This window comes from Equus przewalskii, chromosome 23, assembly GCF_037783145.1.
Source record: "Equus przewalskii isolate Varuska chromosome 23, EquPr2, whole genome shotgun sequence".
Classification (NCBI taxonomy): Eukaryota; Metazoa; Chordata; class Mammalia; order Perissodactyla; family Equidae; genus Equus; species Equus przewalskii.
The window spans coordinates 26,591,259-26,663,347 of NC_091853.1; the positions used below are offsets into that span (position 1 = coordinate 26,591,259).

Consider the following 72,089-nt stretch of genomic DNA (forward strand, 5'->3'; position numbering starts at 1 on the left):
GGCGTCCCTCCTCTTTTCCCACTGGCTTACTTGCGAGAGCCTGCCAGTGAGGGCTCAGAAGAGGCGGGATCTACTCCACCTGAGCATAACATGCTGCCTGACTGTTTCCTTTTTCAGTCCTTTCCTACGACAGACAGCAAATACATAATTAAGTTTCCTTTCCTGAAATACATGGCTTCATTTTTACTCTGACTTTTGGCAGATGAGGTGAGATGCACAGAAAGACTAAGATTCTGATCCGACTGAAGGTTATCTGATGAATTTATTCCCAAAGAAACTGCCTACTTTTAGATGACATATTACAGTAAGACATCTCCTTATCCAAGTAGGGACAGAAAACCACCTATAGCCAGAATTTAGAGCGGATTCTAATTCTCTTAAAGATGGAATTCTCTTTAAGAAAACTACAAGACCGCAGTGCTCACTCTGTACCACGAGCTGGTATCCTTGTTATGGGTGTTAGAGCTCCCTAACTTCTTACAGAAGTAGCAACTGATTCTGAATCCTTATGGATTCCCTAGACTGGTTTATTGGCATGAAAAAAGGCGAGAGACAAATGCCATCTATAAACTTTATAGCTTCTTTAAATCACCAAGAGGTTAAAATAATTTTTTAAAAAGTAGAATTTTACCCTATTAAGAGTATTTTCCAATAATATTCTTAGTTAAGGAAGTCAAACTTGTTCAAAATCCCATTTTCATTGTTCTTGTTTTTAATTTTTAAGGTCTGAAGGAGTATACTTATATTTGTAAAGACTTTTTACAATAAACATATATAAAACCCATTTTAAACTTGTTGAAAGAATGAATCTTTATTTGGCATTAATCTTTGACCAAAAAAGATTTCCGAATCACTGTCTTTATGAATGAAATGTAATTTCATTTTGAACCATATTTCTCTAAATTTGGAGTTTTTTTAAAAAAAATCATTTCCTCATCTTATTACTACCAGGGATTATGTCAAGTCCATCCATGTCATCACAAATAACAGGATTTCCTCCTTTTTAATGGCTGAATAGTATTCCATTGCATATACAGATATACACACCACACTGTCTTTATCTACTCATCTGTCAATGGACACATGCTGTTTCCATGTCTGGTTCTTGTAAATAGTGCTGCAATAAACAGGGAGCTGCAGAAATCTCGTCCACACAGTGGTTTAGTTTCCTTTGGACAATACCCAAGTGGAATTGGAATACCCAAGTGGATGTGGAATTGCTGGATCATATGGTAGTTCTATTTTTAATTTTTTGAGGAACCCCCATACTTTTTACCATAGTACTTACATGAATTTACTGTAGATCAAGAGAATTCAAGAGAACCAAAAGATAGACTGAGGCACTGGTTTGTCAAGACTGTTTAATGTGTCTGCTTTACTGGTGTGGTTGACTTATTCTGGTAAGTGCTGTATGCGGCACTCTCCTCTGTTTCCCTATAAGGCAAGGTAAAAAGATAGCATTAGAGATAACTAGAATTTAGTACAGAAATTCAATTCCAGAAGCCCATTTAGAAAATGGATAATTAAAAAACTCCTGTATTTATAGCATTAAGAGCCCCTGAACTATGAAAAATGATTCTTTTAATTTAAAAATGGTCAACTAGTCTCACTGTGGAAACATTTCTTCTATCCCTGTATTTTTTATTCTCTCCAAAATAAGCAATAGAGCCGTAATGTATAAAGTACTATTAAATATTTCCTCATTTTAATTTAGGGCCAATGGGAAAGACTGTTTTCCTAATATCACAATTTTAAATCTGGCTCTAAGATGGAACTTTTAAAAATGTAACCATTCCCACAGTGTTCAGGTTCAATGACGCCTCATTGACTGTCAAGGAAATCCTGTGCTCCAGTAAGAGATTCTCCTAAATAACTGAAGTTTCCATCACTCTTTTACTGTAACAACAGATATCTTTCTAAAATCTGTTATTCTGGTCCAGCGCTGTCCAGAGAAATATAATGCCAATCACATAGGTAATTTTAAGTTTTCTAGAAGCCACATTTAAAAAAGTAAAAGAAACAGGAAAAAATAATTTTAATATACTTCACTTAGCCCAATACAGTCAAAATATTAAGATTTGGCATTTATTTTTACATTTTTTTATACTGTCTTTGAAATCTGGACTGTATTTTGCACCTCCACCACACCTTCCTCGGGACCGGCTACTTCTGAAGTCCTCAGTAGCCCCACGTGGCTATTGATTATTGCACTGGAAAATGCGGTTCTGGTCCCTGCCTTAGTAAATTGACTCTAAGAGACTAAAACTAAATTTGGACCAGTCAGTTATGCTTGCCACAGCAGACACTTCAGGGATGCCTACCAATGTAAGAGCCAACCAGGTTACTTTCGGGTACTTTGTTTCTCTTTGGGGGGAGCCATCATTATGAACCACCACTGTCACAGCAGTATACTTGCAATATGGCGATTTCTAAGGAATACTGTGGTGAGTGACGTAATAATTAGGCCTATCAGTATTTCTCCAAGACCATATTTTTCTAGTTTTCAAAGTCAATATATTTTTTTTTCTGTAGTAGTGGAATCCTTTTCTTTAAAACAGAAGTCTATTGGACTATCTTTCTATGAGAAAGATAATTAAGCATTAATATAAACTTAGAGAAATATTTGATGAAACAAAGCTATTTGAAAATGGTAAAAATCTGAAACTGAATTACTAATTACAGTTATTTTATATTAACGTCAGCATTCATTTAATTAACTTCAAATCTTTACAGACACCTTGAAGCTCACGACAGTGTGAAAACGACTTTCCTGTTTGGCTTTAGCCTCAAAGGAAATGCAAAGAGCCCAGGCAGACACACAGGGCTGGTGCGCCCAGACTGTCACTCTAGTTGGTATGTTCTGTCTTTCCCTTTGCCCCTGCGATCAAAGACACCGCTTGGCTTTTACCAAGAAGTTGCCCTTCCTGTTGGCCTTTGCAGAATCTGTTCTGTAATTCTTTTTTTATTTTTTAAGATTTATTTTCAATTATTTTATTGAGATCATAATGGTTTATAACATTGTGTAATTTCAGGTGTACATTATTGTTTATCAGTTTCTGTATAGACTGCATCGTGCTCACCACCAGTAGTCTAATTTTTATCTGTCAGCATACCTATGTGTCCCTTACCCCTTTCACCGCCCCCCAGCCCCCTTCCCCTCTGGTAACCACTAATCTGTTCTCTTTATCCATGTGATTGTTTATCTTCCACACATGTGTGAAATCATGCAGTATTTATCTCTGTGTGGCTTATTTCACTTAACGTCATACCCTCAAGGCCCATCCATGTTGTTGCAAATGGGATGATTCTGTCTTTTTTCATGGCTGAATAGTATTTCATTGTGTATATATACCACACCTTCTTTATCCATTCATCCGTAGAAGGGCACGTGGGTTGCTTCCATGTCTTGGCTATTGTGAATAATACTGCAATGAACCTAGGGGTGCATATATATCTTTGGATTGTTGATTTCAAGTTCTTTGGATAAATATCCAGTAGTGGGATAGCTGGATTGTATGGGATTTCTATTTTTAATCTTTTGAGAACTCTCCATCCTGTTTTCCATAGTGGCTGCACCAGTTTGCATTCCCACCAGCAGTGGATGAGGGTTTCCTTTTCTTCACAACCTCTCCAACATTTGTTAATTTTTGTCTTGGTAGTTATAGCCATTCTGATACACATAAGGTGATATCTCATTGTAGTTTTGATTTGCATTTCCCTAATAATTAGAGATGTTGAACATCTTTCCATGTGCCTGTTGGCCATCTGTATATATTCTTGGGGAAAACATCTGTTCATATCCTCTGCCTATTTTTTGTTCGAATTGTTTGGTTTTTTGTTGTTGAGTTGTGTGAGTTCTTTATATATTTTGGAAATTAATCCCTTGTTGGATATATGATTTACAAATATTTTCTCCCAGTTGGTGGTCTATCTTTTCATTTTTTTCATGGGTTCCTTTGCCTTGCAGAAGCTTTTGTCTGAGGCAGTCCTATTTCTTAATTTTTTCTTTTGTTTCCTTTGCCTGAGTAGACATGGTATTTGAAAAAATGCTGCTAAGACCAATGTCAACGAGTGTATTGCCTATATTGTCTTCTAGGAGTTTTACAGTTTCAGGTCTTACATTCAAGTCTTTAATCTATTTTGAGTTAATTTTTATGTATGGTACAAGACAATCGTCTACTTTCATTCTTTTGCATGTGACTGTCCAGTTTTCGCAACACCGTTTATTGAAGAAACTTTCCTTTCTCTTGGTATGTTCTTGGCTATTTGTGTGGTTTTATTTCTGGGCTTTCAATTCTGTTCCATTGATCTGTGTCCTTTTTTGTGCCACTGTCATGCTATTTTGATTATTGATGCATTGTAGCATATTTTGAAGCCAGGGATAGTGATGCTCCAGCTTTGTTCTTTTTTCTCAGGATTGCTTTGGCTACTTGAGGTCTTTTATTGTTCCATATAAATTTTAGGATTCTTTGTTCTATTTCCATGAAGAATGTCATTGGGATTCTGATTGGGTTTGCACTGAATCTGTAGATTGATTAGGCAATATGGACATTTTAACGATGTTTATTCTTCCAATTCATGAGCCTGGAATATCTTTCCATTTCTTTATATCTCCTTCAGTTTCTTTCAATAATGTCTTATTGTTTTCAGTGTATAGGTCTTTCACCTCTTTGGTTAAATTTATTCCTAGATATTTTTTTCTTTTTGTTGTGATTGTAAATGGGATTGTATTCTTGATGTCTCTTTCAGCTAGTTTGTTATTACTATATGGAAATGGAACTGATTTTTGTAAGTTGATTTTGTACCCTGCAACTTTGCTGTAGTTGATTATTTCTAAAAGTTTTCTGGTGGATTCTTTAGGGTTTTCTCTGTATAGAATCATGTCATCTGCAATCAGCAAGAGTTTCATTTCTTCCTTTCCAATTTGGATTCCTTTTATTTCTTTTTCTTGCCTAATTGCTCTGGCCAAAACCTTCAGGACTATATTGCATAGCAGTGGCAAGAGTGGGCACCCTTGTTTTGTTCCTGTTCTCAGAGGGATGGCTTTCAGTTTTTCACTGTTAAGTATGATCCTGGCTGTGGGTTTGTCATATATGGCCTTTATTATGTTGAGGTACTTTCTTTCTATACCCATTTTATTCAGAGTTTTTTTTTTATTATAAATGGATGTTGGACCTGTCAAATGTTTTCTCTGCATCTATTGAGATGAATGATGATCATGTGGCTTTTATTCCTCATTTTGTTAATGTGGTGTATCACATTGCTTGATTTGTGGATGCTGAACCACCCCCACACCCCTAGTATAAATCCCACTTGATCATGGTGTCTGGTTTTAATGTATTACTATATTCAGTTTGCCAGTATTTTGTTGAGGATTTTTGCTTCTGTGTTCATCAGCAATATTGGCTTATAATTTTCCTTCTTTGTGCTGTCCTTGCCTGGTTTTGGTATCAGGGTAATGCTGGCCTCATAGAATTGTTTAACAAGTGTTCCATCTTCTTCAATGTTTTGGAATAGTTTGAGAAAGATAGGTATTAAATCTTTGTCAAATGTTTGGTAGAATTCTCCAGAAAAGCCATCTGGTCCTGGACTTTTATTTTTTGGGAGGGTTTTGATCCCTGTTTTAATCTCTTTACTTGTGATTGGTCTACTCAGATTCTCTATTTCTTCTTGATTCAGTTTTGGGAGGTTGTATGAGTCTAAGAATTTATCCATTTCTTCTAAATTTTCCAATTTATTGACATATAGTTTTTCATAGATTTCTTTTATAATCCTCTGTATTTCTGTGGTGTCCATTATAATTTCTCCTCTTTCATTTCTAATTTTATTTATTTGAGGCTTCTCTCTTTTTTTCTTTGAATCTCACTAAGGGTCTGTCAATTTTGTTTATCTTCTCAAAGAACCAACTCTTAGTTTCCTTGATCATATCTACTGTTTTTGTAGCCTCTATTTCATTTACTTATGCTCTGATCTTTATTATTTCCATCCTTCTGCTGACTTTGAGCTTTGTTTGTTCTTTTTCTAGTTCTGTTAGGTGTAGTTTAAGATTACTTATTTGAGATTTTTTTGTTTGTTGAGGTGGGCCTGTATTGCTATAAATTTCCCTCTTTTAGCTGCTTTTAATGCATCCCATAAGAGGTGGTATGTTGTCTTCTTATTTTCATTTGTCTCCAGGTGCTTTTTAATTTCTCCTTTGATTTCTTCATTGATCCAATGGTTGTTCAGTAGCATGTTGTTTAGTCTCCACATATTTGTTGCTTTCCCAGCTTTTTTCTTGTAGTTTTCTAGTTTCATAGCATCGTGGTCAGAAAAAAGGAGGTTGATATGATTTCAATCTTCTTAAATTTATTGAGGATTGCCTCTTTCCCAGTATATGGTCTATCTTTGAGAATGTTCCATGGGCACTTGAGAAGAATGTGTATTCTGCTGTTTTATGATGGAATGCTCTCTAAACATCTATTAAGTCCATCTGATCAAGTGTTTCACTTAAATCCACTATTTCCTTGTTGACTTTCTGTCTGATCTACCCATTGATGTAAGTGGGGTGTTAAGGTGCCCTACTATTATTGTGTTGCTGTTACTTTCTCCCTTAGGTGTGTTAACAATTGCTTTACATACTTTGGTGCTCCTGTATTAGGTGCATATATATTCCCAAGTGTTATGTCCTCTTGGTGGAAAGTCCCTTTTATCATTATATACTGTCCCTCTTTGTCTGTCATTGGCTTTTTCATCTTGAAGTCTGCTTTGTCTAATATAAGTATGGCAACACCTGCCTTCTTTTGTTTGCCATTTGCTTGGAGTATCATATTCCATCCCTTCACTCTGAGCCTATGTTTGTATTTAGAGCTGTGTTTCCTGGAGGGAGCATATTGTTGGGTTTTGTTTTTTAATCCATCCAGCTACTCTATGTCTTTTGAAAGGAGAATTCATTCCATTTACATTTAGAGTAATTATTGATATATGAAGGCTTAAGACTGCCATTTTAGCTCTTGTTTTCCGGTTGTTCTATATTTCCATTGTTTCTCTTCCTTTATATTTCTGACTGCCATTTCATTTTGGTGGTTTTCTGTGGTGGTTTTGTCATTTTTTACATATTGTGGCTCTGCTCTGATTTTTTTCTTTACTGGTTACTGTGAGGTTTGTATAAAAGATCTCATAGATGAAATAGACCGTTTTCTGATAGTCTTTTATCTCCATTAGCCTAAGCAGGTTCCAGCCCTTTTCTCTTCCTCTTCTGAGTTATTGTTGTCACAAATTATTCTGTTTTGTGTTGTAAGTTTGTGACTACGTTGAAGTGTTTTTAGTTACTTTTGATGCTTTCTTTCCCTTTATCCTTTAAGTTATAAGTAAGTATTTGCTACTCTGTTCTGAAAGAGAGCCACAGTTTTCTGATTTGTCTGTCTATTTATCCCTTTGCTCACAGCTTTGTATACCTTTGCCTTTTTGTGTCAGGAATGAGGGCATCCTTGATCATTTCTTATAGGGGAGGTCTAGTGGTGATGGACTCCCTCAACTTTTGTCTATGTGGGAAAGCTTTTACTCCTCTTTTGTATCTGAAGGATAGTTTCACTGGATAGAGTATTCTTGGCTGAAAGTTTTTGTCTTTCAGTATTTTGAATATATCTTTCCATTCTCTCCTAGCCTGTGAGATTTCTGCTGAGAAATCTGCTGAAAGCCTGATAGGGGATCCTTTTTAGGTTATGTTCTTCTGCCTTGCTGCCCTTAATATTATTTTTTTTTTGTCATTAACTTTTGCCAGTTTTACTATTATATGCCTTGAAGGTCTTTTATCATTGATGTATTTAGGAGTTCTATTGTCTTCATGTACTTGTAAGTCCAGTTCCTTCCCCAGGTTTAGGAAGTTCTCAGCTTTTATTTCTTTGAACAACTCTCTGCTCCTTTTCCCCCTTCTTCTCCCTCTGGAATACCTATAATCCTTATATTGCTTGTCCTAATTAAGTCAGATATTTCTCAAAGAATTGCTTTATTTATTTGAAATCTTAGTTCTCTCTCCTCCTCCACTTGAAGCATTTCTATATTTCTATCCTCTAAATCACTAATTCTTTCCTTCACAATGTCAGCTCTATATTTTAAGGATTCTAGATTATTTTTTATCTCTTTGTGTTCCTCATATCCAGAATTTATATTTAATAGTTTTTTAATAGTTTTTTTTAATAGTTTTAACTTTTTTTTTTTTAATAGTTTCAATCTCTTGGTGAAGTATTCCTTCTTCTCCTTAATTTTATTCCTGAGCTCATTGAACTGTCTTTCTGAGTTTTCTTGTAACTTGTTGAGTTTCATTATGACAGCTATTTTGAATTCACTACAATTTAGATTATGAATTCCTGTGACTTCAGGGTTGGATTCTGGGGACTTGTCATTTTCTTTCTGCTCTTAATTGTTGCTGCAGTTTCTTATGGTGTTTGATGAACTAATGCTTTGCTGGTGCATTTGTGATAGTATCAGTTCACAGCTCCATCTGCTACCACTGAGGGGAGGTAGGAGCTGAATTTCTGATCCCACCCTGTCTGCTGGAAGTTGTGGGATATGGTGGGTGGTCCTACTAGGTGGGAAAGCATTCATGCACAGGCTCAGGGCTGGGGCCACTTCTTACGTTTGCACTGAGGTGTGTTCCCACTTCTGGGGCTGCAGCAGTACTATGGGTGCTCCTGCCCACCAAGAAAGCACTCGCACATGCATGTAGATCTGCCACTGCTTCTTCTTAAGGTCACACCAGCTGCTGTGCTTGGTGGGTGGGACTTCTTCATGGGGTCCAAGCCTGGGCCATTCATTGAGATTTCAGTGGCATGGTGGGCTCTCCTGCCAGCTGGGAAAATGTTGGTGCGAGTGCTCAGGGCTGCCTCTGCCTCTTCTTACAGTAACGCCAAGGTGAGTTCCCACTCGCAGGATGACAGTGGCACTATGTGTGCTCCCAGCTGGGAAAGCATTCATGTGTGCACACAGGGCTGCCATGGAAGGGCTGAGGAGTGCTCACCTATCTCCACTACATCCCAGAGGTCTAGTCCATCCACTTTCAGATATATAGCTGCGTGGGTCTCTCAGGCACTCTGTTGTGCTGTGTGGGTATCCTCCATTGGTCAATGAATGTCCACTTAATTGTAGTTCAAAGGAAGAGAGATAAAGGGAATAGCTAACTCCACCATGTTGCTGACATCACTCCAAACTCTTGATTGTAACCTAGGGTAGCACCTCACATTGTAAGTGGTGGGATGCACATCTCCCTCTCTTCCCAGCTATGTAGACACATATTTTAGCACAAGTAGAAGAACACTTCCAATTCATTTCATTCAAAGACAGAAGGTGGATGGGGTCAAAGCGTTTAAGGCAGTATGAGTCATAATTTTTCAAAATCTGAGGATTTTTTTGTTGGTTTCTCTTTCATATGCTAATAATATTCTGGTTAAGGGAAATATATAAATACTTTTACAGAGTTATTTACAAGTTGACATTGAATACATTTACAAAACTAAGTAAAATGTATTTTGGTTTCTGTAAAAGGACATTTTTTTCTCCCTGTACTTAAAATGAAAACATTATGCATAATTATTATGCAATTATTTCCTCACTTTTGATTCTCAGCTGCTAGAAGGTAGAGAAAGCTATGTAGTTTGATGAAAGGATGAGGGGACATTACTCTACTGGAGCATATGTCCAAACAAAAGCCATCAGGAATATTATGTTTAGAACAGGGATGGTAGAAAAAACCACCAATAATTGAACAAAGGAAATTGAAAAAATATGTGATTATTTAGGGTTTGTTACTAAGTGGACATATAGAATATAAAAGAATATATAGTCATCTATACGAGGTAGTATATCACATAAAAGCTCAGGTTTCTAGACTGGTTTACTTATTGGAAGGAATAAAAACTATGGAAACTGAAAAGTCATTAAGAAAATAGTGCACTTCTTTACAGTAATATTTTGATTCAAGTACTATCAAAGTTTGGGAGCATCAGAGCAATGTTTAGTCCATCTGAGAAAAAACAAAGACAGTTTAAAGATAATTGAGCACATCTGGGCCTCCAGATAGCAGCAGCATTTTCATTCTGGTCCCATCATCTAAAAACTACAGCAAAGAAAAAGTCTATCCATCTAGTTTTAGGGTGACTGCTGGAGCATCCCGGTCATTTTGATCACAGAACCCTTCTAATCACATTCCAGGTTCAGGTCCAACTTGTGAGACTCGTCACAGGACCCTCACTTTTCGTTGTTTTGTGCCGTAGCCACCACACCAGGTTATTTAGTAAAGGTTACCAGAACAATCAGAATTCACTAGATTAGAGGAAAATTGTTTTAAAACTAGTCAGTTTAGTTCAGTACTCATTCTATAATTTCTTATGATATTGTTAGGAAGTTAATTTATACTTTTTTCCCCAAAAGTGAGTCTGTGGAATAAGTCATATATAAAGTTCCATGAATCGATCACACAGATGCTATTGGCAGAGTCTTCACAAATAATACTTTATCTTATCATCGACCCCTCCTATTCTCCACCCTGACAAAAAGGTTAAGACATAGTGCAAATTAGCCAGGAAATTCTGAGAATGTAAATGAAACATCAGGCACAAGGATAAAAACTGTGCATAGAAACAAACATGCACTTAAGTGACCATGTCCTAACTATGCAGAGAGCAATAAATAATACCACAAAACCTTAATTCATAGCAATGTTTGTCAGTAGTACCACTGCTTCTAAACTGCCATTACTTCTATTAAATTTCCATAAGTCAAAGCATAAAATGTCCTGTTTAACTCTGCGCTTTCCATTTCAGAAAAAATGGTCAAGTGTTTCACATCTTAAGATGGCACTGGAGTTACTGGCACAATGACAGTTTGACCGCAGTGTTCAGAGGGCAAATGTAAGACGCCTATGGTGCATTTTATAAAAAGATTAACCTTACTAACCTCGTCTAATGTAAATAACTGTAATAAATATTTTTCTTCACGTACTTATCAAGACATCTTTGTATTTCATTTAACTCACAACTATATTTCATTATTTTCTTTAAAACAAATTGTGTGAACTATGTGAGCCTACATTAAAGTGTACTACACTAGCCTGTTAGAGAAAAAAACTAACCCAACTTGTAGTATTTTAAGGCTTGTGTATACAAGGTATGGATAGAAAGAAAATTTCCCTGAAAGTTGCCATCACAAAATAACACTATCACATGGAAAGCAAGTTGTGTTTTATATATTTTAACTAACATATAACCATAGCATTTGAGAAAATTACCTGGCCTATCTAGGAATGCTAATTTGGGGCACCTCTTAAGAAATGTATGATTTGCATGTGTTTACACATATGAGTGATTTCATTTGTCATGGTTTCCTCACTATTAACATAACTACAAATGCCAATTATCACTGATTTGTGACACATTGTTACTTTTCTAACTGCAGAATATTGAAGTATGACATTTCCAGGTAGAAGTCTAGGGTCTCACAATGCAGGGTTATTAGTAACCAAAATAATACCTGAAGTTTACGTGTCTTTAGGTGGTTGTGATTCATCGGGAGGACCAAGATGTCCTAGAAAAAAAACAGGAAATAGAAATAAGTAAAAAAAAAAAAAAAAAAAAAGAATAAAAAGAGGTTTAAAGACAAATTCATAGGTTTGATTTTCTGATCTTGTATAAAAACCCTAATAACTTCATTTTCCTTATATAAACTATATTAATGCTTCTCATTAAAAGTAGTATCACAAAATATTGTAAGATTATACTTAATGTCATCAGTAGTCTTCTTCCTGTCCAGTAACATTTGCTGTGACAATTCTGTGGTACATTTATGTGTAAGGCCATGCTACGTTTTGTTCTCATCATAAGAGAAGCTGACAATTTAATGAGAAAATATACTTGTGATCAAAAATAAAACTCAGTGCTACTTGATACAGACTTTCTAATTTATAAACAGATACATTTGCTAAATCGGTAGTTTACAATACCAAGATACTATTGTCTTTTTTCACTTTCATCCTTATGAGTGTATGGTGAACTTTTCCAGAGGGTACAAATTGTGTGTGATAACACAACAGACAGAATCTAGATGTCATTTTTTTTTTTTAAAGATTTTATTTTTTTCCTTTTTCTCCCCAAAGCCCCCCGGTACATAGTTGTATATTCTTCGTTGTGGGTCCTTCTAGTTGTGGCATGTGGGACGCTGCCTCAGCGTGGTCTGATGAGCAGTGCCACGTCCGCGCCCAGGATTCGAACCAACGAAACACTGGGCCGCCTGCAGCAGAGCGCGCGAACTTAACCACTCGGCCACGGGGCCAGCCCCTAGATGTCATTTTTTAAGAAATATATGGAAGACATTTGCGATAACGTAAAACAATGCCACTATTCTCACTATTTCTTTTGGAAAATTGATTTTTCACAAAAACATGGTGAATATGTTACCATGTATTGACCTTGCTGTTCTTAAAATAAACAATTATTCAAAAAGTCTCAGTTTTAATTCCAATATAATGAATGTCGGGATATAAGTCACATAAAGCTAAGCTCATTGGGGTCTTTGTTAATTTAAAAAAGTAAGGGGTTCTCAGGGCAAAAAGTGTGAGAACTGCTGGTCAAAATTCTACAGAGAGAACACAGTTAAGTTACCTTGACATAGTGGGGGATTGTCACTCCAATTCACATTTTCTCCATCAAGTTCACAATACAGAATTTTAGTTCCAATTAAGTTATAACTAAAAGAAAAAAGAAAAAGTTACAGTGTTCTTTACCAGTCAACAAGATGCAAATAATAATGAAGAAAATGTTTATATGGTTGTTTTTCTGCACTACTGCAGTTTGAGAAAAAGTTTCTAATATAACAAACTGCTAATAAAATCTGCAATTTGACTAAAGCGTTTCTGCATTTGAACACGCATTGGCCAAGAGCAAAAATGTCTAAATAAATATGTCATACCTGTCGGTCTGGCCTCTTTTCTCTCTCTGGCAATCACATTACACGCACATTTCTACGTCCTCACTCATGCCATTCTGCTCAGGAAGGACAGTGACTGAGGAGAGAGAACAGGCCCTGGAGCTTGCTGCCTGGATGCCAGTCCCAGCTCCATGAGGGACTTGTATTGGAGCTTGGGCGAGTCCCCTAATGTTTCTCTGGCTCAGCTTCCTCATCGATGAAGAGCGGATATAGCACCTACCTCATGGGGCTGTTCTGAGGCTTAGATGAGTTAGCATCTGGCACACAGTGAGGGCCATGTAGGTTTTGGCTCCTCTTCACCTGCTTTAGATCAGAATGTCTTTCTAGGAACAGGTCAGGAATTCTCCTGGATGAAATCTTCTCTGGTGACTTAAATTCACAGCTCCCTCTCCTCCTTCCGGACTCTCATTGTAGTAATCATGAGCAATTCTGTCTATTTGGTACTTCTCATTTACTATTTGACTTTGACACCTCTCTAGATATATTGTGTTTTTCCAGAAGGCTACAACTTCTTTGAGAAGAGTCTCTGTCTTAAACTTTTGGTATTCCTCAAAGTGCCTAGCAGAGCCTCTCTCTATAAGTATTAACTCGATATTCCAAGATTTTTTTTTTATAGGAAGATTAGCCCTGAACTAACATCTGCCAATCTTCTTCTTTCTTCTGAGCAAGAGTGGCCCTGAGCTAACATCCATGCCCATCTTCCTCTACTTGTTATGTGGGACGTCTACCACAGCATGGGTTGCCACGCGGTGCCATGTCTGCAACCGGGATGTGAACCAGCAAACGCCAGGCTGCTGAAGCGCAACGTGCGTACTTACCGCTGGGCCATCGGGACGGCCCCAAAGGACGTTCCAAGATTTTTTACTTGATAAAGTTCAAAAATAGGAAGTGAAGCTGCCTGAACATGCTTCTAGCTGACATTTCCCCCATGGCTCCCGCAGTGCTTCCATATTTGAATATATTAGTAGATTCTGGGATGATGGCTGAGAAGGAAGCACCAGTAATCTCTCTCCCACCTAGACAACAATTGTACTGGTAGAATCTGCCTGATGTAACTATTTGGCAACACTGGAGTATTTGATGGCTTGCCATTTCCAGAGGAAGACTTAGAGAGTGAATTAGGCTTACTTTAGGTCAATTTCAGCTCCCAGCACTGTGGCAGCTACCCAGTCCCTACCCCAGCTGGTAACTGTGCATGTGTTCTGATAGCAGCTTACAACCAGCCTGCAGGATCCAGGTTGGGCAAAAAGAACTCTGTCCTGCAGTTATCGGGGATCTGTGGTCTTATCACTGCTTACTGCTTCTGATCACAGAGAAGCAGACAAGGTGGTGGGAAGCGAATGCTCTCACATCTACCCACACTTTTGGAAGCTCCTTCCATGCTAGCTGAAGTGACTTACAAGGGATTTAAAGATCCAGTGCCCTTTGCTATACCCTTCATTTTTCACTTTTTCCCCCTTCAGAAGCCAAGCATTAAAAACGAGAACATTCAGAAACAACTGCATATGCGGGGAAAATTAGAAAGTGACTATGCACACCCAGGGAAAGGATCAAAAAAGACCTGAGAAGAGCATTACACATCAGGTTGATCCTCAGCACAGAGACACCGGACAACAATAAAAAAATAACTCAAAAAGCAATAACGTAAATCATCAAGCTTCAGGAAAAGGGGATAATCTGATTCCCAGAGTGACCACATTATTAGATTCAAATGTCCAGTTCAACAAAAAAATCACAAGGCATACAAGGGAACAGGAAGTATGGCTCATTCACAAGAAAAAATAAATCAGCAGAAACTGTCCCTGAAAAGGCCTCATGGTGGATTTACTAAAGAAAGACTTTAAAGTAACTGTCTTGTTCTTGTGCTCTTGGTGTCAAAATGGTGCTTTCCATTACCACACATTCTCTTTCTTCAATGAGTGTGTGAGCAGCAGATGCAGAGAGGCACATCTTTATGAAGAGCTCACAGGCAAGACCATTCCTCTTGAGGTCGAGCCCGGTGACACCATTGAGAATGAAAAAAACAAAATCCAAGACGAGAAGGGCATCCTAAGTCACCAACAGTGTCTGATTTTCATAGGCAAACAGCCAAAGGACAGGCATGGTCTCGAAGACCACAATATTCAGAGTCCACAGTGTACCTGGTGCTTCGCCTGTGGGGTGGCATCATCAAGCCTTCCCTCTGCCAGCTCACCCAGAAATACAACAGCCACAGGATGATCAGCAAGTATTATGCTCGCCTGCACCCCTGTGCTGTCCACTGTCACAACACACGGCCACAAGAACCACCTGTGCCCCAGAATGAAGGTCAAATAAGGCCTTTCCAAAGGCTCCTGCTTTGCATGCAGGATGGCCTCCTGATTGAGACCCAAGGCCTTGGGGTCTCAGTAAAACCTGAGAGAAAAAAGAAAAACTGTCTTAAAGATGCTCAAAGAACCAACAGAAGAAATGGAGAGAGTCAAGAAAACAATGTGTGAACAAAATGGAAATATCCTTTAGGAGACAGAAAAACTAAGGGAAGCCAAAAGTAAATTCTGGAGTTGAAAAGTACAGTTACTGCAATCAAAAGTTCACTACAGGAATTAAAGCCAGATTTGGGGAAGCAGAAGAAAGAAATGTTGAACTTGCAAATAGGCTAATGGAAATACTGCGTTTGAGGAACAGAAAGGACTGAAGAAAAGCAGAGAGCACAAGGGACATGGACAACAACAAGCAGACCAAAATAAACACCGTGGGATTCTGAGGAGGAGAAAATAGAAAGAAAGGGGCAGAGAGAACAGTTGAAGAAATAACGGCTGACGACTCCGAAACTTTGCTGAAAGACACGGAGACAAATATCCAAAAAGCTCAGCAAACTCCAAGTAAGATGAACTCAAAGAGACCCAAACTAGGCCCTAGAACAAGCAAACTTTTCGAATTCAAAGACAAAGAGACAATCTTGAAAGCTGCAACCAAAAAGTGAATCATCACATCCAAGGGATTTTCAATAACATCATCTGAAGGCTTCTCCTCAGAAACTCAGAACCCATAAGACAGTTGACCAATATACCTAAAGAGCTAAAAGAAAGAAAGCGTCACCCAAAGTCCTTTATCCAGCAAAAGTGTCCTTCCAAAGTAAAGGAGAAATGTAGGTATTCCCAGATATGCAAAAGCTGAGGGAGTTCATGAGCACTAGCCCTCACCTGCAATACATGCTCAAGGGAGTCCTGCACGGTGAAACGAACGGACTCAACAGTAGCTCTAAGCCATTTGGATAAATAAAGATGTCACCGATGGTAAATATATGGGTAATTATGAAAGCTAGTATTATTGTGAGCATGATGTATAACTGCAGTTTTTGTACTCTATCTGATTTAAGAGACTAATATTTGTAAAGAAAATAAAGAGATTACTAGTGTAGAAGCCAGTGTTAAAATTTTTAGGTGTAGACGCTAGTATCACATCAAAATCCAAAAGGGGTGGGGACGGATCTGTAGAGGAGCAGTTCTTAGAATTTATTGAAGTTAAGTTGGTATAAACTCAAATTGGAGGCTTATAACTACAGGATGTGAAATGCAATCCTCATGGTAACCACCAAGACGACAGACACAGAATACACACAAAAGGAGACGAGAAAAGAATTTAAACATTTCACTAGAAAAATCAACTAAACACAAAAGAAAGCAGTGTGACAGGAAATGAGGGACAAAAAAAGCCATGAGGCACATAAAAAGAAATAGCACAATGACAGAAGTCAGTCCCTCTTTGTCAGCCATGACATTGAATGTAAATGGACTGAACTCTCCAATCAAAAGACAGAGCTTGGCAGAACGGCTAAAAACACATGACTCAGCTATATGCAGTCTACAAGAGACTCACTTGGGCTCCAAAGACAAAAGCAAGTTGTAAAGGAAAGGATGGAAACAGCTATTCCGTGAAGAGAGTAACCAGAGAAAGCAGAGGTGGCTATACTGAAATCAGACAAAATGGACTCTAAATCAAAAAAGGCTACAAGAGACAAAAAGTGACCTTATATATTAAGAAGGGCTCAAAACTGCAAGAAGATATAACAATTATAAACATTTATGCACCTAAGGACAGCCTGTCAAAATATATGAAGCAAAAACTGACAGAATCGAAGGGATAAATACACATTACTATTTAATAGAGGCATTTCTACAAGAGTACTTGGTGATTTCAATACCCCATTCACAACAAGGAATAGAACAAGGAGACAGAAGCCATGTAAGGAAACGGAGGACTTGAACAACATGATAAACCAACTAGATGTCACGCACATATAGAGAGCAGTTGACCCAACAAGAAAGTATACAGTCTTCTCAAGTGTACATGGGAGATTTTCCGAGATAGACCATATGTTAGGCCACAAATTAATAAAAGAAAGTAATATTATTAATAGTACAATTAATCACATGATAAATAATACATGATAACGTAATTATGTAGTCTACAAATTAATATCGTTAACCAATAGATTTAAAAAGATAGATGTTGTACAAAGCAGCTTCTCTAACCACAGTCGAATGAAGTCAGGAATTAATATCAAAAAGAAAACTGTAAAAGTGACAAAATCTTGAAAATTAAACAACACACTTTTAAACGACCACTGGATCCAAGAAGAAGTCACAAGGAAAAGTACAAAATACTTTGAGATAAACGAAAATGAAAACCTAACATAGAAGAACTTACGGGAGGCAGCAAAAGCAGTGCCAAGGCGGAAATGTATAGCTATAAACGGTGACATTAAAAAAATGGAGAGATCGGAAATCAGCAACTTAACTTTCCAACTTAGGGAACTAGAAAAAGAAGAACCAAACCCAAAGCTAGAAAAACAAGCACATAATAAAGAGTAGAGCTGAGATAAACAAAACAGAGAATAAAAAATATTAGAGAAAATCAAGGAAACCAAAAGTTGGTTCTTCGAAAAGTTCAACCAAACTGACAAGCTTGTAGGTAGATGGACTAAGAAAATAGAGAAAAAGGACGGACATCAGAATTTCAGTGGGGACATTACTATCGATTCTACAGAAATAAAAAATATTATGAGAGTACTATGGAAAAGTTTATGCCAACAAATTGGATAACCTAGATATATGGACAATTTCTTAGAAACACAAAACCTACCAAGACTAAATCACAAAGAAATAGATAAGCTGAACAGACCTGTAACTACCAAGGGGATTGAATCAGTAATCAAAAATCTCCCAATAAAGAAAAGCCCTGGACTTCACAGTTACACTGCTGAATTCTCCCATACACTTAAGAAAAACTAATACCAATCCTTACCAAATTGTTCCAAAAATTCCAAGGAGGAAATTCTTCAAAACTCATTCTATCAGACCAGTATTACCTTGATACCAAAGCTCGACAAAGACACTACAAGAAAAGAAAGCTACGGACCAATATCCCTGATGAACGTTAAAGTAAAAATCCTCAACGAAATACTAGCAAACAGTTTTGCAGCATATTAAAAGGATTATACACCATGAGCGCTGGGAGTTATTCCTGGAATGGAAACATCCTCACCGTAGGAAAATCATTCAATTAACGCCACATCAACAGAATAGAGGGGGAAAAAAACCCCATATGATTATCTCAATTGCTGCAAAAAAAGCATTTGACAAGATTCAATATCCTTTCACGATAAAAATACTCAACAGATGAGGAACAGAAGGAACCTACTTCAAGATAATAAATGCCATCCATGAAAAACCCACAACAAACATCCTATTCAATGGTGAAAAGCTGAAATCTTTTCCTCTAAGATGAGGAACAAGGCAAGGATGCCTGCTTTGACCATTTCTAGTCAACATAGTACTGCAAGTTCTAGACAGAGCTATCCGGAAAGACAAAATAAATAAATAAAAGGCAACCAAATGGGAAAGGAAGCAGTAAAATTATCATTGTTTGCAGATGATAGGTTCTCAGATGTAGAAAACTCTAAAGATTACCTGCACCCACTAACACAAAAAATTAGAATAACCAGTTCAGCAAAGTAGCGTGATACAAAGTTGGTATTAAAAAATCAGTTGCATTTCTACAGTGTATTACATTTACCCTGTAAATGCACATTTTTCAGAGATGCCCAGTATTCCCAATACATACTGTTAAAAGAGCCCCATCGAACAAAGGCTATTATTAAGTGCTCAGGACCTCTGTTTGAGATGCTTCATTCCTTCGCAGCAGTCTCAAAGATAAGGTTTTCCAACTAAGACAGCTTGATCAACATTATGGTCCAGGCTGACCGGGTCAATGTTGGTCTGCTGGCCCCTTCCAGCGTTACCTCAGTCAGTGTAAGAGTCTCTTTGGATGGCAATTCTACCTCCCATTTCCAGAAGACTACTTCAACTCTGAGAGCTGGCCGTTTTAAATAGGGTGCACTCTGTTGGGATAGGCTTCTTAGTATAACAGCGACATTCAGTTTTGCTTCCCTTCAATTTAAATTTCTTCCTATATATTACACATCTTTGCAGCCTCCATTAAAGCCCAAGAGTTGTCTGGCTACAAGTGCAACTTGTCACACAGAAAGCAAAATGGAATCAAGTTCATGGGAACTCTTAAGAAGAGAAGCACGACAAAAATGAACGTCATAAGTTTCACCTTATTTCCTCTAAGGAGTAACTTACCCCTTATTACAAACATAGTGAACCTGTGAACCAAGCTCCAAAGTCCCATTTACATACTGTACTGCGCCATCTACCGGCTCTACTGGATGTGGACATGATTTTCCTGAAAGACAATTTTCAAATTCGTTGTTTTATACAACTTTCAAAACAGATTTGAATCAAAATCAAAACTCTACATTGTTCTTTGGAATTTGTGGGAATATTGTTTACTTTCTTTAACTATGATAAGGCCAAACTTAAGATTCACATCTACCTAGGCAACCAGCTGCCGAGCAAAAGTGCCCTGGAGATTTTCAAAGCCCTAAAAAATACCCTGCTATCTAAAACCTACATTCACATGAGAAAACCAGCAGTAGTGGAACATGTGCCATAAAATGTGTGAATATCTCCAGAGTAATTAAGAAAAACCCAAAAATGTTTTGTTGACTTACTTCTACAAGCCTCCTGGAGAGGTGTCCATGTGTTATCAGCCTGACAGCGGGCAGAGGTGGGAAGAGGAGGTCTCTTGAGCCTGTAGCCTAGACGACACTCGTATTCTATTATGGCCCCAGGCCTATGACGGGGTTGAGCGACACCCTTCAGCTTCATGGATTGGTATCTTGGTGGATCACCACAGGCGTCTAGAAAAAAGAGAGTAAGAACATGAAAATAAAGCATGTTACCTCGTTCGTCAGACAGGGCCTGTGGCCTGGCAGCAGGTAAGCAGTACAGAAGAAATGCAAAAGTTCTTGGCGAGATGTTAAATGACTGTCCATGCTTTCACCCAGTTGGTGGTAGTGGTGGACGATGTGTCTTGGTCATTTTTAATAACATCCTTTTAGCTTTTGTTTGTTGGGGAATGAGGTGAATTTTCAATCAACAGTAAATTGAAGAGACAACATCAATGCTTTTGGCTTTAAAATATATTTATAGGTATGCATCCTTCCCCACTTTTGTCTAAATTCAGTCCAAAACTCACCTGTCCTCGAAGAAGTCTCCGTAATATATACCACTCTGCTGAGATTATCCTCCATAGTCTGAAACACAAACTCATGAGCACTTGGCACTGCAGGCTCAATCTCCTCTAAGAGGGCGAGCTCCTAGAGCTCAGGGATCACATGCCTTCTTTTTCTGCTACACTCTCTACCCAGGGGGGCTTAAGAAATGCTGCGGTAAAAGGCGATGATTAAATTAGCGTGGCAGATTTCATACATCAAAATAAATACGGACGGAAGTCCTTCAAAATATAAGACATTGTTCCACAGTTTTCATATCAGTGATCTGAGCATTTTGTACGTGAATAGATGCCACTTAAATATCAAAATGATTTACTTTGATGGCATTACATGAAAAAAATTCGCCTCCTTGGACATTAGATAATTTAATCTTCCTTGGCTGATTAATGGATCATGCGGTTCCCCCAGAAGTTCCCTGAGGTAGCTGTTTGAGCTTTTCATCCAATAGATCCCTCCAGTAAAGCTGCTATATTGCTATGATTTTTGATAAATTTGTTACTTCTTGGTAGTTTTTTGGGGAGGATTTTTTTCTGCCTAGAATAACGTCTCTTCTACTTCAGCAATTCCTCACAGTGCAACTAGAACAATATTGATATGAGAGAGTGACCAATGCTCTTCCACATCAGATGCCTGTCAATGGCACCCGTTGCCCTCAAGATGTGTCTAAGCCCCTTCACATTGCTAACAGACTTTTAAAATCTGTCTCTATCAAGATGCTGCTCACTCTTGCACACTATTCTCAAGCCGTGTTCAATTCCACGCGGTGCCCATTACATTGTTAAATTACATGAGCACTGTAGGCTCCATGCATCACTTTACTTCAGCTCTGACCAGAGACCCTGCCATTCCTCCCACCCACTCATCCTCCAGTTTCATCTTAGATGCCGCTTCTTCCTTGAAGCTCTTGGCATCTCTCAATCAAAAAACCGGGTTAAGTGTCCTCCTGCTGCCCCAACTAACTCCTTCCATAGCTCTTTTCATATTGTAATTCTTTATTGTTCATATGCCCTATGAGACTGTCGTCATGAGGACCACGTCTCATTCATCACTGCTCTACTAGGACCCAGCACGAGAGCTGAATGAGCACTGGTATCAGTCACTTCTACACACTCTTACATCCAAATTCAAATCTTCACTGTTCAGCCAACCTGTTTCAGAGTTGTCTGCAAATCATCATTTTTCTTTGCTGTTTTTATGCCTGTCTTCAATTTTATGTCAGTGGTTCAGGTATAGACAAATCCCTTTATCAGAATTTTTTATTCCTTTCATGTCAAAATAATTATGCTTCGTTTATTTTTTCATTAGGAACTCATTCTTCATTACTGTCATTATTAGAAATAGTATTTTAACATTATCAAAGGTGAAGTCCAAATACTGTGGATTAATGTTTTTCCCTAAAATATCATAATGAAGGATTCCAGTACTTGGTTCTTACAACAATGATAGTCATGACAGCAATAATTGTAGATATACGACCTTCCTTGTGTTGACCATTATTTTAAGTACTTTTAAACTCACTTAATCTTCATAATCATCGTCTGAGTTGGGTACTACTTCCCCTCTTTAAGATGAACACACTGAGGCATGGTAATGTGAAGTATCTCACCCAAGAACACATTCTCAGTAGGCAGCAGACCCAGGAGTCTAGCCAGGCATCCTGGTTCCACTACCACCACTGCTTCCCATCACGGTCTCTCATGTGGAACCCTCACTTGCTGCCCCCACTAGCTCCTTCCATAGCTCTCTTCATATTGTAATTCTTTATTTTTATACTCCCTAGGAGACTATCACCTTCTTGAGGACCACTGCTCTGTCAGTGGCCATGCTGTGCTGATGGCCTACATACTAAAATAACAGAGCAAGCTTGACATGGATGTGAGCTCAGGGCGAATCTTCCTCAGCAAAAAAGAAAAACAACAAAAGACCTAAACCATGGGAACTTTTAGAATGTGTTCAAACGTAAGGAAATTTCAACCTAAAATCAGCTTATACACATATGCATTGTTATATATGAACTTCATGTAACCAGAGATACATCATAGACCCTCATCCAAAGAATTCATGGCCCCTGGACAGCAGTAGATCTTTAATTATAAAGCCCTTTTACCTTATTTTCAGAAGACCCTACCAAATTTAGAGAGGCCATCCCCTAAACCTCCCCTATTCATCTCAAAATGCTTAGAGATATTAAAGAAATCAGCACACTGGAACAGAATTATTCTAAAATGAAGGAAAATTTAAATAGTAATTACACTAGATTTCTGATAACGGAGAAATAAAAAAGTCTGCAGAAAATTTGGATATTTTCTCTGCTTTTGTAATATTAATTTTCTACTACACGGTTTTTTCTAAGACCTAAGAGCCATTCTTTGAAATGTAAACTTTAGGGAGAAGTTTCTCATTAGAAGGAAAAAAAAAAGAGGAACTATGTGGAAATTGAGGAAATGAAAAATGAGGGACACAAGAGTTACCTGAGACAAAGCACACTAGGACTGATGTGACTCCTGAGGCTCCCCTCCATCCTTCGCTACCTGAGGGTGCCTGTGTCACTAGTTCTGTTTCTGAACTGCTTTTCCACTCTGGAGAGACTATTACACGCTTGCCCTTTAAAATAAAACTGCCTCAGGTTGCCAGCGATCCTCCTCAGAGCCCTTTCACTCCTTGGTCAAAGACCAAACTATGGGCCACACGTAAAGAACTCCTTAAACCCAGGGAGGATTCTCAAAAGCTTCTATAATCAAGTCACCTCCTGAGATTAGCAGACAGATCAAAAAGGCACAAAATATGGGAGGCCACCAGTTTGAGTGAACTAGGAAAACAGCTGATATTCAGATCCTGAAAGAATTTTTTTTCTGGCCTCCTCCTTTGAGCTAAAATAAAAACAAACAAAAATCCAAAGGGAAAAAAGGTCTTTTAAAAACACAAACTGCTATAAAGATTCCCTTGCCCAAATGCTAGATTACTTAAACGGCAAATACAAATCTTAAAACTCTTCTCCACAAATGGCAAAAAGTTTTTAGCCAACTAGCTTAGTCTTCATAGTCATCCTATGAGCTGGGAACCATCTTTAAGATGAGCAAACTGAGACACAGGAAGGTGAATTAACTTTCCCAAGAAACTTTCTCAGTAGGCAGCAGACCCAGGAGTCTAGCCAGGGAGCCTGGTTCCACTATGACCACTGCTTCCCATCACTGTCTCTCATCTGGAACCCTCACGTGCTTACACCAACACACTCTGTCTACAAGTTAGTCCTCAAGAAATGGTCTGCATTGTGCTAAGTCAAAGAGAAGGGCTCAAGTTGCCCTAAAAGGACAGGTAATAACATGATGTCTGAATTTTATGATGGTGATTGTTCATTCCCGACTATCCTGTTGGTTTCACAATTATTCACTCTGTGATCTAGTCCTTCCTTGCTCTCGCCTCCTTTGCCCTACTGCTGCCTCACTGGGTAGCTTGGCAGTCCCTGAGTCGCTGAGCCATGTCCTATCTCTGAGCCATTGCTCACACTGCTCCCTCTGCTCAGAACACCCTTCCTTCCTGCTCAGCAGCAACTCCTGCTCAACGCTTGTCCTCTTAGACTTAATCCCCTCAACATCTGCTCTAGAAAGCACTTTCTGCTTCCCCAAAGACGCAGTGAGCAGTCCCTCTCCTGGACGCTCCTCTGCATGGATCTCTCAGGTCACTGTCACATGTTTTGGGGTTGAATAGTTAACAGGCTGACTCCATTCATCCATGTGGCCATAACATCTAGCACAGTATGTCCTTCATAGCAGCTATTTAAAAACATTTGGTGCTCAAAGCACCACTGCTGTCAAACAGAGAACAATGGAGAAGAACATACTGTAATGAATCTAATATTGAAAATCATCATCTTAAAGCTTTATGCACTGGAGAAAGGTTTGGCCGTGTAGTTTCTTTTGTTGCCTATCTCCCAGGATCCTGGTAACCTAGCAACTGACCAGACAAGGGCTGCTCTCTTTGCGTTGTAATATGCAGAGTAAGTAAACTAAGAAACTACTGTGTAAGCCCTTATTGATCTTGGCTTCTTTACCGGATAGAAAGAAAAGACTTAAAATAGGCAGAAGAGACCATCCATAACAGGAGATAGTGGATTTTGTCCAAAAAACCAGACGACTTCTGGAGGAACGAGACTGGTCCCAAATTTTGACAAATGTTCCCTTCTGCGACCTCATACCATTTGGCAACCACCTCTGAGATGACAAGCCTCCCAGGCACAAGTGTCTGCCCACAAAACCTTCTCCTCAGGAGCTGATTCAGAAGTGAAACGTCTATTTTATCCACATTTTCCCTGCCCGGCACAGTGAGTTCTCATTTCTACTTTCTCTCTGTTTCATACCTTTCCTGATTTCACCTTTCCACCTTTTCTTCATTTGTAGTTTTGTTAACTTCCATGTTGCATTGTATTCCTTGTATTTATCTGTTTTCCTCTCTTCCAAATAGTATTCATAGTTCCCGTCAACTTCCAGCTTTAAGCCTAATTTAAAACTTATTCTTTTTTCAAAAAGTTCCTTTTCTTTCTCCCTTACCACCAGTGTTCTTCTCCTGCCCTCCCACCACAAAATGAACTTCTTAAAGATCAGTAACAAGCAACATTGTGAGCCCCGCAGACTCTACATAAAATGGGAAGCCAGAGCCTCCTGGGCCCTCAGCGGGCCCTGCCTCAGCCTTTCAGGCACCGCAGAAAGGCCATCCTACCCATGCTGCTTTGAAGACCGTTCCCCTGGAGGCAGGAGGCATTTTCTCCTGGGCTCTGGCCCCAGCCGAATACTATGTTTAACTTTCTCATACTTACTAGTTACACAGGAGTGTATAACTCCTTCATACTGAGGCAAAGAAAACGGGCATTTGGAACCACAAGTGTGACAAGACAGACAAGACCTCTGCATTCTAGTGGGGAGCAAACAGAAAAGAGAGTTTGGGAAGGGCGACTACACATCAGGGGGGATTTAAGCTGGAGAGTGTGTGTGTCTACCTGAGACAGGGTGGGCAAAGGAGGTCCCTGGCGGGTGGGGGTAGGGTAACATCTCAGCTGAGTCTGAAGAATAAGAAGAAGACAAGCACGCAAGAGGCAGGAGGACGATGCTGCAAGGCTGAGGGAATAGCAAGTGCAGAAGCTCCAAAGTGGCAGAGCTGGCCTGTTTGATGAGCAGGAAAATCTTCCCCGCCTCCACTCATTTGCTAAATGCTGTCAGAGTCTCAGGCTCCTTTCCTCCAGAGCGCTTCTCTTGGGTTATAATGTGTTCATTAGTATTATGTTTTCATTACTGTCTGCCACTCCCAATAAATTTTAGCAAATATTTCTTGATTATCTACTGTGTGCTTGACACTGGGGATCCAACAGTGAGAAAAAACAGTCTCTGCTTATATTTGGGTGTGTGTGCAGACAGACAATAAAGATCATGAAAACAGGAATGGTTTGTTATTGCTGAGCAGGGTACCCTCAGGACCAGCACAGGACCTGGCACAGGGAAGGCAAATCTTTGTGGAATGAACGTTGCTAAGGAAAGAATGCAGCATACAAATTGTATATTTAACAGAATCCTGAAAATAACTTGGGCAAAGGAACACACGTGCATATGAAGACAGAGGAAATACACCAAACTATTAAAAACGGCTGTCCTTTGATTGTGTAATTTTTAGACAATAAGCATGTCTTTTTCAGCACATATATTTTTAAAATACTTTTTTCGGTTCAATGAAACACCGAAGAAACTTAATCGATGTGACTTCAGCCATAGTTTTTGAGCTGTAGAGGAAAGCCAGATTCACATTATTTATCGTTCATTTCTTAGGATAACCGTTTCTCACTAAGTTTGGCTACCAATGTGTTTTAGGTTACTTCGGATGTCCCCTCAAACATGATCCGACCCAATGAACAGAAGGAAACAATGCCAAAAAGCCATTCGGTAACAGAACTGGATACTGTCTGTACTGGATGGGATCGCGAAGATAACCATATGGCAGAAAAAAAGCAACAGCCTGCAAACCGATACCAATATGATCTTGGGCAAGAAGGAGCCTCTGAACGTCAGGTACAAAAGCCTGGCGCGCCCCTCCCAAACTCTCTGAACCGCAGGCACCCAGAGCCTGCTCTCACCCCAGCAGTACAGGCACACCACGGGCTTCCCAGCCGCCCCCTGACGAAGCGAGCAGCGGGCCTCCTCGCTCCACACGCACCGCTGGGCTGGCCACTTCCGTGGAACACACACCCGACAACACCGCCCGCGGCTTCCCCAGCCCAGCCACGCGGGGCACAAATACCCCTCTCAACACGGCACCATCCGGCCCAGGGAAGCAGGGCAAACCCTCCCCACCGGCACAGCACGAGTCCCAGCAACTCCCCCACGCACCTGGGCACTCAAGAGCAAGCCCTCACCGCAAGCACCGAGTCCGCGCTCCCGTCCCGACTTGGCTCAGTGCCGGTAACAGCCTGCAAGCTTTCGCTAGGGACACAGCCTGGCCCGGTCAACACCGGCTCACCCACCCCGCCGCACCGCTCGGTGCCGACCACCAAGCCTTCACCTCCTGCGCTTCGTGGTCCTCACCGCCGGGATCCCTGCACAGCGCCACCCGGGGGGAAGGCTGGCCACGCACTACCCACTCCGCACGACCCGGGTCGACTCAGCCCCGCGCCACCTGCCCGACCCACCGAGCGAAGTTCCCCCGCCCTCGGCTCCGGTCGGCCTGCCCCCGACCCGCTCCCGTTCGCGCTGGAGCGCACGCCCTCTCCAGGCTCCTACCGGAGGACATGGGTAGCAGGAGCACTAGGGCCCCTAAAAGGATCCGAAAGGAGCACCAAGAAGAGAAGTGGCTCTCGGGGCGACAGAGAGGTGCCCAGCGCCGCGGGCAAGACGCCGTCATTTTCCGGGAGATCCCCGGGATTCCCGAGACCCGGGCGAGCGGCCTTTTAGAGTCTGGTCACCAGAGGCAGCAATCTCTGGACTCGCCAAGTGACAGGGCGCAGAACAGCAGACTGTGTTGGGCGGAGCCTTTCGGCGGGCTGCAAGGCGTGACCTCGACGCAGGGAGGCAAGCGAGTTAGGCCTGGATCTATAAAGACGTGGAATGCAAGCCCGCTTATTTAGATAGTGTCAACATATGTTTATTAATTTTATAAACTCCCAAAAGTCATGCTTTCTTAGTTAATTTAGTGTATTCTTAATCCATACGAAAGTAAGCTAGTTACTTTTATTATAAAAATTACTTTCATTAAAATTTTGGTGTTTTTATGCAGAACAGAGTACAAATTGCTTTTGAAATAGAGCTTAAGAAATATACCGGGGCCCGCCCTGGGGCGAGTGGTTAAGTTCGGGCGCTCAGCTGCAGGAGGCCCAGTGCTTCTTGGTTCGAATCCTGGGCACGGACATGGCACCGCTCATCAAGCCATGCTGAGGTGGCGCCCCACATGCCACAACCAGAAGGACTTACAACTAAAAATACACAACTATGTACCGGGGGGCTTTGGGAGAAAAAAAGGAAAAATAAAATCTTAAAAAAAAAAAAAAGAAATACACAAAGCTTATTCTTTTCCAGATATTTCTCTTGACTCCTCTGCCCTATAATCATTTAGTGCCTTTTTTAATAAACAGAAATTACTTTTTTTCCGAGGAAAACTGAAAACTGATATAGCATATATTTTACTCCAGAATGTCTAAAAAGAGTGGGTTCTGCTCCATAAAAGAAGCAGCTGTTTAAGAAAGAAAGCCATGCCCGTGTATAAAGAAACATGTATGAAGAAAGATTAGCAGAAAATGAATTAAAATATTAGCACTGGTTACCATTGGGTAGTATAGTTATATGCAACTTATTTGTTTTTCATATCTTCCTCTTGCATTTTCCAAATTCTCCTTAATGAGCACATTGCATATCTTAAACATTTGAAAATAAGAACGAAAAAAGACACAGAAATCCTAGGCAACACCTTCTTCCTTCAAGTAGTGGAGACTATTTATGTATCCTAAGTACAGTCTTTTCCCCTGACTAGATAGTGTACACTTTCAGCACAAGGAAAGAGGGCAAAGGAGTGACAATAATCCAAACTAGGAGGAGGGAGCTTCACCAGATACTGGGAGCACTTCAGCATCTTCACGTACACATATTTGCGTCTGTGTGAAGTCGCGTCAAAGATTTTATGAGTCTCAGATCTTCTTTTGTTGAAATGAATTGGCTCCTTTCCAACCAACATTTTAATTCGAGGCGTTCTCCAGCTTTATAGTACACTGTCAAGGAAGGACACTGAAATAAGAGGATATTTTAATTTAGACAGCACGATTGACAACTAAAATACCCAGAATTTGTATGCTGATAATCATGCTAGCATTACACATAAACTACAAGTTCAAAAGAAGTATTTATTGCTCTCTGTTGTGGTTGCTTTCTTGGGCACAAGAAATTATGGCGTAAATTGAGACATTGATGGGAGAGATTTAGGAGTAACTTGACCTTTCCTCATTGCTTCCTTTGCCAAAGGAAACGTGTTCTCAGAATTGAGCAACTAAGTAAAAGAGCCTCCTTCCAGAAAACCTATAAGTCCCTCGTAACACACAAAATATTTCCTTGAGTCTCTTTTCTGAACTGTGGTTGCGACAGGGAAGGGAAACAGGAGCAGGTGGTTTGGAGGAGGGTCAGCTTCAGAGAGCATGTCCTCCTCTCCTAAGCACCGTCAGGACGGAAAGAAGGATTGTACAGTCCAAGATATCCCAGTACTTCCTCGGCCATGCTGAAGCCTCCCTTCTTCCTTAAGGCCAGGGACTCTGTCCTTCCACCAATGGACAGACCCTGATGAGGCCATCAGCTCACCTGGCACCCCCAGTAGTTACTGCTACGTGATCCCTGACCATTGTTCTCTTTGTCCCTCACAGAACTTCCCAACATCATCTGTAACCTGCGTCATGTTTGAACCTTCCCATGTCTTTCAGCACACGGCTGTTTCTTTGGGGTCCGCCTTTTATCTGCATCACCCTTTCTGCCCCTGCCCCTGGCCCGGGCACACAGGGCTTAAGCTTGGTACAGATTCTAACTCATTCCTTGTCTACCATAGGTTTCCACAAATGATTAACCTTGCTCCTGTGGTACAGTGTGGTCAAAATTCCAATCTCAAAAAGGAAATTTGAGGAGGCCGGCCCTGTGGTAGCGTGGTTAAGTTCGTGAGCTCCACTTCAGTGGCTCGGGGTTTCCTGGTTTGGATCCTGGGCATAGACTTACACACCACACATCAAGCCATGCTGTGGCAGCATGCCACATAGAAGAACTAGAATGACCTACAACTATGATACACAACTATGTACTGTGACTTTGGGGAGAAAAAAAAAACCAGAGGACGATTGGCAACCGATGTTAGCTCAGGGCTAATAATTTTTTAAAAACAAGGAAATTTGAGACAAAATTTTAAGGTCTTCCTACTTTTTATAAGAAGGTGGTCAACAGACAATGTATACATTTTGAGATGAACCTTGATGTTTCCGAAAAGTTGAGGATAAATGAAATTTTGATAAATTCATTCTCAAATAGTTACTGTACACTTCTCATTTGATTAAGTCTGTACTCAGAAATTTTGGCAAATTTAAAAATGGGTCCTTCTTCATAAGTTAATTTAGCATAGGAAAGAAATCGCGTAAGCACAACGTCTGGTACATTGTAAGTGACTAATCAGTGTTTGAAGAATGAATGAATGAGCAAGTGAATGAATGCAATAAAGTTAATAGGCAAAGAACAACACACGAAAAGTTGAATATTATGGGATGTGTTCAGATGCAGCTTTTAATGATAGGGGAAATGGTTGTCATTTGTTGAACTAAAAACAGGATTTAATATTATACAGACTAAATAATCTGAAGGTACAACCCTGCAAGTGTAAAGTGATACACAAAGAAGCTTAAGAATACTAAACACTGGGTGCTTAGTAAAATTACAGGTAATTTTAATATTCTTTATATTTTTCTGTATTTTCTATGTTTTCAATAATGAGCACATATTACTCCTAAAAGAAAATAGTTTGTTTAAAAAATGGTATAGACAGGAAGTGCTTTGAGTTCCCAAGAGACATCACTTTGGACTGGAGTTATTGGGAGAGCTTCTTGGGTGAGTGAATTCTGAGTTGGGTTAATGCAACTAGGATTGGAAGAAAGGTGGCAAAGTGTTTTAGGCAGGTAACCTGGCAGGAATGAGGTGAAATCCAGTGATATTTAAACACTCTTATGGAATGTTTTTAGATGAACTTTTGTAAAGACAAGCATTGCCCTCACAGCCTGCTGTCATTTTGTCTGTTTATATTTGGTGGCGGCACGGCTGACTGAATCAGTTTTGCACAGCTCTTCCATCATGGTACCCCACTAGTAAAGAGAAACAAATTATCACCCCAAGAGCCTTGGAGGCAGAACTTAAAGCATCCCTGAAAGCACAATATTCTGTCTCATTTTATCTTGAAATCTCGGGCATTATTTGCATTTTGCACTCTTATATATGTATTTGTGTTAATATAAAAATAATGCCTTTTCGCTTTGAACTATTGGAATAGTATTTGAAAAAGTGTTCTCCTAGGAGGCCATGCCATTTGCACTCATGACTTCTATATCCCCTTGGTAAACTAGCTACACATCCCCAGGCATATGCAAACGCCCATTTGAGAAGGATCAGGCTAGATGATCATTAAACCTTCAAAACATAAATTACTAATTTTGAATTTTTAAAAAGCAATGCACATTTTATTTGCTTCCATAAACAGTCATGAAAACCTGTTCGACAGAAGCAAAGTGAGTAGAAGCCAGATAATCAACATGCGGCTTGGCGAATTCATTTCTTTTTAGAAGAAAACAGGACATAATAGGTATTTTTGTTTGTTGGGAAAAATTTGAATTGCCTACATCTTGATTATCTACACAATGCCTCTCCCATCCCCTTACCTTTTTCTGTGGCCCCTTCCATTGTACTCTGTTGAATTTAGGATTTCTGACATGTGTGTAGTCATAAAATGCCAGGTTTTGATTAATGCACAATGATATTGGAAAGAGGTAGGATGGAACAAAATGAAATTTACTAAAAAATGTGGTTTTAAAAATGCTGCTTTCTACAGGAGTGACCTAATATCTTTTCAGGGCTTTCAGTGCAGTTGTTTCCGATAATGCTCTGAGGATCTTCTGGATGGGAAATTTTAGGACTCCTGTGTGTAGCCAGAGTAGGGAAGGACCAGCAGAATTGCTCTATTTGATAAGGAAAAATGAAGTTACCCTGAGAACGCATTAAAGATTTGAACAAAAGGGACAAGTGTCTAATGTGAGAGAGACCTGGGAAAAGAGTGGCCCGCCAGGCTTAAAGAGGAACCAGCAGTGAGAAGCTCCTCATAGTATGACAGAATTCAGGGGTCAGCAAACTTTTCCCCTTAAGGGCCAGATAGTAAGTACTTTGGTTTTGTGCGCCATGCAGTCTCTGAGTCTCGGTGGCATCTACTCAACTCTGCTGTTGTATGGAAGCAGCCATAGACAATAGGTAAACGAATGAGTGTGGCCGTGTCCAGTAAATCTTTATTTTCAAGAACAGTGCCTTTTAATGCAGTGATTTCTAATATTGAGTTCTATGTTGTGTGCCACTTAGGGTTGAAGTATAACTTCCCTTTTCACCCCAAACATTTAGCAAACGGCTAAGCATTTACTACACAACAACTTATAGTAAGGCTGCTGTGAATAGGTGGAATGAAGGGGTAAGGAATTGGAACAAGTCCAAGTGGAGGAGGACAGAGAGGAGAAGCAGTCACAGGAGGCCAGGTGAGGTCGAGAATTCAGAGAAAGTCGGAAAGCAGGGGACGAGGTAAAGCGAAGGTCTCCACAGGATCCCTAGAGATGCCGCACATCTAAGGGAAGCTGGAGGACTTGGAGGCTCACCCCAGTGGCAAAAGCTTGGCTTCCATCAGAAAAAGAAAAGCTCACTACTTCTCAAGGGTTCACAGCATAAATGCACAAAAACCTAGGAATGCTTTGAAAAAACAGTGTCTGTGCACAGCACTGACAGAGTCATCACCCCAAATCACTGGAAACAACATAATCTAAGAAAAAAAGACAACAGTAAAGGCGTTTCCAGCTCCTGAAGTACTTCCTAACTTCTTAGGTATCAGTGATCCAGCTAGTGCAATATCATAGTCAAATCCTGTTTTCATTTTCTCTATTCCAGTTGTTGAGAACACTGTGAATTCAGTGTGTGCTTGTTACCTGCCATTCTCCCGATTTGTTTGCAGACTTTGAGGATGAACACAGCTGCTTTGTTGGGGATGTAAATGGATAATCACTTCTTTAGATTTTCCATCGGTATTATTGCTAATTGGTAGAGGAGAAAAAATAGGAAAAATATCTTAATTATTTAAGTTTTGAAAGAAATTAGTAGCTTTCATTTTGAAATTTAGGGCATACTTTGCCTCAATTTTCAAAATCTTTGCAAGATATCTAAAAGGAAAGACATAACCAAATTCCACCTTTCACGACTAAGTAAAAGCCTGGATTCGGAAATAATACTAAATACTACTATCCTCTACATTATGTCAGAAGACTCTAAATTGCTTGTAGACAAGTATCTGTGCCTTAAAACGACACATTTTACTATTTCCAAAGTAATTTTTATTAGTAAATATTGTTTACCACAAGATTGTGCCATTTAAGCTTCACAGTGTAAATAGCTTTGCATTGCAGTCTTATGCAAGGCTTCCTTTTCCCCTTGTAGTGCAGATACAAATTCTGTTTTCTGTGCAGTTAAAACCTATGATTAGGGGAACAGCACTAGTTATCATGAAAGTATACGAAAACTGACAATAAAAGGAAGTATCTAGTTACTTTTGAATGTCAGTAATAACAATCATGTGTAAATCACAGTAGCCCACATTTTCTGACATTCATCTTAAGCAAGGCACTGTGTAGTGAGGTAGGAACTATTATCCCTATTTTACAGGCAAGGAAAAGGAAGTTTAGAGAGGATCAGAATCTTGCTCAGGGTCTCAGAACTAGTGAGTGTGAACACAGGTCTTACTGATTGCAAAGCCTGTGGTCTTACCTGGTCTGCTCCTCTGCCTCTGTGGGTGTTATTTGATAAGCACTTCATTTTACATAAGTGAAATGATAAATAATAGGATACAACACCTTTAGATTTCAAGTTTGCATTGGTTTTAGGGATTTATGAATGGAAACACAAAGAATTAACTCACTCCACCACTTAGCAGTACTTCCTCATTGCTCACTCACTCTTTACCCTCACGGAAATTAGAATGACAGCACCCCTGGAGACAAAGAGGATGACTGTGAGTCAGGAGCCAGTGTTCACAGGATGAGGAAGTGCAAACCTGAGAACCATGAATGCGGCAGAGTAGAGGGTTGTACAGTCAGGAGGCATGGGCTTCCAAGGAGCAGTGGTTAGAGGAAGAACGGCCTGAAAGAGGTCTTGGGTGATGAGTGGTACAGGGATGTGAGAGAATACCACCCTGGAGAGTGTGTGCTGAAGGCGTGGCTCTCCAGTTGGTTGACGGGGTTAATGTGGACACAGGGTAATGCAGGGAGGCTTTAGAGAGAGGGGACGTGATAGTTTTATCCCTCCAAGCATCATACCAGTGACGTCTTTAAAGTTTTATCTATGAACAAGAAGCATGTTTTGTATAGAAATGGGGCTGGATGAGAGGGAGAAACAAGAGGCAAGGATAAATGGGCTCTGAATGGAGGAGTCCAATGGTATTATTCCTCAGCGATCAGTGCAGATTTATCTTGTTTAACATTTGTCATGAATTATTGATGTAGTAAATACACAGTGAAATATCAAATGTGCAGGTAACAGCATTTTTTCCACCAGTGAAATGTCAAGCCAGTGAGGTTAAATTGCGGAAAGAAGTTGCAAGTCTGTGTAAATGGACAGGAAAGTTTTCACTAAGGCCTAATATGGACAGAGGCCCTTACAGAAATATTGTAATTTTCTTACAGGCTAATAACACATAATAAAGTAAAAAAAGAAGAGATTACATACTGTTCTCTAGAAGGATACTGGCTTAATATACCAGAGTAGCTAAAACAAACCCAATAAAATAGAGGGAGGAAAAAAGGACAACTAAAAGACAAAAGGAAAGATTGCAGTTTTGTACTATACGCAACTCAGGATACTGAATTTCACTGAAATATAAACAGATTCATAATTGGGAACTAAAATTGTCGATGGAGTAGCCAAATGGGTTCAAGATTTTGAGTCAGATAATTAGGACTAAAGCCCTAACTCTCAACAACTTGCTACTGGTATGACTTTAAGCAAGTCACTGAATTTCTCTGCACCTTAGAGTCCTCTCTGCTTTGTGATAACCACATTATTGAGCCTACCTTCCTCACAGTGCTGCTCTGAGGACCAAAGAAGTCAATAAATGACAAAGCATTTTGTAAATGAACTTCTTAGCAGTTGCTATTCTTTTTTATTTTAAAGATTTTATTTTTCCTTTTTCTCCCAAAGCCCCCCGGTACATAGCTGTGTATTTTTAGCTGTGGGTCCTTCTAGTTAGGGTATGTGGGATGCCGCCTCAGCATGGCCTGATGAGTGGTGCCATGTCTACGCCCAGGATTCGAACCAGTGAAACCCTGGGCCGCTGCAGCAGAGTATGCGAACTTAACCACTCGGCCATGGGGCCGGCCCCAAGAGGTTGCTATTCTTATTATCAATCCTGACTACTGAACAAGTGGAGATCAAAAATCGTTAAATAAAAATTATTTTGAGTGCCTATAGTGGTCCCTGCTCACAGGGAGCTCATGGTTTGGGGAGGAGGATGGTGAGGAGTGTAGTGGAGACCAAGAGGACAAGAGATCATTTAACAGAGTGCGGGAAGCCCACCAGCGTGCGGAGGGAGGAAACGCACAGAGTAATTAGACATCCTGAATCTGGGAAAGCTGAGACTTGAGGAGGCACATGAAATCATCAGTAACGTGATATAAGTCTAAAACAGATTGGCTCACCAGGTTCAGTGTTAGTATCCTAAAACAATGAGCATCCTTGAAACTTGGGGTAAGTTTAGGACAAGTCAGAAATGTACTATTTGAATTGGTAGAGTATCGCAGAATTCCCTGAGAAGAGTGTCAATTATATCCATAAAAATCCTTACATCTTGGGACACAACACAACCCCTGGAGGATATCGTTAATTGATCATGACGCTGCTTTCTGCTGGATACTCAACACCACCTCAGCTGGGTGACTAGTATTTGTAGCTGGTTTTTCCCCTGCTAACATCACGTTCTGGCCACTTCATTTCTGCTCCCCTGTCTAAATAGGGCATAAAATATTAATCTCCTTTTTTAAAAAAACCTAAGCAGTTTGTAGATTTACTAGAACTAAAATGAGAAAGAGAAAGAATACACACACACACAGAAATGATCTCACTTTAAAACCCTCCTCACTGAGGCCCACTCTAGCCATCATATTAAAAATTGCATGTCTCCCACACCCACATTCCCAGTCTATCTTACTTTTCATGGCTTTTTATCCCCTTTAATGTAATGAATGAGTAAATGAATGAATAAAGTGTCTTGATTCTAGTCTCTCTCCCTCCACTAGAATGCAGACCCCAGAAAGGCAGGGGTCTTTGTCTGTCTTCACTGCTGGATACATAACAAGCCTGAGGACTGGCCCTGGCACGGAGAGATGCTCAGGAAGTATTTACTACATGAAGTGAGTGCTGAACACCACTCAAAAGTGTTAGCACAGATGAAACATCGGTAGTTTCTGAATTGTCTCCTGCATCAGAGGTGGACTTCAGCCTGCACCCTTCCAGGCCTGGTTTGATCCTGCGTCTCCCACAGAGCAGGCCATCTCCTTCTGCACTCTTCCATCTCTGTCAGTCTTTTTGGCTCTGAGGTAAACTGGTCTTCTGGCTAGATGACCACTAAGGTCCTCTCCCCTCTTATACTGCATGTCCCTCACATGGCTTCCTTTCTTTACTATGAGGACCTTTATGCCCTTCTCTTCCTGTGAGGAGACTACTCAGTCCTCCCCAGGGAGCTGCACCTGCTCAGCTGATCAGCTTCACCCACACAAGCAGGTATGACTAAGTGATTAATCAGCCCAACTGCTTCCAGAGGAGGGGCTTGTGCATTCTGATTATTTAAGCTTAGTGCCTCCTCCCTCTAATTTTCATCATGCATTATTTCTAACACAAAAATACATGGCACTTGGTTATAATCATCCCCTTGTTATTCCAAAAAGTGAAAGAGGCCAAAAATGAAAGTTTAGAAAATGTTTTGAAATTTTCATGGATTACACACATATAATAGGTTTAATTGCGGCTTACTTAGATGATCGGGAGGTTTGTTCCCTGACCTTTAAGGTTAAAGAGGACCGTGATTTTTTCCTGCCTTGTCCTGGTTGCCACTGCTCAGCGAGAGAATGGTTGTGCCATAGACTTTACACTTTTAAAGACCATGGAAAAAAGAGGAGGCAGGTTTTAAGACATAGAATGCATGGAGAAATGGTACGTGATCTGAGGTTGTTTAGATAAGGTAAGATAATCATGTCTGAGGAACTAATTTTTATGAAATGGCATTGAATCTTAGTTATGCCTGAGGGTGACTAATAAGAGGAATGATCTTAAATTACATGGGTGAAACGAATCAATAGTTAGTCTTGGGAATTTGATCCTCCAGTAGATTAACCAGGAATAGGCCGTCCGGGATGAGGAAGGAAGTAGTTGGAAAGCAGGAGGTGGAGGATCATCTTGACTATCTAAGAGGAAGAGAGAGTCATTCGCCCTGGGTGGTTTTAACAGGAGACCAGTACAGAAACAGAAAATTAGAAGCCCCAACTACTTTAATTTAGCCTTAATTTTTTAAAAGACTAAATTTAAAAAATTAACCCATAAATTATAGCGGTACTAAATGAGAAACTTTAAGGGAAAAGGTTATTGACACAAGGACTTTTAAAAATAAAAAGCATCAGGCTACTTTCATTTTCTTTGTGTAATGAAGAAAAACAAAGTGTATTTACATGTCAAGGCACAAAATATAGAAAGTTAGGAAGGGTAAAGATTTAACTTAAATTAAATCTCTGCTAATTATTTTATCATAAAATTGAGTTCCTGACTAGAATGTTTGTAAGAAGTTTTGCTGTGATATTCTGCTTTTAGAAAGTTTATATTGGCATCCTCTGTGAAATTTCCAAACTTCAATTTCTGTAAAGCTCCTTGTAAGAGACTGCATTTGTTCAGAACGTTTTGTATAAAAAGTTGTTCGCATAAAGTTATACACTTCCTCATGGGTATAGAGTTTGCTCCTCAAGTTTGTAACATTGATCTCATTGACTTCGAGCAAAGCCTCGATTTGTCCACACTGGCAGCCTGTGATATGTGTGCCAGTGGGACCCACCACCTAACTTCCAGAGCCCTGACAGGGTCTGTGTGTGGAGGTCGGAGTCTGGAATGTCTCAGCAAAACTGGGATACCAATGGCTTCATCAATACTTTTGTAAAAATTCCTTCTGCCCATTTTTTCTTTTGTAAAACTCCAGTCCTTCTTAAAATTTTAAGCTTTAGAAAAAGTGTTCTTTGTATCATACATAATTCTTTTAGTGTGACTACTTCTCTATCCATAAGGTGCTTCAAGGGTCTTGGTTCTAATAGCTTATCTGTTTGTTCTAGATTATCCAATTTGTTGGTGTATAGCTTTCCATAGCATTCTTTTATAATCCTTTGTATTTATGTGGTATCTGATGTAATTGCTCCTCTTCTGTTTCTAATTTTATTTATTTGAGGCTTCTCTCTTTTTTTCTGGTGAGTCTAGCTAAAGGTTTGTCAATTTGTTTATCTTTTCAAAGAACCAGCTCTTCATTTCAGTGACTTTTTCCTATTGTTTTTTAAGTCTCTATTTCATTTATTTCCACTCTGATTTTTATTATTTCCTTCTTTCTACTGATATTGGGCTTTGTTTGTTCTTCTTTTTCTAGTTCCCTTAGGTCTACACTTCAATTGCTATTAGAGAATTTTCTTGTTTTTTGAGGTAAGCCTGTATTACTATAAATTTACCTCTTAGTACTGCTTTTGCTCTATCTCTTAAATTTTGGTATGTTGTATTTTCACTTTCATTTGTCTCTAGGTATTTTTTGTTTTCTCATTTGATTTCTTTGTTGACCCAATAGTTGTTCAGTAGCATTTTGTTTACTCTCCACATATTTTTGGCTTTTCTGGTTTTCTCTTTGTAGTTGATTTCTAGTTTCATACTGGTAGGGTCAGAAAAGATGCTTGGTATTATTTCAGTCTTCTCAAATTTACTGGGACTTCTTTTATTGTCTAATATTTGATCTATTCTGGAGAATGTTCCATGTGCACTTGAAAAGAAAGAGTATTCTACAGTTTTGGGATGGAATTTTCTGTATACGTCAACTAAGTCCATCTGGTCTTAATGTGTCATTCAAGGCCAAAATTACCTTATTAATATTCTGTCTGGATGATCTAAACATTGATGTAAGTGGAGTGTTATTGTCTCCTACTATTATTGTGTTACTGTCAGTTTCTTTTTTATGTCTGTTAATAATTGCTTTATATATTTAGGTGCTTCTATTTTTGGGTGCATAGATATTTGCAAGTTTTATTCTCTTGTTGGATTGTTCCCTTTATCATTATGTAGTGACTTTCTTTATCTCTTGTGACAGTTTTTGTCTTAAAGTCTATTTCGTCTGGTATAAGTACTGCTACTCCAGCTTTCTTTTCATTTCCATTTTCATGGAGTAACTTTTTCCATCTCCTCACTTTTATTTCATGAATGTCTTTAGGTCTGGAATGTGTCTCTTGTATGCAGCATATATACGGGTCTTGTTTTTTTATCCAATCAGCCACCCTATGTCTTTCAATTGGGGCATTTAGTCCATTGACATTTAAAGGAGCTATTGATAACTATGTACTTATTGCTATTTTGATACTTTTTTTCTGGGTGTTTTAGTAGTTCTTCTCTGTTCCTTTCCTCTTCTCTTGCTCATCTCCCTTGTGATTTGATGGCTTTCTTTAATATTATGTTTGGATTCTTTTCTCTTTATTTTTTGTCTATTTATTATTATTTTTTGTGTATTTATTTACTGCATTTCTCATTTATGATTTCCATGATGTTCATATATAATAACTCTTGTAAATAGCAACCTACATGAAGCTGATGGTCTTTTAAGTTTGACCTCTTGCTCTACACTTTTACTCCCCTCCCCCCATTTAATGTTTTTTATATTCATATTTTACCTGTTTTGTGTGTGGGTGTATCCCTTATCCTCTTATGATGGAGATAGATATTTTTAATACTTTTTTCTTTTGACCTTCATACTAGTTTTATCAGTGGTTGATCCACTACCTTTATTCTATATTTGCTTTAACCAGTGACTTTTTTTTTTTGATAATCTTCTTATTCCTATTTTTTCTCTTTTCTTTCCCACTTAAATAAGTCCCTTTAACATTTCTTGTAAGGCTGCTTTAGTGGTGATAAACTCTTTTAGTTTTTGCTTGTCTGTAAGTCTGTTTATCTCTCCTTCCATTCTGAATGATAAACTTGCCTAGTAGAGTATTCTTGGCTGTAAGTTTTTTTCCTTTTAGCACTTTTAATGTATTGTGCTACTCCCTTCTAGCCTGTAACGTTTCTGCTGAGAAGTCAGCCATATGGGTTGTCCTTTGTATGTAACTTGCTGCCTCTCTCTTGAAGCTTTTAGAGTTATCTCTTTGCCTTTAATTCTTGACATTTTAACTATAATGTGTCTTGGTGTGGGCCTCTTGGGGTTCATCTTGTTTGGTACTCTCTGTGCTTCCTGTAGCTGGACGTCTGCTTTCTTCCTGAGGTTGGGGAAGTTTTTAGCGACTATTTCTTCAAACAGGTTCTCTGCCCCTTTGTCTCTCTCTTCTACTGGGACACCTATAATAAGGATATCAGTATACTTGATGTTGTCCCACAGATGCTTAGACTGTCCTCATTCTTTTTTCTTTTTTCTGTTCAGCATGGTTTATTTCCTTTACTCTTTCATCCTGAGTGCTGATCCATTCTTCTGTGTCATCTACTCTGCTGTTGATTCCCTCTAGTGAATTTTTCATTTCCATTATTGTATTCTTCAGTTCTTATTGGTTCTTTTTTATACTTTCCAATTCTTTCTTGATGTTCTCACTGTCCATCTATTCTTCTCTCAAGATTATTGAGCATCCTTCTGATTATTAGTTTGTCTCTTTATCAAGTAGATTGTTTATCTCTGTTTCCTTTAGTTCTTTTTCTGAGGATTTGTCCTGTTCCCTTATTTGGAACATATTCCTTTGTCTCCTCATTTTGCCTAGTTCTCTGTGCTTATATATGTGTATTATGTAGATCAGCTACATTTTCAAAATCTGGGCCTGGCTGATTCATTCTGCTCTCCACTCCCTCCTCTCCTCACCATCCCACACTCCTCACTCCAGCATGGTCATCATAATACCACCAACTGGGACACAATGTGGCCCATCTAGAACCCATCTATTATTCATTCACCCAGCAGGTAATTTTGTGTCTGACATTCACAACAAAGCCATGCCAACAAGCTAAAATTACTGTCACTATAGAAATATGGAGGTTCTCACCTAGATATTCTGATCTATCTGGAGCATGGGGAAATGTGCACTGACTAACAGAACCAGAAATTTCACAGCGAGGGGCAGGACTGCTTCAAATCTCATTCCCTTGGCTGTCACTTGTGCAGTTGATGGTGCACTCTCCAATGAGGTTGAAATTCATCCCTCTGTCTGGGTAGGGGTCACATGTATAAGCAATTTCTTTTCCATAGGGGATGTCTCCCAGAGAAGTTCTTGTGTAGTTCCTGATAGCCAGATTGGGACAAAAGATTTCTAGAAAGAACACAGAGCTTTAGCTTCCATTAGAGTTTCAAGAAGAATGATTATACAATAATGGAGCCCTTCCTTCTTCTAGAAACTCCCAGATGCAGCTTTATCCTGTCTCCCCTCCTACTCCTCTGATCACTTGTTCTTCTCTACTCTCCTTCAGGCTCCTTGCCTGCTTCTAGACCTGCCAGTAGGGGAGCCCCTTACTGCTCAGCCCTAGGAAATACCCTCCCCATTGGGTGGCCTCTCGCTGGGGATTTTGCCTACTATCAGGGCTTGAGCTGTGACCTAGATTCTGAGGACACCTCCATCCTCCTATGGGTTCCAGATCTACATTTCCAACAGTTTACATCCTTTCCACTTAAAGTGTGGTCTAGGGACCAGAAGCATGGGCGTTCCCTCGATGCTTGTTAGAAACACAGACCCCCAGGCCCCACCCAGACTTCCTGAACCACCCAGACTTCAGTTTAACAACATCCAGATGATTCCTGCACACAGTAAGGTTTAGGGAGCATTAGTCTATCTGATCCATATGGACACCCCACTGTAGCTCAAGCTCAACATATCTAGCCTGAAGGCAGACTCTTCCTCCAAAATGTGAATTTCTTTTTTGTTTTCCATCCCAGTGAATAGCTTCTTCTAGTGCATGGAGGTGGGAGGAGGGCTGGGAGGTCAACATCTCCACCATGTGGCTATCTCAGAAAAGAAAATGTTTATACAACACCGGTGCCCTGGGACTGCATTATGAATACAATTTTTTCTATGAAGACATTACTAAGGTGGATGCAATTTAAATATATAAGGCATTTTCTGAGAAGAAACTAACTAAGGTGAGACTTAAACGACAGTTTCTTATAAAAGTCCAAAAGACCCTCCAGGTAGCTAAGTTTTTAATCATTTTGGAAGGTAATTAATTTGTTTTTTTCAGCAACCATTTGCTAGCCTACTTTATGTGAGGGCATTGTAAGAGTCCTGGGTTGACCATTGGGCTCTTTATGGCCAGATTAATCCCTCTGAGATCACAGCTGGGCTCACAGCTGTAGAACACTTCCTGCCCAGTGAAAGGTCATCCTTATTTCTTGGGGTGTGCTTACCATGCCGGATTTCTGGAGGCAGCTGGCACACTGTGGAAACAACAGATCCAAAGTTTTTGTCAGTTATAGGAAAATGTCTTTTGCTGCACCCTCTGCCTGCCACGGAGCTTAAAAATCCTAACAACAGACTATAGCTTTTAAAAGAAAAGGTCCAGCAAGCCTTCAATGTTTTTCGAGTTTTTATTTCCTCCAAGCTATCAGGTGTAATTTTTTCCAGCTTTTAGTGTATCGGTTTCTAGCAGTTCTCTCTCTGAGACTAATTTGATGCTTCTAATCTGATATGGATTTGGAAGAGATTCCCAAGCTTGTCAGAACCATGCGAATAAACAAAGTGAAGGCCTTAACGCATCAAACAATGATTGACTTCCCATACTTGCTTTTAACTGTGTGTTTGTGTTTATCCAAAGTTTACTTATATACTTATTTTCAGCTTTCTGTGTTTCAGGAAGGCTGAGTTTATTGGATGTCTGAGTTTTATACACATTGAATGTTCTTATAAAGTTCCACCGTAATCCCATAAGATGTCCAATAGTTTTCTAGCAAGGTGTTTTAACAAAATCCAAATTAAAATGAACAATTTTAAATCATTAGGGAAAAGCGATGAAAAAAGTCTTGCTTTTTTTTAACAAACAGAGCAGAATAAATCAGTAATGTCTTGGTCTATAAAACACTTTTTATCTATTTATCAATTTCTGAATCTTTGGTATGTTTTATTTAAGTGGGTGGTTTTGAAATTTAGGGCACCTCAGCTCATCATTTCAAATATTGACTCACCTCTCTGCACCATACTAACTTATCATATAACTCTGTTTTATTTTTTTCTATAACACATCACTTTTTAACGTACCTTTTTACATATTCTATTTTTTGTTTGTTTACCTATTTACTTTCTTGTTCATCGATGCCTCCCCAAGTAGAAGATTGAACTCCATGAGAGCAGGGATAAGACCTTCCTGTTCAGTCCTCTCCCCACATGGAAAGTCCTGGCCCATGGGAAGCCCTTCCTCAGTAAATACTACGGACTAAATAGCAGGCTGAATAAGTAGTTTAGAGATGTGGGGGGATTAAAGGACATAAACATTTAAGAGAGTTTACCCCATGATGGTGAAACTAAAATATAAACGAATAAATAAGTTTTGGTGTAACTTTACATCATCTAATTTCTCACCACATATTCCCCACAAAATTCAACACTTACATCAAATTAGTGATTTACAGATTAGTAACATAAACACATGATGTCTAAGACCTACAAGACCCCTTTGAAATTCTTCCAACAAAGAAGTATTTTATCAGCATTTTAGTTAAAAAAGATCCAGACAACAGGTGATTCCACGAGGCAAAACACGCTGGAAAAAAAATAAGGGGGATATCCATGCTGCATAGTTGTTTCTTCTACTCACGCTCACACACAGGAACACTGCTGCTCCAAAGGCTTTTCATTCCAACCAAGACACAACGACTAGTGGAGCTGCCTTTTAATCGGAACCTAAAGAAAAATAAGGGTGAGCAATTTCCATCTCTCCCTTCATCTCGTCAGTGATAGACGCTCAGCTTTCTCATTTCAGCCTAAATACCATTTGGTTCTTAGGTTCAGGCCCAGCTGAAAGTCTCAGTTCATTAGGGACTTGAATTCAGTAGCTGGCAGAAACTCAGAAGCCAAATTATTCTAAAGAATCACAATATCCTGTGACATGCAAGGCAATCAGAACTTGTACATCTAATAGTTATACAGACATCATAGCCCAGTGTCACCTACAGAAGTCACTGAGCACAGGCTGCACTCCTTCCTGTGCACTAGACCCACAGCCGTCTCGCACTGACAGCCCTCTCACATCCCACTTAGTCTCATTAATCAGTCGTGAGGAAGAACAGCTCTCCATCTGGGTGAGCAAAGCAAAGAACATCTGGAAAGGGAACAGTATTGTTCTTCTTGCCACCACTTTTGTAATGGCCAGAAAGAGAGTCACAGAAGCATATGGGCCAAATGCTCTAGGAAACAAAGAGGGATGAGAGAAGGAGTGTTTGCCACCCTGAACAGCCCAGCTTGTTATCGGATATAGTTGTCCTTCTGAAATCTGCTGATCATTATTGGGTGGTAGGCTTTGTCAATGTCAAAAATTCCTTGAAAATTATTAAAATATCTGTTGTATTGCTCAATCTCATTACCTCCCACAGACAGATAGTGCAGACCACCGTGAGTATAAGATCCACACAAACGTCTAATAATACTATCTGAAACAATAACATTGGCCATTAGATCCCAGTGTCAAAGACATTATTTATGTGAAGATACATGATTGGATTAAAAATACTTATCCATAAACTGTTACACATTCCACTATTGATTGGTTTTAAGTTTCCTGAAACAATCTTGCCTGACATCACATTCCAAACAATTTTTGTCGTATACATCAAACTTTTTACCAAAAAATTTTCCACATAATTACATTTTCCTGCCTCCAAACAGCTCTTTACCCATTTACTTCAAGTTCCAACCATGAATTCAAGGTCAGTGTCTATATTTATGTTTGTACTTGACCTTCACTACATGAGCCATTTTCTTTATCTCCTAATAGTGGTGTCACTGAGTCCTTACCCTTATTTCAAACCTACCAAAAAATTAATCTCCCTGGGTACTTCTTTTCCATTGGTCAGCCCCACTTTTTAGATTACTCCTTGAACCCAAGAGAGTGACTATCCAGTGCTGAGTCCCTGAGTCTCTATTTCAGGTCACACTCACCACTCATCACAAATGAAGGACACTTTTGCCCCGAACTGGAGATTAAGTGGAAAGTGCACATGGCCATTAGACAGTTGGTCCAGGAATTCAGCACATGATTTCACTAGAATGGAAAAAACTGAATAAGATTGCTGTACGAGGGACAAAGAGATTGACTGCAAACCAGATGAGAGTGTAGGCACCTGCACATCTCAGGGCTGCAGGGCTCCAGTCTCCCTCGGGTGCACAGTGCCGAGAAGCAGCCCCTCTGAGATCACAGCTGGGCTCACAGCTGTAGAACACTTCCTGCCCAGTGAAAGGTCATCCTTATTTCTTGGGGTGTGCTTACCATGCCGGATTTCTGGAGGCAGCTGGCACACTGTGGAAACAACAGATCCAAAGTTTTTGTCAGTTATAGGAAAATGTCTTTTGCTGCACCCTCTGCCTGCCACGGAGCTTAAAAATCCTAACAACAGACTATAGCTTTTAAAAGAAAAGGTCCGGTAATTCACTTTTACTGAATCAGCAAACTGAAGTGTTAGAGCAGAGCTGTGACTAGGCCCAAGGTCTCTCTAAACAATTTCTCTGTTTTTTCCTACTGAAATGTTCCTAAGACAACAAGCAGAATATTCCTTTTGCTCTCCAGTACTGGCCATCCAGGACAGAACCGTGAGTGCTGGTGGCTGGTTCTGCTCTCACACTTCCTAGAAAGGTAGGCTCTCTGGCAACAACAAGGGACACCTCTGCCCAAGTCTCATCTGACAGACCCCCTCTCCTCACTCACTGTACAGTCAGTCACACGTCCCCCTTCAGTTTTCCTCCCAGCTCCTCTTTCAGAACTGTAAGCCCCCTTCTGGTCCCTATGTGCCAGCCTGGATTCTTCCCCCTCCACTGCTAAGCCAGCCGTTTCAGCACAAGAGGACAAGGGAAGCCATCACAAACACGATCCCCTTAAAAGAAAAAAGCCGTAGAACTTCTGAAGAGAGAAGATATTGCTTAGAGCATTTTTTTATTCATCCATAGCCCAGTTGGTATGTGCTCAGGGCATCACCCTCAAGCTGAACCATATATACAGTCATGAGCCACTTGATGGGGATACATTTTGAGAAATGTGTTGTTAGGCAATTTAGTTATTGTGTGAACATCACAGAATGTACTTACACAAACCTGGATGGTATAGCCATCTGTATATATCTAGGCTTTGTGGTACTGATCTATGGACCCTGTATTGTATGTGTGGTCCATCACTGACCAAAACACCATTATGCAGCACATGCCTGTAACAGAATAAAAATTAAAAAAATCTTTGCTGTATTTGAGCCAGTCATTTCTCCTTTCTGAGCTTCAGAGTTTTTAGTAAAAACGTGGGAGAGTTGGAACAGAATGCCTGAAGTCTAAGGCCTTTTTAATCTGATGCTAACATTTAGGTCCTGTGGCTCATTTACCTACTGACCCTTCCAATGATAGATCTATGTCACTGTTATCATACATTATATTCATCGTACGTTTCACTATACATTATCATTAGGCTCTGCCATCAGAAGGGCGCTTGAATTCTAGGCCTCATTCTGTTATTTACTAGCTCTGCGACCTGGGAAAGGTTATTTAACATCTCTAAGACTCAGATTTCTCAATGTAAAATTGGGATAAGAATAGCTCCTACCTCATGTGTTTGCTCTAAGTATTAAATTAAATACTGCATATAAAATGTGTGTGTTACAGATGACACAGAGTGAGCCAATACTTTTTGACACTTATTACTGTCAGAGATAACATAGTAACGTTTAGGGTGTTGATAACAATTTCATCGTTCTTGTGCATGCATACACACTCATAAACTTACCTTCTTTAATTTCAACAACTCTTATCATTTACACTCCTGCACAGACCCCCAGCAGAGATGAACAGATGAAACTCACCCCTGGAGCAGCTTGGCATCTCAGGCACCCATGTGTTGTTGGCCCAGCATTGCAGTGTGGGGTGCTTTCATGACAAAGCCAGGCTGACATGTAAATCTCACAATCACATTTAAGGAATATAAACTCCTACTTCCAAATAATCTAATTCCATTTTCAACTTCTGGAGTGTACTTATTAGCAGAAACACACTGAGGAGGAGGGCTGCTCCAAATATCCAGTTGATTGTCTTTGCTGGTACAGGATATTGACTACTCTTCCACGAAGTCAAACAGCTTTTCTCTATCTGGCCCAATGAGACAACACAGTGACCACTGTTGCATATTGAAAAGCATTTCTATTGCTGCTGTAGTAGTCTCCATTGCATATGGCTGGGGGTGGTCACAAGGTAAACCTGGAGAAAGGGAGAGTGTGGTAAACAACAGCTTAGCTTTTAATTGTTTTTAAGATAAGTTTTTTAACAGCAGTTTTAGGTTCAGAGCAGAATTGAGGAGAAGGTACAGAGATTTCCCACATCATCCAGCTCTCATACATGCATAGCCTCCCCCATTATCAATATCACTGCATCAGAGCTGTACATTTGTGACAATTGATGAACCTACATTGACGCATCATAATCACCCAAGTCTATAGTTAACATGAGGGTTCATTCTTGGTGTTGCACATTCTGTGGGTTTGGACAAATGTGTAATGACATGTATCCATCATTATGATATCATACAGAATATTTTCACTGCCCTAAAAATCCTCAGTGCTCTGTCTTATTAATCCTACCCCCACCCCAACCCCTGGCAACTGCTGATGTGTTTACTATTATTTTCTTTTGGTGAATACTTATGCATACAATGAACACATTCATTGTAGGAAATTTGTAAAATATGGACAAACAAAAAGAAGAACACAATACTGGTCCCAAAATAACTATTCTTAACAATTTAATGTATATCATTTCAGATATGTATATGTGCTCATGAACGTATGTCTATGGATATATTTTATACATTGTCATATTTGGTGGCTGAATTATACTCAGGAATGTAGATATATAGATCCACTATCTAGCTCTACTTGGATGAGGCATCTCAATTTATAATTCGTCATGGTACATTTTATACTTTTCTTAAAACTTTTCATACTTATTTTTAATGTCTTATTTCTTCTGTTAGCTATTTTAAAACCTTGCTGAACATTTAGACTTTTAACTTTTTCCATGGTCATAAATATTCTTGTATTGAGTGTCTCTGAACCAAAATCACAGGAAAATTCCATGATTATTTTGTTGGGATAAATTCTGGGAAATGGAATTGCTAGGTCAAAGGATATTTGCATTAAGTCTTTTGTATATATTGCTCATTAGCCTTCCAGGGATTTCTGTCCACTTTTACTGCCATCAACTCTGTGTGTGATACTGATTTCTTCATAGTTTTAACACTTTACCAGTTTGCAATCAGTCATTCTTCCATGTTCCTCAAAGTCTTGAGGTTCAATTTATAATATCCCATTGACAAGATGGGCAGTCAACTAATCAAGGACAAATACAACTAGGGTATGAGCCTGGAAGAATTTGAAGGAAGAATAAAATGCAGAATGACCGGAGGCTTGGGGGAAATTGCTAAGAATTATAAGACCTTCTTTCATCATTCAGAGTAAGAATAATAAGGAAGGAAGCAATCTACTTCTTGGGATTGTAATTTAATTTTCTCTAACGTCTTTTAAGTTTAATCACTAGGAGAATGATCTTTATACTGGAAAGGTTTTACTATCAAAACAGGAAAGTAGGGTGATTTTTATGTGAATTCAATTCCACCTGTTCAGATAAATTACCTCTTAAAATAGAGAAACACCAGAAGAACCATGCAGCATGTGACTCCAATTTTCAAATATCTGAGAGACAGCCCTGTGTGAGATGGATTGGATTTCTTCTTTGTAACTCCAGGGGCAAATATGGATCAAATGGAGGGAATTGTGAGAAAAAACATTTCAACTGACTCTTACAAAGAGGTGCCTCCTTATCCCAAGTGACGTCATTGCCTGAGAGGAGACAAGCAGCAGATGGGGAGCCAATGAGTCGACACCTAGAAGCAAAGAATGAAAAATGATTGTACTCTATGCATATTTCCCACTTAAGCCACCATGAAAAATTAATATCAGGTAGATGTTACAAATGACAGGACAGATTAAAACATGGGAGACTTCAAGAAAGAACCCCCATCTCCATCTGAAAATTGGTCCTTTATTTCTAAGGACAGGCTTAAATTCTTCCCTCTTTAATCCATCTTCATTCCTGGTCTCACAACTCAATGAAATGATTCTCTTATTCATGATGGGACACTTTTGTACTTATCTTTGAGAAACCCCACAGAGTTGTTTTATCCATGTGTACTTCCATCTAGGAAATTATAAGCTCCTTGATTAGCATGGAAGATGTCTTATTGAAATATATACACCCTAGCACCTTGCCTAGAGACTTTCAAGGATGGGGTATTCTGACTTTTGACCTTATGGAGGCTGCCCTTAATGTACTCACTACAGCTAATTTAGAGAATTGGAGTAAAAAGGCAAAGCAGTTTCCAGCCTACGTATAGCTGTAAAAAACTGAATATCTTTCAAGTTGTTGTAAGACACAAATATGCAGTAGTGATTATGCTGTAATTTTTCCTGACCTGATTTCCCATCTTTGTGAAGTTCTTTCACTGGTGCCCACTTCTTAGGTCCCCTGGGTATTAGAAATTTGGGTAGCCATGAAGCTAAACCATTGTCCAAGAAGAGCCATGAGATTCCTTTGCCTGTAGGCAACATAACACACCGCAGAGAAGTATGATGAAACAGAGTTCATTAAGTAAGATCCTGGATGGGAGAATTAGGGCCTGGATGTGGTGACATTTCCATCTTTTTCTTTTGTTCATGCATTTTGAACTATTTTGCAGTAGAAGGAATCTATGAAGTCATTTAATCAATCAATTAATTATTTAATGTCACTTAAGTCAATTAATAAAAGCAGCACACAGATATGATTCTGTAATAGCCTTCATTTTTTAAAAAGAAATTTAAAATAGAATTTTTTTATTATAAAAGTTAACATATATTCTTTCTAGACAAATTTAGAAGCAATGAATAACCCAAAGGTCAAAAAAACCAACATTCATAATTCTCATAAACCCTCATCACAGTTCATTTTTTGCTATGGATCCTTCTAGTCTTTTTATCTAAAAATACACATATAACCCAGATGTCAACTAGGCAAGAGCTGATTAAATGGGACACAAGCACCAATTCCATATCTGTAAAGCACAGGTTCCCATCTGCCCTCACCACCCTTCCAACCATGAGTTCTTAGGTTTCTGAGGGCTGACTTCCTCGTTTCTCTCTGTTTCTACGCCTCTATGTCCACATCTGCTGGCTCAGGGTGGTATGTACAATATTCAGCTGAGAGCCAAAGCTCTTTGTGAATTTCTGTAAAAAATCCACTCACATTTAAGTATCTTATGACTTTATTTCCTTTAGTGAAGATTTGGAGGGGCTTATATTTTGAAGAATGTCTCTAGCCACACTTTTGGCTCCTCTTTCCCTAAACCTCCCTCTTTAGCATAATAACTATCTCACACCTATTTGTAACAGAATTGTTCTACCTATATTTAGTCCCCACTTTTTCTCCAAATAGTTTCCCAAACAAACGCATTTTCTTTCTTAAGAGGATGGGTAAAATTTTAATCTTTTTAAAACTTTATGCTTATATAGTTATAGTTTAAACCCAAATGTTTAAACTTATATTGTATATGGTTTTATAAGTTGTTTAATAATTGTAGACTACATCGTCAAAAATTTCTCCATTATTGCGTATTACTCCACGACATTTTTAGCAGTGTTTATTGGTTATTACTTGGATGGACCCTAATCTATATAACTAATTTCCTATTATTAGAAGTTATTATTGGAAGTCTTTTTGACTGTTAGGAAAAAAAGACTACAATGTACATTCTTGTACACATGAAAAGAAATGAGATGGAAGCTTCATTAACTTCAAATACTTCAAAGAAAGCTTGAGGATTCACATCTTAAGGGCTACCCAAGAGAGGTTTGTAGATTTGAGTGAAAGGCTATGCAAAGTAAGTCATGGCAGTGCACCCTTCTCTGACTCTATATTACTACGAGGTTTTGTCAATTTGCCAATCTAATAGGCAAATGTGGCATTCCATTTTTAAACTGTACTTCTCATATTATACGTTTTCTTTTGTAGATTTCTTCCTTTTGAAGCTGAACTTTTTCATATGTTTATTTGACTTTTTTCCATTTCTGTCTTGCGAGTTATTTGTTTGTAATTCTTTACTATTTTTCTACTTGGGTATTTGCTTTTTATAATTGACGTATAAGAGCTTTTTTTATCTTTCCCATTTGATGTCTATCTTTCAATTATTTTTGCATGTACAAAGGTGTTTTTTCTTGATATTCAGTTTTATCAAGCTTGTCCATAGTAGAATTTTCCCTTAATATATGCCTATAGAGGTTTCAAATCAGAAACATATTTGCCTAATTATTCATCTAGTGCTTTTGTGGGTTTATACTTAACATTTAATCCTTAATCCATATGGACTTTGCTTTGATGTGTGACATGAGGCAGGGATCTAACTTATCTTTTCAGATATTTGCCTTATTAATGAATAACTCCAGAAATTCAAAGAAATCTTTCTCTATACCTTGGTCATACAAATTTTCCATTTTTCTTTCAAAGCTTTATAATTTTTACTTTCACAGCTCCAATTAACTTCAATGTATGGTGAGAAGTGGTTTTTAATATTAAATTATTTTTAAAAAATATTTATTCTTTCTAGCACCTTTTACAGAAAAGTCTTTTATTACTCCAGTGAAGAGTATTGGTGACTTCTTTAAAAAAAATCAAATAATCGTATATGTTTGTGGGTAATTATTTTTACTCTACTCTTTCATATTGATATATTTGTGTTGTGTTTAATTCCACCAATACAACAGTGTCTTAATTACTGTAGCTTTGAAATCTAGTAAAGTGAGTCCTCCAACTCGGTTCTTCTTCAAGGTTGTCTTGGCTGTTCTAGGTACTTTGATTTCCGTATATGTTTTAAAATTAGCTTGTAACTTTCCCCCCAAAATGCCTGCTGCGTTATTAATTGAAATAATGTTGATTTGACCTTCTAACAATATCGAATCTTTCAATCTATGAATTTGATATAATTTTTCTATCTATCAAGGTCTTTAACTTCTCTCAGCACTAGTTTTCAGGGGTCTTCATTGTATGTGTTCTTAAGCAGTTAGTGATTGTGTATGTTAATCTCTGTTGTGTTTATTGAATTTCATTTTCAAAATACTCAGTGCTAGTAAGGAGAAATAGATTATTGTATGGATGCTATTGAGGTACAACTTAGGTACAACAGACTGCACCACTTTAAAGTTTAGAAGTAAATGCATTTTGACGGATGTAAACACTAATGAAGCTACTGCAACCATCAAGATGCAGGGCATCTCCATTATCTCACAGCATGCCTTGTGCCCCTTTGCAGTCCGTCACTTGCTCAACCCTCAGCCTCCAACAACCACTGTTATCATAGATGGATTTGAATTTTTAACAACTTTATATAAATAGAACTATACCTGTACTCTTTTGTGTCTGCATTCCTTCATGCAGCACAATGATTTTAAAATCCAGCCATATTATTCCATGCATCAGTTCATGCCTTTTTTTTGCTAAATAGTATTCCTTTGAATGAATATATCTTGTTTATTTATACATTCACCTGAACAGTAATGCATATCTGTGTATTTTCCAGGTTTTGGCTATTATGAATAAAGCTATTATCGATACTCATTGTGCAGATTGTTGTGTGGATGTATTGTGTAAATACCTATGAGCAGAATGGCTGTTCATATGACTGGCATATATTTAACTGTGATTCACCTTTTCAAAGTGGTTTTACCATTTTTCATTCCCACAAGTGTAGGAGACTTTTAGTTTTACATCCTCACAACGTGTGATATTTTCACTCTTCTTAGTTTTAGCCATGATAATGGACATGTAATGGTAACTCGCTGTATTATTAATTTCCCTCATGGCTGAGTTCAGTATCTTTTCATGTGTTTTTTGGCCATTTACATATCTTCTTTTTTTTTTTTAAAGATTTTATTTTTTTTCCTTTTTCTCCCCAAAGCCCCCCAGTACATAGTCGTATATCCTCCGTTGTGGGTCCTTCTAGTTGTGGCATGTGGGACGCTGCCTCAGCGTGGTTTGATGAGCAGTGCCATGTCCGCACCCAGGATTCGCATCAACGAAACTCTGGGCCGCCTGCAGTGGAACGCATGAACTTAACCACTCGGCCAAGGGGCCAGCCCCTACATATCTTCTTTTGTGAAGTATTTCAAGTCTTTTGACCAATTCTTTCATTCATTATTAGACTTAATGATATATTCTAGAGACAAGTCCTTTGCTGGAAATAAATATAATTTCTCTTATTCTGTGGCTTCCCTTTATGTTCTCTTAATAGATTCAATTTTGGATATACGAGTTTACATAAATATATGTATATAGGATTATTACTTATAAATATATCTCATCACTATATATTTATATAATATGTATATAAATACATTTAATATCTTCTCTAAGAAATCATTGCCTAACTCAAGGTTGCAAAAATTATTTTCCTACATTTTCTTTTGAGGAGTTTTATAGTTGTAACTTTTACATTTATGTCTATGATCTCTTTTCAGTTATATTTGTGTAGGATGTGAGATAAGTGTTTGATATTTTTTCACATAGAAATATAGTTTTCCTGTTACCATTTGCTGAAAATAATTAACTTTATCCTTTGAATTACCTTGGTACTTTTGCTGAAAATCAATTGACCACATGGATGTGGATCTATTTCTGGACTCTCCCTCTGTTCCATTTATTATATGTTATTTTTTCACCAATATGTCACTACCTTGAGTTCTCTACTTCTATAGTAATTCTGGAAATAGGCAATGTAACTCACTCACCTTTATTCTTCTTTTGTAAAATTGCTTTGATAATTCATGATCATTTGCGTTTCCATATAAATTTTAGAATCAACTTGTAAATGTCTACAATTTCTGCTGGAATTTTGATTGGGATTGTATTAGATCTCTTGATCAGTTTGGGGAAAACTGACATCTAAACCATTGTGGTCTTTCAATCCGCAACGTTTTCTCTCTCCATTTATTTAGTTCTTTAATTACTCACAGGAATGTTCTGTCATTTTCAGCGTACTGTTCTTACATTTTGTTAAATTTGTCCTCCATATCATGTTTTTAGATGCTATTTTAATGAAATTGTATTTTAAGTTTGCTTTCCAAATGTTCATTGCTACTATATATAAATACAATAAATCTTTTATATTGATCTTATAGTCTGAAATCTTGCCAAACTCACTTATTGGTTTTAGTGGCTTTTATTTGTAGATTTCTTTGGCTTTTAAAAATATACAATCATGCGTTCTGTGAATAATAAAGATAGTTTCAATTTTTCCTTTCCAATCGGTATGTTTTTATTTATTTTTATTGTCTCATTTCACTGGTTAGGATCTCCAATGTAATGTTGAATTGAAGGAGCCTTAGCAGAGTTTCTTGCTTTTTGCCCTGTCTTAATAGAAAAGCATTCTATATTTGACCATTGAGTATTACGTTCTCTGTAGAGTTTCCAAATATGCCCTAGGTTAGGTTTAGAAAGTTGCCTTCTGTTTTTAGTAGGGAGTTTTGTGGGGTTTTTTAAATCATGAAAAGGTCCTCATTTTGTCAAGTGCTTTCTCTGCATAGGTAGAGGTGATGATATGCTGTTTCTCCTTTATCCTGTTAACATGAAGAATTATTTTGTTGATTTTTTAAATATAAAAGAATATCTATTGAATGTCAGGTTATGAAAAGTAATTTTTTAATTTTAAATTGTTTTAACTGCTATATTGAGGTATAATTTACATACAATAGATTATGAATAATTAAAGAACACAATTGAATCAGTTTTGATGTGCATTTATACATATCCCAACAAAGACAGTGAATATGCCCCCCTCAAAAGTTGCTTAGTGTCCCTTGTAACCCCTCCTTCACATCCTTTCTCCACCCAGGGAATCACTGATTTACTTTCTTTTACAGTAGATTATTTGCATTTTCTAAGGCTTAATATAAATAAATTCATATAGTATTTATATTATTTTGGTTTGTCTTTTTTCACTCAGCATAATTATTTGAGATTCATCCATATTGTTGTGTGTATCAATAGTTCATTCTTTTTTTTTTTTGCTGAGGAGTCTCCTACATACGAATAGACTACAATATCTTTTACTCATTCACCTCTGGATGGATTTGAGGGTTTTTTTATGGTATTAAAAATCAAGCTTCTATGAGCAGATTTCAATAGGCATGTCCTTTCTTTGCATTTGGATGGAATACCTGTATCAGATGGTAGGTACTGTATATGTTCAACTTTTTCAGCAATTGTCTAACTTCTTTCTAAAGTGGTTATACAATTTCACATTACAATCATCAGTGTATGAGATTTCTGGATCTTGCATGTAGAACCACCAGAATCTAAGAAGATGCAAAGAAGACGTCTACCCCTGAGCCTTCAGAAGGAGCATGGCCCTACCAACGCCTTGATTTCAGACTTCTAGGCTCCAGAACTGTGTGAGATGAAATTTCGTTGTTTTAAGTTTGTGGTAATTTGTTACAGCAGCCCTGGGAAACGAAGACACTATGCATCCTTGACAATATTTGGAAAGGACAGTTTTCAGTTTTAGCCATTTTAATTGGTATACAGAGCAATCTCATTGCAGTTTAAAGTTATATTTGTCTGATGACAAATGATGATTTTGAGCATCTTGTCATGTTCTTATGTGCCTTCCAAACATCTTCTTTGCTGAAGTGTCTACATAAAACTTTTACCCAATTTAAAATTGATTTGACTTCTTATTATGCAGTTTTAAGAATTTTGGTATAGTCTGGGAATAAGTCCTCTATCAGATATGTGATTTACAAATATCTTCTACTAACTGTGGGTCAACTTTTCATTATTTTACCTTAGTAAAAATGGTAGAGGAAAAGGTTTTTTTTTTTGAAGAGCAAAGCTTTTCAATTTTTATGAATTCCATTTTATCAGTGTATTCCTTTATTCATTATGTTTTTGGTATCAATCTAAGAAATCTTTGTCTAAACTAAAATTGCAAATATTTTCTTCCGTAATTTCTTCTAAAAGTTTTGCAGTTTACATTTAGGTCTATGATCTATTTTGAGTGAATTTTAGCATATTGATGTGAGACATGATTCTGTTTACTTATGTAACTATTTTTCACACAGATATAGATATTCGTTAGTTGAAAAGCTTGAAAGAGATCATCCTTCATCATTTGTTGAAAAGGCTACCTTTTCTCCACCACACTGCCTTTTTGCATTTGTCCAGAGTCAGTCTCTTTATAAGTATTAGTTCATTTTTGGACTCTTTATTTTGTTCCATAGATTGATTGACTTCTCATTACACTAATACCATGCTACTTTGATTACTAAGACTTTATAATAGTTCTTGAAATCAGGTAGAGCTAGCTCTCTAACTTTGTTTTTTATTTCACAAGTGTTTTGACTATGCTAGATCATTTGCATTTCATCTTCATTTAGAATCAGCTGGTCACTTTCTACCAAAGATACTGACTGAATTCTGAGTTGGGTTGCAATAAATCTGAAGATCACATTAGGGATCACTGACATCTCAAAAATACTGAGTCTGACCCTTGAGCAAGGAATTTGGCTCCATTTTTTAGGTCTTCATTAATTTCTTTCAGGAATATTTTGTACTTTCACTTGTTTGATGCTATTAGTTTTCACATTTCAATTGTACATTGAAATTACATAGACATAAAATAGATTTTTGTATATTCACCTTGCATCCTGCTAAAAACAAATGCTTTTCAGATTCAGGCTAGATCTAGCAGTGCCCTTAGCTCTGGGGACTTGTGTGTTTGCCAGATGAGAAGAATCTTCTTCAGTTCATTTGGGGTTTTATCATTAGTTCAAGGAAGATGATCAAAACCCACATTGAGTCCTGTGACTGGGCAGTGTTTGTAGGAGGGCTTTTGTGGGCTAACGAATGTGAAATGTTTTGTATGTTCATCAGTAAGATTTCCTTAAGACTAACCATTCAGTTGGTGAGGCTGCTAACTTATCCTTGTTTTTAGCTGCAATACCAGTTGCACAACTTAGGGGTCAATCTTCTCCCTTATTATTTAATTTAGGCTTCAATACTCTATTCCAGCATTGTGTACTGCCAGAACCTTTCGAAAAGTATTTGATGATATACCCATAGAATATCCAGAGTTTATTCCCAGTTCTGACTAGTCTTGTTTCTGATGTGATCTGTTATAAAAATGACACCAAGAGCATTAAAACAATTATTAGCACAGGCTGAGGGTGTTTGGTTGTGTGACACTCAGAGCCTTAGGAGACGGTGGCTTCTACTCCATATCTGAAGTAGGTGTTTGCTCCCATCAGTATGTAAGCAGTGGGGCTCTGATTCTGCAACTGAATCTCTTGTCCCTTGGTGTCAGCTTCATTTGCCCAAAGAGGGCGGATGACTTTTGGTTTAAATTATGTCATGATTGGTGTGTGTAGCATATTTATGTCTTTAGTCACTGGTCTTTTCAACCAATCATGTAAAACTTGCTCATCTGGGTGACTCATAAGGTCACATTCCCAGTGGGTCAGATGGTGTGTCTCAGAAAATCTAAAGCATCCAATGTGTCTCTCTTAAAGTTCATTTTTCTTGGGCTAAAACATGGCTCACAGCAAGCTTTAAGTGTGTTTTATTTATATCTGTGAAAATGTTTCCTGAATGCAGTGACCCAACTGACTTTCCTTTTACAGTCCAATTTTTTGTTTCCCAGTACTCTGCCCATTTGACAAGACCCAAGAGTCAGTATAAACATAGGTTTATTCTCACTGGTTGCTTACCAATCAACCGATAGTTGTGTACATTACATATAATTCTATACACTGGGCTGAATGTCCCCTTCCTTCTTCTACCTGTTTCCTGTTGGGAGTCCAGGGGTTGCAATGTCACTCACTACTTCCGTTGACATCCCTGGATGACAGTGGCACTGTCTGTAAAAACAGTTGTTTTACACGGGTATTTATCAAAGTCCCCTAAGACTGTGTTTAAATCTGCATAATGGTGAGCTTCCTTTATAGTTAATATCTATGGTAGTCAGTTCCTCAGTTAGATCACATTATCTCTGTTATGCACTAAGTTACGTATGTATTTTGTTGAGATGCCATATTTAGTTAGCTGGCTTACTTTTATTAAGTGTTTCTCAGCTTCAATCCCTGAGTTTAGTTTGACATGTTTTAAGATTCAATAATTTGGAAGAATTTAAAAGTTAATCCTATTTTTTATTTTTGTCATGAAACAGATGTATTTTCATAAAATTTGACATTTTAATAGTTTTTCTCTTAAAATTGATTTTTCTATTGAGTTCATAATAGTTTACATCATTGTGAAGTTTCAGTTGTGCATTGTTTCTTGTCCGTCCCGATATAAGTGCTCCCCTCCACCCCAGTGCCCAACCTCCATCCCCCTTCCCTTGGTAACCACTGAACTGTTCTCTTTGTCCTTGTGTTTGTTTATCTTCCACATATGAGTGAAATCATATGGTGTTTATCTTTCTCAGTCTGGCTTATTTCGCTTAACATAATACCCTCCAGGACCATCTATGTTGTTGCAAATGGCATGATTTTATCTTTTTTTATGGCTAAGTAGTATTCCATTGTATATGTATATATATACACCACATCTTCTTTATCCAATCATCAGTCACTGGGCACTTGGATTGCTTCCATGTCTTGGCTATTGTGAATAGTGCTGCAAGGAACATAGGGGTGCATATGTTACTTTGGATTGTTGATTTCAAGCTGTTTGGATAGATACCCAATAGTGGGATAGTTGGGTCATATGGTATTTCTATTTTTAGTTTTCTGAGGAATATCTGTACTGTTTTCCATTGTGGCTGCACCAGTTTGCATTTCCACAAGCAGTGTATGAGTGTTCCCTTTTCTCCACACTCTCTCCAACATTTGTTATTTTTGATCTTAGTGATTATAGCCACTTTAACAGGTGCAAAGCGGTATCTTCGTGTAGTTTTGATTTGCATTTCCCCAGACGTTGAACGTCTTTTCATGTGCTTATTGGCCATCTGTATATCTTGTTTGGGAAAATGTCTGTTCATATCCTCTGCCCATTTTTTGATAGGGCTGTTTGCTTTTTTGGTGTTCAGTTGTGTGAGTTCATTATACGTTATGGAGATTAACCCCTAGTTAGATATATGGTTTGCAAATATTTTCTCCCATTTGGTGGGTTGTCTTTTTGTTTTGATCCTGGTTTCTTTAGCCTTGCAGAAGCTGTTTAGTCTGATGAAGTCTCTATTGTTTATTTTTTCTTTTGTTTCCCTTGTCTGAGAAGACATGGTATTCAAAAAGATCCTTATAATTCGATGTCACAGAGTGTACTACCTATATTTTCTTCCACATGTTTTATGGTTTCAGGACTTGTCTTCAAGTCTTTGATCCATTTTGAGTTTATTTTTGTGTATGGCATGAGATAATGGTCTACTTTCATTCTTTTTCAAGTGGTTGTCCAGATTTCCCAACACCATTTATTGAAGAGACTATTTTTTCTCCATTGTATGTTCTTGACTCCTTTGTCAAAGATTAGCTGTCCATAGATGTGTGGTTTCATTTCTGGGCTTTAAGTTCTGTTCCATCTATCTGTGTGCCTGTTTTTGTACCAGTACCATGCTGTTTTTATTAGCATGGCTTTGTAGTACATTTTGAAGTCAGGGATTATGATGCCTCCAGCTTTGTTCTTTTTTCTCAGGATTGCTTTAGCAATTCACGGTCTTTGGTTGCCCAATATGAATTTTAGGATTCCTTGTTCTATTTCCATGAAGAATGTCATTGAGATTCTGATTGGGATTGCATTGAATCAGTAGATTGCTTTGGGTACTATGGACATTTTAACTACATTTATTCTTCTGATCCATGTGCATGGAATCTCTTTCCATCTCTTTATGTCATCCTCTATTTCCTTCAGTAATGTCTTATAGTTTTCATTGTATGAGTCCTTCACCTCCTTGGTTAAATTTATTCCTAGATATTTTATTCTTTTTGTTGTGATGGTAAATGAAATTGTATTCTTCAGTTCTCTTTTGGTAAGTTCGTTATTAGAGTATAGAAATGCAACTGATTTTTGTAAGTTGATTTTGTACCCTGCAACTTTACAGTAGTTGTTGAATATTTCTAATAGTTTTCTGATGGATTCTTTAGGGTTTTCTATATATAAGATCATGGCGTCTGCAAACAGTGAGAGTTTCACTTCTTCATTTCCTATTTGGATTCCTTTTATTTCTTTCTCTTGCCTAATTGCTCTGGCCAAAACCTCTAGTACCATGTTGAGTAGGAGTGGTGAGACTGGGCACCCTTGTCTTGTTCCTGTTCTCAGAGGGATGGCATTCAGCTTTTCCCCATCGAGTATGATGTTGTCTGTGGGTTTGTCATATATGGCTTTTATTATGTTGAGGTAATTTCCTCCTCTCCCCATTTGTTAAGAGTTTTTATCATGAATGGCTGTTGGATCTTGTCAAATGCTTTCTCTGTATCTATTGAGATGATCATGTGGTTTTTATTTCTCAATTTCTTAATGTGGCGTATCACATTGATTGATTTGCAGATGTTGAATCATCATTGTGTGCCTGATATAAATCCCACTTGATAATGATGTATGATCCTTTTGATGTAAGGTTGAATTCGGGTTGCCAATATTTTGTTGAGGATTTTTACATCTATGTTCATCAGTGATATTGGCCTGCAGTTTTCCTGTTTTGTGTTGTCCTTCTCAGGCTTTGGTATCAGAGTGATGTTGGCCTTGTAGAATGTGTTAGGAAGTGTTCTATCTTCCATAATTTTTTGGAATAGCTTGAGAAGGATAGATGTTAAATCCTCTCTGAAAGTTTGGTAGAATTCCCCAGGGAAGTGATCTGGTCCTGGGCTTTTATTCTTTGGGATGCTTTTGATTACTGTTTCAATCTCTTTCCTTGTGATTTGCCTATTCAGATTGTCTGTTTCTTCTTAATTCAGCTTTGGGAGGTTGTAAGAGTCTAAGAATTTATCCATTTCCTCTAGATTATCCATGTTGTTGGCATATAGTTTTTCATAGTAGTCTCTTATAATCCATTGTATTTCTGTGGTGTCTGTTGTTATTTCTCCTTTTTCATTTCTAATTTTGTTTATCTGAGCTTTCTCTCTTTTTTTCATTGTGGGTCTGGTTAGGGGTTTGTCAATTTTTTTTATCTTCTCAAAGAACCAGCTCTTTGTTTCATTGATCCTTTCTGCTCCCTTTTTTGTTTCAATTGCATTTATTTCTGCTCTCTTTTTTAAGATTGGCATCTGAGCTAACATCTGTTGCCAATCTTCTTTGTTTTTCTTCTTCTCCCCAAAGCCCCCCAGTACATAGTTGTATATTCTAGTTGTAGGTCTTTCTGGTTCTGCTATGTGGGATGCTGCCTCAGCATGGCTTGATGAGAAGTGCCATGTCCGTGCCCAGCATACAAACTGGCAAAACCCTGGGCTGCAGATGTGGAGCATGTGAACTTAACCACTCGGTCACAGGGCTGGCCTCTCTTCTCTGATTTTTATTATTTCTTTCCTTCTGCTGACTTTGGGCTTTGTTTGTTCTTCTTTTTCTAATTCAGTTAGGTGTAGTTTGAGATTGCTTATTTGGGATTTTCTTGTTTGTTAAGGTGAGCCTGTATTGTGATGCATTTCCCTCTTTGTACAGCTTTTGCTGAATACCATATGACTTGGTATGGTATATTTTCATTTGTCTCCAGATATTTTTTTGATTTCTCCTTTAATTTCTTCAATGATCCATTAGTTGTTCAATAGCATGTTGTTTAGTCTCCACATCTTTGGTCCTTTCTCAGCTTTTTTCTTGTAATTAATTTCTAGCTTCATAGCATTGTGATCTGAAAAGATGCTTGCTATTATTTCAGTCTTCTTAAATTAATTGAGGCTTGCCTTGTTTCCAAACATATGGCCTATCCTTGAGAATGTTCCATGCATACTTGAGAAGAATGTGTATTCTGCTGTTTTTGGAAGGAATGTTCTATGTTTATCTATTAAGTCCAACTGGTCTAGGTTTTCACTTAATTCCACTGTTTCCTTGTTGACTTTCTGTCTGGATGATCTATCCATTGATGTGAGGGGAGTGTTGAGGTCCCCAGCTATTATTGTGTTATTATTGATATCTCCTTTTAGATTTGTTAATAGTTGCTTTATGTACTTTAGTGCTCCTGTGTTGTGTCCATAGATATTTACAAGTGTTGCTTCTTCTTGGTGGAGTATCCCTTTGATCATTATCTACTGCCCTTTTATGTCTCTTGTTACCTGTCTTATCTTGAAGTCTACTTTGTCTGCTCTAAATATCACAACACCTGTTTTCTTTTGTTTGCCATTAGCTTGGAGTGTCATCTTCCATCCCTTTACTCTGAGCCTGTGTTTGTCGTTGGAGCTGAGATGTGTTTCCTGGAGCAGCATATTGTTGGGTCTTGTTCTTTAATCCATCGCACCACTCTGTGTCTTTTTATTGGAGAATTCAATCCATTTACATTTACGGTGATTATCGATATATGAGGGCTTAGTGTTGCCATTTTATCACTCGTTTTCCAGTTCTTCTGCATTTCCTTTGTTTCTTGTCCCGTGTATTTCAGTCTACCAATTGAGTTATGTAGTTTTTTATGTTGGGTTTCTTAGTTTTCTACTTATTTATTATTTGTGTTTCTGTTCTGCATTTTTGTTTAGTGATAACCATGAAGTTTGTATGCCAAATCTCTTAGATAAGATAGTCCATTTTATGATGGCCTCTTATTTCCTTAGACTAAACTGATTCAGTCCCCAACCTCTTCCCCTCCTATGTTTTTTTTTTTTTGTCACATCTTATTCCATCTTGTGTTGTGAGTTTGTGGTTAAAATGACAAGATTATCTTTGTTTTTGGTGGTTTCCTTCCCTTTACCTTTAATGTTATACTTGGGTATTTGCTAACCTGATCTGATGTATAGCTAGAATTTTCTGATTTTTGTCTACCTATTTATCTTCTTACTCTGGGCTTTATAACCCCTTTATCCTTTTTTTTTTTTTTCAGGTATGTGGGCCTTCTTGAGGATTTCTTGTGTGGGGGGTGTCTTGTGGCTATGAACTCGCTTAGCTTTTGTTTGTCTGAGAAAGTCTTTATTTCTCCATCATATCTGAAGGATATTTTCACTGGATAGAGTATTCTTGGCTCAAAGATTTTGTCCTTCAAAGATATGAATATGTCATTCCAGTCTCTTCTAGCTTGTGAGGTTTCTGCAGAGAAATCTGCTGAAAGCCTGATAGGGGTTCCTTTGTAGGTTATTTTCTTCTGCCTTGCTGCCCTTAGTATTTTTTCTTTGTCATTCACTTTTGCCAGTTTCACTACTATATGCCTTGCAGTAGATCTTTTCGCATTGACATATCTAGGAGATCTGGAAGCCTCTTCCACACAGATTTCCCTCTCTTTCCCTCAGTTGGGAAGTTCTCTACTATTATTTCTTTGAACAAGCTTTCTGCTCCATTCTACTTCTCTTCTCCCTCTTGAATACCTATAATTCTTATGTTGCTTTTCCTAATTCAGTTGGATATTTCTTGGAGACTTTCTTCGTTTCTTTTTAGTCTTAGTTCTCTCTCCTCCTCTATCTGGAGCATTTCAATACGTCTATCTTCAATTATGCTGATTTGCTCCTTGATGCTATCTGCTTGAGCATTCAGGGAATCCATATTTTGGTTTATCTCATCCATTGTGTCTTTCATCGCCAATATTTCTGATAGGTTCTTCTTTATAGTTTCAATCTCTTGTGAAGTAGCTGCTGAACTCGTTGAGTTGTTTCTTTACATTCTCTCTTAACTCATTGAGTTTTTTGATGGTAGCTATGTTGAATTCTCTGTCATTTAGATTATATATTTCTGTGTCTTCAGGATTGATTTCTGGGTACTTGTCATTTTCCTTCTGGTCTGGAGATTTAATATAATTTTTGATACTGCTAGACGGCCTGGCTCTGTTCTTGTGCATTGTGGTATTATTTGGTTGTAGTTACCACCTATAGCCACTGGGTGGCGTTCAAGAGTTGCATATTCTGAGCCCTCCATTCAACCAGGCTCCCAGGTGCTGGCCAGGGTGATGGATGGGTTGGGAGAGAGGCACTTTCTTTTGTGTGTTCTTGGGGTTTTCTTGCTCTGCCCTTGCTATCTGCTCTCCTGGGGTGTTGGCTTGATGAAGTCACCCCAGCAATAGCTTTCACCTAGGTAGGGGGCTTTCCCCTAGGCTGGTGGGACCTTTTGGGGTCTTTGATGTTCCTGCTGAGTGCCCCCTCCCCACTTCCTTCCCTCTTGGAGGCTCGAGTAATCCTGGGATTGCAGTCTTTTGGGGAGGGAGCAATGCTTTCTCTTACCCTGTTCCACCTCCTCCAAGCTGGGCTCCAGCCGCTCAACCTTCCAATGTATGGCTGTGTGCATCTCTCAGACATCTTTTGTGTTGTGTGGATGTTCTCTGTTGGAATGTGAATGTCTTTTTCATTTACTGTGGAGAGGAGAGTTCACCTAGAGAGCTCATTCTGCCATGATGCTGACCAAAATTGATTATTTTTTAGTTCTGTTTTAGAGTATAGCATAAATATTTCTTTCAATAATACCTCTTGCTTCTCCTAATTTTTTAAAATTTTATTTTATATGTGTATTTTTTCAATTTTTAAAGACCTTTTTAGTAAAGTATATTTTACATGCTGAAATGCACAGATCTCTTTAATTTTTTTATTTTAACATGTAATTAATGCAAAATTTATTGATATATTTTACGTTCAATTTTTCATACTAAGTCTTTGAAATCTATTGTATATTTTATAATTACAGCACATCTCCATTTGGACTAGCCAGATTGCACATGCTTGACAGCCATGTGTGGTTAGTGGCTACATATCAGACAGTGAAGTTCTAGCCATTCCTTTTTTGAATGGACATTTGGGCTTTTCCCAGTTTTATACTGTTATAATATGAAATGCACAGGTCTTAAGTGTTCAGTTTTGACAAATATACATACCCTATCAATATCTAGAACATTTCTATTACTCCAGACAATTCCCTCATTCTGTTTCTTGCAACTCTCTCTCCCACAAGCAATTACTCCTCTCATTTTTATTACCATAGATTACTTTTGCCTACTGTTGAACTTTTTATATAAATGGAATTATACAGTATGCATGCTTTTGTGCAAATCTTCTTTCACTCAGCATAATATTTTTGAGACTCATTCATGTTGTTGCTGAGTCAGCAGTTTGTTCCTTTCTATTGCTAAGTAATATTATATTGTGGTTACAGGTGTATTTTTATTGAGTTAATCTTTCACTTTAATAACCGTATTTTCTTATAGGAGAATGAAATTTTTGACATTGCTTTCAATACATCATATTAAAGCTAAGTCCCTTAAGGATTCATTTTCCAGATGTTTAACTACTCTTATTGCAAATTTGGGTTAAAGTGAATCCACAAAGTTGGAACAACTTCCGAACTTCTTCTGCAGCTCCAACACCGCAGCCTGCTCACCAATGTCCAAATCATCTTTCAACTTTCATTTTTTAGATTCCCACCTCTTTACTTTGTTACTGTTTATTTTTATCTAATGTCCATTTGATGTATAGAAATGAAGGCAAGTTTATTGAGAAATGGTTTGAAGTGATTTGCTTGATTTAAATCTTGTATTGGATCCTTCTGAGATGCTTAAATCTATTGACTCTTAGTGCCAAATTAAAACATCTGGACATTTTTCTAAAATTTTAGCCAAAGTTCCAGACATTCTTCCTAGCGTTACACTGGTACTCTCTATACAGAATTCAGTGAAGTTTTCAAATAAATGTTCCTAACAGAAACCATTTTTATCAAGAATAAGTATGAAATTTTATGCTAATTCAGATGTTAGGTTAATTCTAGTTCTACTAAAATTGTTAAATTATAAGGAATATTACCTTTGAAGTAAGTAAATAAGATATAAAATATATTTATGTCAAATAAAATTTAGGAATAGAAATATATTATAGTATGGAAAATGTGGTTTATTAAATTAATAGTGCTGCAATAATTGTCAATTGATTGAAAAAATAACGCTTTGCTTTGTAATTTTTCAAAAAAGTTATTTTTTCAGTTTAGAAGAATACGGGTTCTGATAAGTGTTCCACAAACGTAGGTAGCAATGAAAAGGTCATATCAGTATTATTTTTTTGAATCTATATTATGTATTTTACCTGAAAATACTTCACTGTTTTTACCCATTTGATCATAGTGTTAAAACTATGATGGTTTATTCTAATTTCTTTCATTTATTTTATCAAAACCTTGGTAAAATGTTTTTTCAGAAATTTTATTATTTCAAATATTTGAAAGTAGAATTTATTTAATATGTGCCTTAAAGTTTTTCTCCTTGATGATTACAATTTTTCTTTATTTGAGCATAAGCTTTAACAGAATATTTTAATGCTGTTTTGATGAAATATATGAATATTTGAACTTTTAAAGATAAAACTTTGGGGTGACTTTACCTCATAAGTTCTTTACCTTGTAAGAGCCTTCACACATATGCCAGTTTTATTCTGTAGGTTTCAGTCATAAAGACCTTTTATGATCTGTCTCCATGCCCCCTATTCTACCCACATGTTTTCCTTCTCTCCTCTCTCTGTCTTAATTTATGCTGCAGCAAAAGCACACATTCACATCACACACTCACTATGTTCTATACAACTCTCATATCACATATCTCTCCTTGTTGTTGGAACTGTATGTTTTGCTTAATTGTATGCCTTATCACTTGACTGTAAATTTCACAAAGGCAGGAGCCATATTTATCCTATTCAGTTCAGCATTGCATTTCTACTCCTTCCAGTATACTGACCAATTATGGGTGCTTAACGTATATTTATTGAAGAAAAATAAGCAAATAATGACCAAATGAACAAATATATATATTTGTGATATTATCCTGTTTTGTTGTTGGCTGAATATGATAGTTTTATGGCTGGTAGTATTAGAGGGTCTGTCTTAAATTCTTGGTGTGGCGAAAATAACTCATTGTTTTATAAGCTAGTTTCGTGAGTTATGAGTATGTTTTTAATCGTTACTCTATTTTTATGCTAGATTCTGTTGGTTTTATGGTTTATGTTAGATATGTTGGTTTCCTAGTAAATATTTCTTACTTTATTTTCAGGATTGTTATCACGCTTCTTTTACATTTTTTTCCCTTTAGATTTCCCCTCTTCCTCTGCTGCTATTGTGTTAATCTCAAGGACAAAAATCAATCAAACTATTGATGAGGATTCAAATGAGGTGCTCTAGAGCTATTAAGGAAGAAATTTTGATTTCTTCCTAGCTTTTAGAAGATTGCTGGGCAGAAAATGTAATAGGTGTCCACTTCCAAGGCCAACTTAATCCCTGTTGGATAAAAGGTATTTTTTTAAAGTTTCAGGTACAATTCGTATTTAATGCACACATTCATGCTGGATTAACGTTTAGAGGTAAACTTTAATAATGTTACTCTTACTTTCAGAATTCTTCAATGAATTGATGACTTCTCTAGATAAATATCTAGAATTATCTAGAGACTGAATTTCAAACCTGAACCCTCATTTAAGTTTTGCTAAAATGTGGCACTAGCCTTCTAATCAAGCACTATCTTGTACTCCTCCCTGATAACGTCAGCCAAATTGGAGAACTTCTCCTTAATCCCAGCCTACTTTTCATGCATTTGGTCATCTGTTTAGCTCACTCAAAATGTCTTTCACACTCATATACTGATATACCCAAATCTTATACATTCTTCAAAGCCTGATTGAAATGCCAGCTCCTGCAATTCCTTAATTCCTTATATCAAAAAGTAACATCTTCATTCTATCATCAAACAAATAGTAACTTTTCTACTCTGTACCTGTATGGCAACACTAAGAAAACTGTCCAGAATCTGACCCAGTCCCTGCCTCAAGAGGCAGGAGGTAGCCAGATAAGCACGGGGTAAGAAAAAGGAACAGCATATGCAGACCCCTGGAGGTTAAAAGAAATCATAGTAACATACTCAAAGTGTATTAGCAAGGCTATGGAGTAGGTGGCAACATGTGAAGCCAGAGATATAAGGAGGAACGACATAAGCCTTTATGAGCGGCTTGCACTTGATCATGAAGACAGTGGAATAATCAGTCATAGTATAGCTTGATGTAGGAAAGTAAAAAATGTGCCCTTGCAATGCTGTCCAAGCTACATACAGAGTGACAATTCTAACAATCACGAGTGTTCTGCAAATTAGAGCTCTACCATTAGTTTGAAACACTTAATTCGAAAATACGTAATACACATTATCACAAAACTATATTCGCCATTGAAAGAAAAGGAAGGGCTGCTAGATCCTTTAAGTGTATTTCAAAATCATAAATCGTAAATAGTTAAAAATATTTTAAATTGTGCAACAAAAACTTCTCATTGATGGTGACCATCAAGATTTTGAGAAGATCATCATTTCCTCTTAATCGGGAATTATGTAGAGCATTTCAAGAACAGAACTCTCTATAACAAGTTATATAAAAACTATACATAAGTGAAATTTGACACTGAAGTTTCTCATTTAAAAATCTGAAAGTATTTTATTTGGAAATTTCATATAAATTCAACATACGAGGACCTTCCTAATTCTTGTATTTTATTTTTCTTATCATAGCTATATGATGCTTTTAATGTAGTGAATTTTTTCACCAAGCTCTAAATAGGGCCTCCCAAATACCTTCAATTTATCATAAGATGACATAGAAATATCACTGTTTTCTATTTGTGCCCAGATATGAAAACAGTTGGATGTATTGGCGGGGTAAGGGGTGAGGTGTAAGAAATCAAGACCCAAAGGAAGCTTCTAATTAATAAATATAGAATTAGCTGCTTTTACTATTGAGTAAAGCAAATATAATTCAGGTAGGAATGTATGCAAATAGCCAACAAATGGTTACAAAGTTGTAGAGGATTTCCTGCTTTATTTATGTAGAATTAAAGTTACAGTTGCCATACATCATTTTAGTTTTAGCAAATAGTCTGCAGAGGTTATTTTGTACCAGTGGTTACGTGGAGAGTACTCGGACACTCTATTCTTTCATAATTCTTTATCAGACTTGCTCTGATGTTCTGTGCTTCATAATTCTTCATCAAAATCTCCTATGGTTGCCCATGACAGTGTAACTAGCTCATCTGATTAGTCATATTCTTCAACATTCTTCAGTGAGGTTAGATTAAGTTTCCCCACAGAAGCACTGCTCCAGAGAGCTGCTCTGAGCCCAAGAGCACAGGAGAACACCAGAACAGGCTCAACTCTCTGACTTTGAGGAATGTCTTTCTCTACAACATGCACTATTTCCATCCATGGCTTGGTGATTGCCGTGAACACTAGTCTGCTGTATAACTTGAATGAGGCACCAGTAACTAGCATAGAGAAAGGGACTGGGAAATGGAGTAGAATCAGGCTGATCAATGAAAGGACTCTATGGATCACAATGCTGGTGGTCCTTCTTCTCTACCCTACCAACCATCAGAGCCACCAGCAGATGCAGCATATAACAGGGCTGCCTTGAAGGTGTGCAGGGCACCAGGTAATATTTTTTGAGGATCCCCTGTCTATAAAAACAATTTGATTTAAAAATGCATTATAAAATTCATGGTCCCATGTGAGGTATAGTCATTTATTGATGAAAATTTAGAATGGGTAGGAAAAAGTGCATATTTATTTGTTTCTTGTCTAATCAGTTCTTCATAGTGCTCAGGCTCTGTCTGTCCAGATCCTAGGTCCTCCACATTTTTTTATGGCTGAATGTGCCCAATGTGCTATTCCTGGGTAATTTTATATCTCCTAGTGGCAGAAAAAGATGGCAACATCGTTACTACTCACAAAGCCATGGCTCCTGAGAACCTATTTATGTTGACATAGATCTTATCAGCCCTGTGGTTCCCTGGTACCATTTATTCATCATTAATTATATCATTACTCATTATGTTGATCATCCATTGTGCTACCCATGAACACTGGCTTTCAATGACTCTTAAAGGTTGTTACTATGCTTCATCGATGACAACCTCAAAAGCAAGTGCTATCCAGGCCGCAAAAAATGTAAGCAATAATTCATTTTCTGGTTGTTTTAAATTTACCATTTGGAATTTATGATATGTCTTGGCCTTGCACTCTAGGTCACAATTGCTGCACTCTTGGAATGAGATCTCTTTCAGGATGGACTGCACCCCTGCCTTCTGCAAATTGTCACCAGCTGGGAGGACAGGCAAGGGGCCTGTGGGTGAAGTGAAAAATCAGCCTGTTCCTACAAAGAATGCTCATCTCTTCTCCAGCTGACCTAAGACTGATCAAGGACGGCACATCTCTACATCAGTTGGAGGCAAGAGAGGGCACTAAGAGGAAGGGTCCAAGGGCATTGCGGAGCAACAGTCTGGAAAGTTCTGAGGGAAAGAAAGAAGTGGCCACTCCTGGAGAGCTGCCTTACACATGGGCCAGTGGAGGGATTGGGTGACTGTTCTGGGTGCCACAGAGGATAAAAGACCTCTGCTACCACTTTCACCACCCTCAGGTGCCATAGTCCAGAGGTGCCAGAGGTGGCACCACAGTTGGAACAAACAGGCAGGAGCTGTCCCAGGGGCCTGCACACATTCACAAGCCCCAGGGTTGGTGACAGTTGGTAGCCCAGAGCTTTCAACTGGAAAGATGTAAATAATCTCTAGTAGATCTCATTTAAAAAAGACACAAGCTCAGTTTTTTCAGTGCAGTATAATAAAAAGAAATACAGTTACATAAAAACTATACAAAAAATCATGGGATTGTTGCTGATTCAGGAGGAGCTGCAGAATGTCATAGAGTCTCAGTGGTCATTTCATTGTGGGAGTGTCAAATTACCACTTGTAAGATGGTTGCTATGGACTGAATTGCGTCTGTCCCAAATTCCTATGTTGAAGCCCTAACTTGATGGAATTTGAAGATGGGGCCTTTGGGAGGTGATTAGGTTGAGATGAGGGCATGAGGGTGGGCCCCTCATTTTGGCGTTAGTGCCCTTATAAGAAGAGGCACCAGGGAGCTCATTCTCTCTCTCTCTCTGCACCATGTGAGGACACAGGAAGAAAGTGGCCATCTGCAAGCCAGCAAAAGAACCCTTACCAAAAACCAATCACGCTGGCACTCTGATTTTGGTTTTCTAGCTTCCAGAATAGTGAGAAAGTTAATTTCTGCTGTTTAAGCCACTCAGTCTACAGTATTTTGTCCTGGCAGCTTGAGCTAATACAAGGGCTAACTATAGTATGCACTACTTATATTGCGTTAGTTTATAAAATACTAGATAAATTCATTTTAATTTTATTTTAAAGGGACATTTGATATACAGTATTAATTTTTAAACTGAAAAGTATATTGAGATCTTTATCAGTGTGATTTTGTGTAAATTATTTAAGCTTTCTGTTTCCTCATCTATAAATCTTACAGGAGAGCCTCACAGGATTTTTATGAGCGTTAAATCTGTCAATATTTGTAGAGTGCTTACAATAGTGCCTGGCACATAGTAAGCTATGTGCCTATTAAATTAAAGTAAATAAAAATAGAGCACATTTCTAAAATTATTTATATGTATATTATATGTTTAAACATTATCTTTTTACTACAGAAAATAGTTTCGGCCTAATGCTGCCTGAGTTTATTTTTCTTCTTTGACTTTTTCATGACTATTAATTACTGGATTGTTGCTAATTAATGGATTATTTTTCTCTATCTTGTAATTCAGGGACACT

General features: G+C 38.2%; 2 protein-coding genes and 1 pseudogene across 2 annotated transcripts; 1 reads left to right on the forward strand and 2 right to left on the reverse strand.

Annotated features, from left to right (window-relative positions):
• Positions 1–1,344: 1,344 nt before the first annotated feature.
• LOC103556837 (membrane cofactor protein-like) lies at positions 1,345–27,649 on the reverse strand. The gene is made up of 6 exons (XM_008529135.2): positions 27,337–27,649; positions 20,012–20,200; positions 19,581–19,683; positions 12,630–12,715; positions 11,503–11,556; positions 1,345–1,434 (listed from the first exon to the last, which is right to left on the reverse strand). The coding sequence occupies exons 1-5, from the start codon at positions 27,455–27,457 to the stop codon at positions 11,510–11,512; spliced, it is 546 nt and encodes a 181-aa protein (XP_008527357.2). The 5' UTR covers positions 27,458–27,649; the 3' UTR covers positions 1,345–1,434; positions 11,503–11,509.
• On the forward strand, positions 14,770–15,270 carry LOC103556841 (ubiquitin-ribosomal protein eL40 fusion protein-like; annotated as a pseudogene).
• Positions 27,650–41,133: 13,484 nt separating the features above from the next.
• On the reverse strand, positions 41,134–47,527 carry LOC103556844 (complement component receptor 1-like protein; the record flags this gene model as incomplete). Its single annotated transcript, XM_070590982.1, is given in 9 exon segments — positions 41,134–41,420; positions 42,509–42,538; positions 43,912–43,997; positions 45,252–45,354; positions 45,434–45,544; positions 45,547–45,609; positions 47,150–47,205; positions 47,207–47,449; positions 47,451–47,527. Coding segments are annotated over 9 exon segments (948 nt in total), but the record flags the coding sequence as incomplete, so codon positions are not given.
• Positions 47,528–72,089: the final 24,562 nt, after the last annotated feature.

Bases quoted from the DNA above. Each gene is read 5' to 3' on its own strand.
- LOC103556837 (XM_008529135.2), bottom strand. From the start codon at position 27,457: ATGACGGCGTCTTGCCCGCGGCGCTGGGCACCTCTCTGTCGCCCCGAG. The intron at 20,201-27,336 runs GTAGGAGCCTGG...TCTTTTTTCTAG, and splicing joins CCTGCTACCCATGTCCTCCG to ACGCCTGTGGTGATCCACCA. The intron at 12,716-19,580 runs GTAAGTTACTCC...TTTTTCTTTTAG, and splicing joins CACTATGTTTGTAATAAGGG to TTATAACTTAATTGGAACTA.